Source organism: Microcebus murinus, chromosome 6 (assembly GCF_040939455.1).
Source record: "Microcebus murinus isolate Inina chromosome 6, M.murinus_Inina_mat1.0, whole genome shotgun sequence".
Classification (NCBI taxonomy): Eukaryota; Metazoa; Chordata; class Mammalia; order Primates; family Cheirogaleidae; genus Microcebus; species Microcebus murinus.
In genome coordinates, this window is record NC_134109.1 from 68,932,862 (window position 1) to 69,004,950 (window position 72,089).

General features: G+C 41.4%; 2 long non-coding RNA genes across 2 annotated transcripts; one reads left to right on the forward strand and one right to left on the reverse strand.

Moving 5' to 3' along the window:
- Nucleotides 1-11,623: 11,623 nt before the first annotated feature.
- LOC105866627 (uncharacterized) lies at nucleotides 11,624-21,380 on the reverse strand. Its single transcript, XR_001151963.2, has 3 exons — nucleotides 21,233-21,380; nucleotides 17,917-17,965; nucleotides 11,624-11,783 (listed from the first exon to the last, which is right to left on the reverse strand). It is a non-coding gene; the product is annotated as an uncharacterized LOC105866627 (long non-coding RNA).
- Nucleotides 21,381-26,209: 4,829 nt separating this feature from the next.
- Nucleotides 26,210-39,929, forward strand: LOC105866626 (uncharacterized). The gene is made up of 2 exons (XR_001151962.2): nucleotides 26,210-26,461; nucleotides 39,669-39,929. It is a non-coding gene; the product is annotated as an uncharacterized LOC105866626 (long non-coding RNA).
- Nucleotides 39,930-72,089: the final 32,160 nt, after the last annotated feature.

Genomic DNA, 72,089 nt, shown 5'->3' on the forward strand with positions numbered 1-72,089 from the left:
ATCAATAATGCTCCTTGCATAGCTATAAGACCAATGGGAAAGAGCTGTAGGGAGACATTTTTCAACTTAATTTAAGAAGAAAATTTCAAATATCCAGAGCTATCCATAGATGAAATATACTACCATAAGAAATAGTGAGTTCCCTGACACTAGAGTTATTCAGACAGAGGATAGAAGATCATTTTTGCAGAGATATTGTGGAGGGAATTCAGATATCAAACAGGAATTGAAATTGATAGTTCCAAACCTGAAATATGATGATTCTTGTCTTTGACAAAAATTGAGGTGAACTTTCAGGAAAACCAAGAGAACTCTCAAGGGTCAGGGTCAGTGAAAACACTGGAATGACTAAATGCTTAGGGATGAGATGAGCCTGACCATTGCTTCCAAGCCATGTCATATTAAAAGAATATGAACCCCTATATGTCTAACCAGCTTTATTTATGAGAAACTGTTTTGCTGAAAACAAATAATTTGTGCTTTAGCTGAATTTAGGTGCAATGATAATTCACCTAATAAGTTTGGGGAACAAATTCTTCTTAGAATCAAAGTGGCCAAAGTAGAAAGGGAAATATTTACAATACCAAGATGTTCATTTTAAAGCTTAACAGGATACAATATCAGGATATCAAAACCTGCTCATGTGTGTGCAGTTGTACAAACCAGAGATTTCTCCAGCTATTTATTATGTCTCTGAGTGCAAATGAGGATCAACAGACATTTATAAAATTTGAGAAGTCAGAAAAGATATACTACTGTGGTGTATGGGGCCACATGCAGCACTTGTGTAGAGTCAAACACTAGCTCTGAGCTTGCTTCCCACAGGTGACCTGGGGGAGTCTCTTGGGTGAATGCCTCCAGGATGAATGGATGGATCATATGGGGGTATATATTTAACTTTCTCAGACTATGGAGCAATATCACACTGTCTTGATTATTGTGGTTTTATAATAAGTTTTGAAATTAGGCACATTGGCTCTCCAACTTTGTTCTTTTTCAAAGTTGTTTTTGGAAATTCTAGGTCATCTGCATTTCCATATGAACTTTAAAATCAGTTTGTCAATTTCTAGAAAAAAAGCCAGCTGTGAGATTTTGGTTGGGATTGCATTGAATTTATTAATCAATTTGGGGAGAATTGACCTCCTAACAATAGTGAGTCTTACAACCCAAGAACAAAGTGTATCTCCCAATTTATTTAGGACATCTTTAATTTTTTTCAACAAAGTCTTGTGGTATTGAATATACAGGTCTTTCACATCTTTTGTGGGAGTATTTAAATTTCTGACTGTATTTGTGGGCTCATCTATTTCTCGCAGTTCTGTCAGTTTTTACTTACTGTGTTTGGGAGCACTGTCATTAGATGCATAAACACTTAGTATTATTATGTGCTTTTAATGTATTGACTCCTTTATTATCTGAAATGATGTTCTTTATTCCTGGTACACTCTTCACTTTGAAATCTACTTTGTCTGCAGTTAATATAGCTATAGATTTTTTTGGATTAGATAACATGGTGCATTTTTCTCCATTTTTTTCTTTTAGCATATTTGTGTTTTTATATTTAAAATCCATTTTCTGTCTGGGCAGGATGGCTTATGCCTATAACCCCAGCACTTTGGGAGGCTGAGGCAGGAGGATTGCGTGAGCCCAGGAGTTTGAAATCAGCTTGTGCAACAGTTAAGGCATACCCTGTCTCTCCAAAAGAAAAAGGCCTAGTGTGGTGGCACGTGTCTATAGTCCCAGGTACTCAGGAAGCTGAGGGCAGAAAAGATAGCTTGAGCCTAGAAGTTCAAGGCTACAGTGAGCTATCATCATGCCATTGCACTCCAGCCTAGACAATAGAGTCAGACAAGCTGTCTCTAAAAACAAACAAACAAACCAAACTCAAATCCCTTTTCTGTAGGCAGTACATAGTTGGGTATTGCTTTTTAAAAAAAATTCAATCTCATGATCTTCAGCTATTAATTGAGGTGTTTAGACCATTTACATTTAAATCTGGACTGTGGATTAGACAATAATATTCAAATGGATGTTTTAAACATTTAAATATTCAAATAAAATTTAGTTAGTTAATATTAGATTAGCATTAACATTTTCTTCGAATAGATAGTCAATTTGTCACCCATCACAGCTAAGAGATATTTAATGTGGACCAAGTTTTCCTGTTCTCTTTCTCCTTCAGATTGCTTAACATAAAATGACACATCTTTATGCTTTAACAATCCTGTTTTTTGACTTCAGGGGATGATGCACTTCTGTTTGCATTTTTTATTGCAACTTCAACCGTGCTCATTTCAAAATAACTTCTTTGCTCATTGAAGTTTCTCAAGTTTGTGGATGAGTATTTTGGGTTACCCTTAATTTGGCCACTTCTTGGCAATAAAGAAAATGCCCATGTAACTTCCCCAGTGAGGCATCCTCAAATCAGACTGTAGGCATGAGTAGTAGCCCTGGGAAGGAAGGGTTCCTCCGGAGAGCTGATTCCATCTCTGACGTATACGTGTTTGACAACTGCAACCACGCAAGTGGCACATCTCTGACTTGAGTGCATGTTCTCAGGCTAAAGATAAGGCTTCTCCACGAAAAAGTGGAGAAGGTGGTGGGAGGAGAGTGAGGTAGAGTTGGAAGTGAGGATTGGGTGGAGAGAAGGCATACGGAACAGTGTGCACAGATCCATGGAGTTGTGACATGGACGTATCACAGGTAACCAGGGTTAGAGGGCAGGGTGTGACGTATAGTGAGGGAAGTGACGTGAGATAATACTAGAAAGGAAAGTCGGGGTCTATAGGATAGTCCTCGTTATTGGTTTAAACCCTATTAGCGTGACTTCCAGAGATGTCTGGGGACACAGTAGAGACACGGGAAAGATGAAAGGGGAAAGAATATGCAATCTGCTAATAATTTCAACAATTCTTTCCTCAACTTTTCATTTATTGATAGTATGCCATCATGTGACAATCATGGTAGGGCAATAATGTGCTAGGGAAAAATGACTCATCCAGGAAGGCAATTAGCAGTGCACGTTTCTTTGTATTTAGCAGAGTGAGGATGGCCAGGAGAAAATAAGGGAAGGAGGGGCAGACAGTGAGCAGAACTGATGGCCATCCCTTGGAAAAGCACCATAGTTAATCTTGGCTTCTCTCACAGGTTCACTGGTTGCCACCTTTTCAATACCATTAAAGTTTTTTTTTTAATCTTACAAATAATGCAAAGATACATTCCTATTATGAAAGATGTGAAAAATTCAGAAGACTCAGAGCCTTCATTTGTATGCCGCCCACAATCAATAACCATCTCCTCCTCTGAATACACATCATTTTTTTTTTTTTGAGACAGAATCTCGCTCTGTTGTCCTGGCTAGAGTGCCATGGCATCAGCCTAGCTCACAGCAACCTCAAACTCCTGGGCTAAAGTGATCCTCCTGCCTCAGCCTCCCTAGTAACTGGGACTATAGGTCCCACCACGCCTGGCTAATTTTTTTCTATTTTTAGTTTCTCAGCTAATTTTTTTTCTATTTTTAGTAGAGATAGGGTCTTGCTCTTGCTCAGGCTGGTCTCAAACTCCTGAGCTCAAGCGATCCTCAGGTCTGAGCCTCCCAGAGTGCTAGGATCACAGGCATGAGCCACTGCGCCTGGCCAATACACATCTTTAGTTCAGGGTGTATTTTCCCCTACATTTTATATGCATTTAAACACTTATAATTCTATGTACATTTATAAATAAATATTTACATTTGCTATTGCGTGGGGTCATATTCTTTGTATCATTCTTCTATTTGCTTTCTGTAATGTTTCACTGAAACTTAGAGACATGCCTCTATCAGCAAACATGTAATTATCTCACTAATACCAACTCTGAGTAGCTGCCTTCTTCCCGCCCTGTCTTTCAGGTGAAATGCTGAAGTAGGAATTCTGGGCTCACAGGAATCATGAAGTTGTTTGCACAAAAGCTATTGTAATGGTTTCTGCTGTGTGGGGGGCATGGGCTTCACTCTCAGTAGCACCGCGGGGTGTCTAGGGTTTGGAAAGTAAGCATACAAGCCCAAGGGACATTTTTATCCTGACAAATAGCACTTGTGGGTTTGTATAACTGTCATGTCCAGTTTCATGAGTTCGTGACCTAAACATGACCCACATTAACGTGTCTCTACACCCAGAATAGCATGGACTCGCATTCCCCAGGACATCTCCTTTCGCTGCCGCATTCTCCTCCACAAATCCCCAGGGCGGGAGAATGGTGGCGATATCAGTGGCATAGGCTTTGAACTCTCCAAATTCTGTCTTTAAAATAGACAGAGCAACTGCATAGCAAAACCTCAAGCCCATGGAAAACGTTTACAAATCTCCGTGACAAGGTATCTCCACAACCCTGAGACAGAAGTGGTGACAGATCACCAACAGTACCAGACATGCCTGGTGTCAACATCTACGTGGGGAGAAGAAGACAGAAGCAATGGGGTGCATCTGAGGAATCTGAGAACAGGGAATCCTAAAAGAGCTGACAAGAATTCACTGGCAAGCACAGTGGGACACTTTGGAAATATCAGGTGAAACTGGGAGGAGCTTTGTCCAATACTGGGTGACGACTAGGGGACCCTAGCAGGGACTGAAGGGGCTGGAGTGGTCCAGCCCCTAGGAACTTTGAAACTGACCCGCTCAGGTTCCTTTCTAGAACACAGTCTTACACTAAGAGAAATCTCTGGGAATAGAAGCAAAATTGAGCCAGCCAGGGGTAACAGGGATGATGGAAGATAAAAGTGGGGCAGTGAGAACAGAGCCAGGAAATTTCAGAAAACTATCTTATTTTTAAACAACGCACAAAACCATGGAATAGGGAGCAGTTTGAACTTACAGAGTCCACTGTGAGCCATATTTCCTTCTAAAAGTTCAGGAAAACAAAAATTTGCATAAAATTGAGTACAGGAAGAGAGCAAAGTCAAATCCCATCTAAGGTCATTATTCAACAACATATATGAAACAAAGTAACGTCCCTACATGTAGTAATACTAAAATGCACGAAGAAAATGTAGGCCAAGGATTTTAAATCCAGTGACACTGACTTTCAAGTATAGGCACACCTCATTTTATTGAACTTTGCTTTCTTGCACTTCACAGATACTGTGTTTTTACAAATTGAAGGTTTATGGCAACCCTGCATGGTGAAAGTCTATTGGTGCCATTTTTCTAATAGCAGGTGATCACTTTATGTCTCTGTGTCACCTCTCGGTAATTCTCACAATATTTCAAAATTGTTCATTATTATCATATCTGTTATGGTGATCTGTGATTCATAATCTTGGATGTTACTGTGATAATTATTTTGGGGCACCATGAACTACGCCATATACCACAAAGAACTTAATTGATAAATGCTGTGTGGTTCTGACTGCTCCACCAACCAGCCATTCCCTGACCTCTCTCCCTCTCCTTGGCCCTCCTTATTCCCCAAGAGACAACAATATTGAAATTTAGACCAATTGATAATGGCCTGCAAAGAATTCGAGTGAAAGGTAGAGTTGCAGGTTTCTCACTTTAAATCAAAACTGGAAATGATTAAGCTTAGTGAGGAAGGCATGTTGAAAAGTGAGATAGGCTGAAAGCCAGGGTTCTTGTGCCAAACAGTTAGTCAAGTTGTAAATGCAAAGCAAAGTTCTTGAAATAAATTAAAAGAATTATTCCAGTGAGCACAGACATGCTAAGAAAGCAAAACAGCCTTATTGCCGATATGGAGAAAATTTTAGTCAGTTTTTATTTACCCATTGACCTGTTAAAGGCCATCTTGGTTACTTCCAGGTTTGGGCAGCTGTGAATAAACACCCATGTGTAGGTTTTTGAGTAGACATAAGTTCTCAACTCCCTTGGATAAATACCAAGAACTGTTATTGCTGGATTGTACAATAAGAGTATGTTTAATTTTATAAGAAACCACCAAACTGTCTTCCAAAATGACTGTGCATTTTGCATTCTCACCAGCAACAAGTGAGAGTTCCTGTTGCTCCATAGCTTCTCAGGCATTTGGTGTTGTCAGTGTTCTGGATTTTGGCCATTTTAATATGTGTGTAGTGGTATCTCATTGCTGTTTTAGTTTGCATTTTCCCAGTAACATAAGATTTGGAGCATCTTTTCATATGCTTATTTGCCACCTGTTATGTATTCTTTGGTGAGGTGTCTGTTCAGGTCTTTGGCCCATATTTTAATCAGGTTATTTGTTTTCTTATTGTTGAGTTTTAAGAGTGCTTTGTATATTTTAGATACAAATTCTTTATCAGATATATGTATTGCAAATATTTTCTCACAGTCTTTGGATTGTCTTCTCATTATCTTGACACATTCAATTTTTAAAAAATGGAGTAGAATGGAAAATATCACAGTACACTGAAACTATAGTGAGGGTAAAAATTGTTTTATGAAATTTTTGTTTCATTTGTGTGTGTGTGTGTGTATGTGTGTAGCATGTTGCAATGGAAAATGTATTAATACTTCTTTCCTGAGGTAAAGGAATAATTGGGAGGAGAATAAGAAAGGTTGAAAAACATTCCTTTAGAGAAAACATTTACAAGAAATTTGATGCAATTTTACCTTCTTTCTCTCTGATACGTAATGCTTGTTTAATAACTAGCTAACAAATTGTTAGCTATGCACGCCTAGAAATGTTAATTAACTAACATTTTACAAACAATGCCATTCTTTCATTCATTCAACCAATATTTATTTAGCATCTATTGTTGGTTAGGCTTCAGTGAAAGAATCTTTGGAAATTTCAGGAAAAAAAAATCCCCAACTAATCTCTTTGAATGGAACAATAAACAAAATTAAACAAGATGTTTGAGTAGGGATTTAAACTGGTTTTGTAATCATAATGAACAGAGGAATGTCATCATGAGAGAACATGTAGCATACATATCAAGACTCTGTCTCTGCTGGGGCAGGGCGGCTGGTTGGGAGGGACTGCAGGATCAGACGAGGCCACCGTGGCAGTGCCGTGGTCCTGTCTCAGCTAGGACCCCTGGTTGGGGATGTGAACCTCCTGGGGCCAGACAATATTCTCTTCACCTGGACAGCCTTGGCGATGGCCTACACAGCTGACTCAAAGTATGTTAATTAAGGGCTGTGACACAATGATGATTTTCACTGGGAAAGTTAATTTTTGAAAAGGAAGGGAGAAAAATCCACAATGCGGAGGTGGGGGAGTGGCATTGGTAGGGTTGTGGAAAAGAGTTACCCCAGAGGGACAGTGTGTGGCATGCTACTATTGTTTATCCGTGGTGACTCAAGAGGAACCATTGGGGACTTGGAAAAATATGCTGGTTTACAACTGAGTTGAAAGTTATAGAATAGGGACAGTCTTGGAATAAGAATAAGTTGTAGATATTGTGGTATCTGACCAAAATGGCCCTAAGCTTCCCCTCTGCCTGGCAGAACTTTAGACAGGCTTCTTCCTGACTCTAGGACCCTAACCTCCCTTTTCTTAGAGCATTTACTTTAGAGAACCAGTAATTAAAAATGCTTTCTCTGTCCCTTTGAGATGTAAGTATTTTCTGAAAGCCTCTAGCCAGTTTTGTAACTCAGGAATGTCTTTCTCAAGGACCTGGGAACTGTCTTTAAGAAATGTAAACATCAAGAGAGATAGCACCCCATCTCCCAGTTTCTGTGGGCAGGAAGGAGCCCAACTTCTGTGGGTGCCTTGCTTCGAGTTGTAAAACTACCTCCTATCATGGAGATATGAGAAGATTCACTTTTCCTTAGAGTAAAGTCAATCGGCAGCACAGATTGTCTACAACACCCCTCCCCTAGCTCCTAGGAAATCTCTGCCCTTTTCTGTGCAGAATCATGGTCAGACTGAGTTCTGGCCTCCATCTCCTATTGCATCAACCTTGAATAAATCCTCCTCTGCCTGTTTAACTTTGTCTAGGTGCATATTTTTTGCTTAGCCATGGTTTAGTCAGGAAAAAACCTACTTGGACTTGGAGTGACCAAGCTGGATCGAGGTCCCCTTTGCCCACAGTTCAGTTACAGAAACTGTGGGCGACTTCACCTCACTGAGCCTCAGGATCTTTACCTGCAAAATTTAGAGGTTGAAAAAAATGGCCTATAAGATCTCTTCCAGCATCAAGTTTTATGATGGTCAGATGCACTTGATTAACTAGGGATATATCTACATATAGATATATCCCTATATTATATATATATACATATATACATATATACATATATATAATATAGGGATATATCTATATTTATATATAGATATATAATATATAACAATATATTATAGATAAATGTAAAGTTTTCTGGTGGTGAAAGAAACAGACAGAGAGAGAGTGGGGCCAAACAATGTGGCTTTATTATGTGCTCCCGGAAGAGGTTCGTGGGTCCCAAGGGGGGGTCGAGAAGTCATGTCTGTTTAGAGGGGGTGTGGGCCTATATACTGTTTGGGGTGGGCTAGGGACTTTTGGTGGGAAGAGCTGGGGTTTTCCACTGTGACCTTCGGCGGTTATTGAGACATAGGAGGGGCTGGTGGTATTTGCAGAAACTTTCTTATCTGGGTGGACATCCAGGTGTTGTTGTTTTCAGTGGGGTCTGGCGGTTGTTTTTGGCGGGTCTGGTCTTGTGAGCCTTTTCTTTTTGATCTAGGGAGGGTAGGGGGGCCTGCCACCAGCCTTATAATAATATGTAATATAAATATATATAAAATAATGTGTATGCTATATATTCAGAGAAACATATAGTGATTTTATTTATTTGTTTGTTTTCTTTATCTGAAGTTTCAATATGTAGTTAGTTACTTAAATCCAAATGGGGAGGGTTGGGGGAAAAAGAATAAATCCAGATGGGCTGTCTTGAGAGCTGAACAACAATTAAAAAAACACTAAGGACTGATTGGACCATACACTGTAACACTGTTCTTCCCTGGTTCTTAGAGACTGAGAGGCTCTTCAGTAAGCATGGATGTGGCCACCAGATGGAAAATCCTTGTGTCAAGAGGAATAGCAGATCCCCAAGATGCTATTCTCCTCTAATTCCCCAGAGATTTGTTTCTAGGAGGGCATCTTTGAGGCCATTTAAAAATACTCTTTCTCTATAGACTCCTTTTAGTTGTCATAGAAACTGATCTGTTCTGTCTTGTCACGGTCGGACACCAAGGCAGCTGGTGGGGATTTGAAGCAACAAGAGTTGGGGCAGGAATAGGGGCACAGATAGCCAAACAAGGGATTGTGACAACCACTCAACTCACTTTGCACTTGTAGTGTACAAACCCATCACCTTGCATGTATCTCCCCAAATAGAAGCATCATTCATTCATTTATCTAGAAGGAACATCAAGAGCCTGTAATGTGCTAGACACTGAGCTGGTTACTGGGGACAAAGCTACTGCAATCAAGACAGCCATGGTCCTTGCCCACAGAGATCTGACAGTCCAGTGTGGAGCCATGCATCCATAAATAATTATACAAGTGGATATTTAAATTTCAGCTATGAGAAGTTCAATGAAGACATGGAGGGTGCTAAGCTTAGTCAAAAAGGTCAGAAGAAGCTTAGCTAAGGAAATTAAAAGTAATCTGAGGTGCCAAGGATGTGGAGAGACTGGAACCCTTGTGCACTAGTGGTGGAAATGCAAAATGGTGCAGCTGCTAGGAAAACAGTATGGTGGTTCCACAAAAAATTAAAAATAGACTTACCATATGATCCAGCAATTCCACATTTGGGTATATACCACAAAGATTTGAAAGCAGGAACTTAGAGAGATAGTTGTATACCCACGTTCATCGCAGCGTTATTCAAAATAGCTAAAATGTGGAAGCAACCCAAGTGTCCATCAATGGCTGAATGGATGAGCAAAATGAGGCATATACATATAGTACAATAGAATGTTATTCAGCCTTAAAAGGGAAGGAAATGCTGCAATATGCTACAACACGGTTGAACCTTGAGAACACTACGTTAAGTGAAATAAGCCAGTCACAAAATGACAAATGTTGTACCATTCTCTTCATATGAGGTAGCTAGAGTGGTCAAATTTATAGAGAAGGAAAGTAGAATGGTATTTGCCATAGGCTCGGAGGAGGGGAGAATGGGAGTTATTGTTTAATGGGTGTAGAGTTTCAGTTTGAGAAGATAAAAACAGTTCTGGAGATAGATGATGGTGGTGATGATTACACAGCAATGCGAATGTACTTTAATCCCACTGAACACATAAACATGGTTACAATGATCAATTTTATGTTATGTATATTTTACCACAATAAAAATATAAGCTGAGGCCTGACAGATGAGTGTGAGATAGACGAGGAAGGGGGACACAAAGAGGCTTCAAGGCAGAAGGAAGAGCATATCACGTCTTGGGTGTAGACGTGGATACTTATGAGAAGTAGGAGGAGGCCAGTGCTCTGGGATGTGGGGTGTTGGGGGACAGCAGGGCACAGGGCGAGAGGTAAAGCTGAGGAGGTGCTGTCACAACTCTCACAGCCCATCAGTCACCAAACCCGGCAGATGCAAGGAGCGGGTCCTGGATCCCTGCTGCTTAGTTGAGACCCTAACCAACTGTTGGTGGTACAACTAGAGCCATCTCTTAACTGTGCTCCTCCCGCCTCCTCGTCCTTCCCTAATGTGCACGGGCTCGACGTCCTGAGCACAGCCCCAAATGTCCCACAGGCTCTGGAGGCAGATGGCCTGGGTCTGAATTCTAGTTTTGCCACTTGCTCCTTGGGCAAATCACATGGCATCCTTAAATGACCATGGTTAATTGTGGCACTAACAGTCCCTGCCCTAGGGTCTGTGTGAAGATTCAAAGAGCCAATACATAGGCAGCATGTACGAAGCTCGGTAACACTCTCAGATGTGCAAGAAATGTAACTTTATTCTCTTGTGACCAAACAGAATTTTTATTTTATTTTTGGTTTTTTGTGGGGTTTTTCTTGTTTGTTTTTCCTTTTGCATGGCTTAACAGAATTTTTATTTTGAGCCCCCATTCTGGTAACTTTCAGAAAGTGGATCTCAGTCAACTCAAGGCATCCCCAGAGCTTTCACTTCCGACAACTTCCCGGTGCTGCAGCGTGTGTCGAGAGGCGCCATCTGGTCGCACTCCTGCGAGGAGGACGGAGGGCACCGGTCTATTTCAGAGGGGGTCCCAGGAAGCTCCAGCAAGTAAGGGTGATGCAGGGCACAGAAGGGCAGGAGGCCAATACAGGCAGCCTTCGTGAACAAGTAGCTGTTTTGGGCTACCGGAAGGTTTGCCAGGTTTGCCGGGTTAACTACAGGCCTCCTGGTTAAATTTAAATTTCAGACAAATAATAAATAAGTTCTTTAGTATGCATCTATCCCAACCATTGCAAGAAACATAATTATACTAAAATTATTCATAATTTATTTAAAATACCAAATTTACTGGGTGTCCTATATAGGGTGTCCCCTATACTGGGGCTCAGTGTCCCCTGAGAATGCCTCATGGAATGGAACATGCCCCAGAGTTGTCCCCAGTGATGGGCAATGAAGTTGGGGGTATTTATTCGCCCACTCCCATCCATCATGGGTTGAGCACCCCCCTGGCATTTCTGGCCTCCCCGGCTACCAAGTGGAATGTCCTCTGGCCAGCCAAAGCCCCTGGGCATAGTCACTTGCCTTAAGCTGCTGTCCATGGAGTTGTAGGGTGCTAAGGGAAAATGGATGGGGCACCTCATCATATGAGGCTGGCGTGCACCGAGACGTCCACATCCCCATGTTGTTGTTAGTTTCCTTTGGCCCTGACAGCCAACTTCCCTAAGCGCTTATTAGCTTGATGTTGTGCTAAAAAAATAGAAATGTGGGTCCATGATAATTGACAAGAGTACCTTGTGTGACATATGCACTCACATCTGTTTTCTTGAGGAAGCAGTTCCCATATGGCCCAGAGACTAAGAGTGGACATCTGCCCTTTCATTCAGTATCATTCACTGCAATAATCTTAGACTGTACACAGAGCATGCACCAGCTGGCTAGCCCAGTTTAAGGGAGGTGCCTCAGTCGTGCTGAGCTCTAGCCAATGGAAGGCCACAAAAGGAGAAGAAATAAAAACTAACCCTATTCTTCTTGCTCCACCAGGAGTGACTGCTATTGTACAGTAAGGGTCTCTGGTTATGGAGCTGGAAGATTATCCAGAAGCTGCTTGGGATTCTAAGGAGAAGGGGTTTTAATACAGGACGTCAGAAGCTTACATAATGATTAGAAGGGTTGGGGAAGCAATATGGAAACTGTTGCTAGTTTCATGAAATCAGGAAGGGATGGATTCCAGGAAAGCTGCTGGCAATAATCCCATCTGCCTACAATACCAAAGCAGGTGATTCTCAGGAGGGTGCCTGGAAGCCAGAGCAAATCATATGCCTGTCATATGTCCAAGCGTCAGTTCACAACAGCCAACAGGGACACGACACTGACTTCTCTTCTGCCTTCCAAATGCCCTGTGAGTGCCTTTAATTGGCAGACTCTAACCCAGGGCCATACAGGAAAGTGACACTAGGAAATGAAGTTCCAGACCTCCCTGCAGTGCAGAGGACAATGGAAAAAGGGCAGGGATGACACCTAGTAAAGACAAACTGGTACAAGCAAATTAAACCAAATACCCATGTCAAGGGGGGAAGGCACAGAGGATACCATCAAACCCTTGTGACCCCTTGTGCATTGGTAAACAGTCTTATGGATGCTATTAGCAGAATCCTTAGGGCACATTAAACCCAGGCAGATGTCATGGCTCAATAATTCAGCCAGCTTTGATTTCCTTCTCAAATGTCACACTGCCTAGAAGTCTCAAATATGAATCTGACATACACACAATTCACATGTGGCATAGGCTAACTTTCCTCTAAAGCTGGTAGTGCCCTCAAGCATAATGAGACTCTTCAAAGCCCAGATCCGAGAGAGGAAGGTCCAGAAGGGTGCAGGAGCCTCCTCTCTTCCATGCCTAAATCCTCCCCAGGGCAACTCTTGGCAGGGCCCAGAGCCTCCCTGATGATGGATACAAAATCCAGGACCATCTGCTTTTGGTTACACCAAAGGGCTATGGCCTGAACCTATGGCCCCACAGGACAGCCTCATCATTGTGTAAAAAACTCCACAACACTTAATTCACAATATAAGACACAAATACACACTCTAGCAGGGTACCATTTTGTTAAACTTCCAGATGTCTAACTGAGGAGATTGGGAAGACAGTGGTATAAGACGCACAAGAGGGAAAGGAGACTTAGAGGAAGAAGGTGAAGTCAGCTGCACAAGCTGAGTTTAAGCTGTTTGTAGGAGATCCAGGTGGAGGCAGCCAGCAGGGCCCTGGAGCCAGGAGTCTATGTATGCCTTTTTGTCGAGAATATGCAAGAAAATCACCACACTGCCAGCTTCGTATCCCTTCCCAGATTCACTCCTGTCTCTCCAGTGCTTCAAGCCCCAAGGGCAAGCTGCTACCGCCTCCCAGAGCCCTGCAGAGCTGTCCCCCTCTGCACCCCTCTCTTCCCTCATCTCCATGCCACATCATCTGCATCTGCTCATGAGTGTCCTGTGTATGTTCCAGGCCCAGGGGGCCAAGTGTGATAACTTGGTCACCAAAGAACAGTCACTTGATAAATATTTGTTGAATTGCACTGATGGGAAAGACAAAGTTGTTTAAATTCTTACACCTTGAGCTGCTTCCAAATCAGATTTGAGGAGCAGCCAGTCAGGGACCAGGATGAGCCAAAAGCACAAACAGTGCAGTTATGCCTGGGGTCCCGGCCCTGTACCTTCTGGGTTCCCCTTTGTGCTGCCATGTCCTCATCTACCAGCGAGCAAATCCCAATCCTCCAGCTAACTGCTGTGAGGCAGAGGGCCGAATCCAGGTGACATGGGGGCACTGTTCAACTCTAGAGGCATAGACTTGAAACCACCTTTTACAGAGTAATAGAGGGGTGCAAGGTGACTCCTGGATGAGGAATGACCTACTGAGTTGGTCAGGGATGTGGAAGGAGCAAGACTGGAAGATCAGAGAATGGGAGATCTGGGGAAGAGACAGGCAGGTGAACCTGAGGGAGTGGGGACAAATTGTGTCTACGTCAATGCCCACAGGACAGCAACCATTAAAGAGAAGGCATGCAGAAACCAAATGAACAGAAAGACTCCCTTTTTGATTGCTGAAGTGCTTGTGCAATGGACCAGTGATAGTCAGGGATGGGAGCTGTGCATGCAGCCAACAGCATGGACTCCCTTTTGTTAATGCTGATCTAGCTATCTGCGCTACTAGATCCTCAACCTGCCAAGAGCAGAAGCTGGCCCCGAATGCACCCAATATGAAATCATTCTTCAAGAAGAGTCACTTGAGGACAGGCTGATTACGTTGAATCCCTTCTACTCTGGAGATGACAGTGAATATGTTCTGCCTGCCTTACCTGCATGGTTCTCCTGGCACTAATCAGAAAGTACTGTCAGCACAAGATGCTATACACCATTGCTCCATATCAAGGGACCCATTTCATGGCAAAGGAGGTACGGTATGGGGGTATGAACACAGGATCCACTGGTCTTACTATAAGCTGCATCACCTAGAAGCCTTTCATCTACTAAAACAGTGGAATGGCCTACCAAAGGCTAGGACATCAGCTATGGACAAGATACTGCAGGATTGGAACTGTCCTCAGAGAGTATATGTCCTCAATATATATGGTACTTTGTCACCATAGCTATAATACATGGGTCTGGAAACTGAGGAGTGGTAGTAGTGCCACTTCTCTTATCATCGATCCCCAGTGACCCACTTGTGGAATGTACTTCCCATTCCCACAATGGGAATACTTCCGGTTCCCACAACCTCAGGTTCTGCTGGATCAGAAGTGCTAGTTCCTGAGCAGTGGGGACCAGGGAGACATTTTCACAAGGGGAGTCAGAAAGTGTCCTCTGAATGTAAAGCTATGAGTGTCACCTGGTCACTTTGGGCTCCTCATGCCGGTAAGCCAATAGACAAGAATCACTGTGTAAGAGAAGAAATTGACCCTGATAACCATAAGGGAGTAGGTGGTTGCTACACAATTAAGAAATAAAAGAAAACATGATCTATGTCAGCCAGGGTCTTCCAAAATCCAGATATCAAAATAGGATTAAGTGTGCAAGGATTTTATTAGGGCAAATACTTGTGAGAGAAAATAGAGAGGGAGCCAGGAGATGGTAAGAGAGTATCAGACTGCCATGTAGGTCTAACTCTGAATAAAAAAGATGAGAAAGGCAGCCTGACCCTGTCTCTACCAAAAAATTTAACAAAATTAGCTGGGTGTGGTGGCCCACATCTATAGCCCTAGCTACCAGGAGGCTGAGGCAGGAGGATTGCTCGAGCTCAGGAATTTGAGGTTACAGTGAACTATGATCTCACCACTGCACTCCAACCTGGGTAACAAAGTGAGTGTCTCTCTAAAAAGTGAGTGTTTCTCTAAAAAAACAAACAAAACAACCCCCCAAAAAAACGAAAAAGGAAAGTTGGGAGGAAGTGTTCTAGGCTGCTGTGCAGTCTAAGAAAGTCCAGCAAGGCTGCTGGGAGTCCTCAAGCCCAAGTCTACTCTCAGAGGAGTCCCACATCTCCTAAGGTAGGTCATTGTCTGGGAGCAGCTGGGAGTGGAGGGCACAGATTCCTAGAAAATGCCCAGATGGATTTTCAAAGTACAGCAGCTGTAGCTCCTGGTTAAATCATATTTCCTTTAATTGTAGGTCTGCAAGGTGCATTCTGTTAATATTAGCACCAAGATGATAGATGGATGGGTGACAGGTAGATGATTGATAGATAGATAGATAGATAAAATATGCAGGTATAATCTCCCTATTTATTGTTCTTTGTTCAGCCCTTGAGGAATACTTGTTTCAAGTTCAATATTTTTCTCTTCACTCTGAACATTTTAATCAACACTCTCAAGACTAAAATCTAATCTTCCAAGCCACAAAACATAGATAAATTTTGCTATGAAAAAAATTTAAAACTTGCGATTGGTCAATGACAAAACAAATTGAGAAAGAATTTTTGCAACACATATGATAAAAAGACTAATTTCTTTAGCGTGTGAAAGTGAGGTAAATGAAAAATGTTAACAACCTAGTAGAGAAATGCATAATGCAGCGTAAACTGAAGTACCTTGCTATGGAGATTAAGTGGCCATTCTACATACCACCAGGAAGTGGCAAATCTAAGCACAATCCAAATTTTAATACAAAAACTTGAAAAATTGTAACTAGTTACAAAGTTTTGTTAAAAGTTCATATTATAGTAAAAAAAAAAAAAGCAAAATATTCTCAAGCAAGCTGCACGGAGAAAGACTATGGAACACTTGATCCACTTAGAAAATGCCTTAGTTCAAACGGGTAGCAAATTAGTTGTCAATTAGAACAGTGGGATTGTCATACTATTATTAATTTAACTTTATATTTTCCATTTTTAAATTTTGCATCTGCCACTTGTTAAATTTTTGTAAAGGTACAACTGGCTCAGCCCTTTGAAATGATAGCAAACCCCTATGAAGCAGACAAAATTCAACTTAACAATGGACTTAGCCTGACAATCCCTCTCTTCAGACCTCCCCTGTTGCTCAAGTGTTGACACTGACTCCTGGCCACCATTCATTCCCCCCAGTGTGGGACCAGACAGGCAACCCAGGACATGTCCATCCTGGCACTGAGGAACATCAAAACCTAACTAACTACATGATAATTAATTAGTGATGCTTTTGGAGAAAGATCTTGATCAATGGAGGAGATGTGAAATTTGTCAGAATCAAAATGGAGTCACTTATGTTAAAAAAATAAAATAGAGCCCAGGAAGGCTGTGAAGAGAGGGTTCTTAAAACCCTACTTTCCCACAGCCTGGTATCTTTTAGCTCTTAACTCTGATTCTTTTAGGACTTCATTAATCTGCATAGTTGAATTGATTTATCTAAGAAATTAAAAGTGAATCTGCAATGCTAAGCAAACTCATTGAGTAGTTGTACAAATCTCTTATCCAAGAATATATATAATTCATGAAGTTGAACATTCGTGCAAAGAAGTAACACATGGCCAATGTACTTGGAACCATCAAGAGAGGGTTCTTATGCATAAATTCCTAACAACAAAAACTATTACAAAAGATTCTGCAACAAACACAACCTTTCACAAAGGCCATTGCAACCTTACATACATCAAAAAATACTTCTGCAAGGACATCTGCTTAGCAACTGCCTGTCCAACCTCAGACTGCCATCACTCTTGTTGTTGATGTTCCAGGCACTGCATCAGCTCCCTCCTCTCACACTATTTCACTGATCCCTCATCCCCAGGACCCCGTATCCCCATTTGTTAACAAGTAAGAATACTGAGGCTCAGAGAAGTTAAGTGAAGTTAAGGTCACACAGCTAGTAGATAGCAAGGCTAGGGTTCTACTTAAGCTTGGACTTGGAAACACTTTCTTTCACCTCTGTGGCCTATCAATCCATTAACAGGTATATTATAGCTTTTTGTGAGAAACATAACCTTTTCTCTCTACATAGATCACATAGTAATCTCAGATTTGAAGATCTCTTGAGGTTAGGAAGCCAAACTAAGGCAGACTTTAGACTTTACCTACAGTCTTAAGGTTCCTGAGCCTGCCAGGAAGTGATAATTTTTATCTTTGGGAACCCTAGAAACCAAGAATTCTGTGCACATTCTTTTTTTTTTTTCCCCTTGTGTCCTAAAATAATGCAAACAAATGTGTACATTGTTAAATATGATATTTCAGTCAAAGTTTTAGTAAATAACCAATGTTTCAAATTGTATTCTGTTATAAAGAAAGAGCAGATTTTTATTGGATTTATGCAAATAACTATATTGCCATAAGAATACTCATAGATAGTTTCTAAATTTTGGAGGAATCTAGTAGGGAGAAAAAGCAAATATATCCGTCTTTGTTCACAAAAGTATACTTTACCAAATTGCTGGAAACCATAGATAGTTCAAGAGAGAAAATTTTCTTAAATCTGAAAAACAAAACATTTAAGTAAAGAACCAGCAATGTTTTAAATGAAGGTCACAAAAACATTTTCTTCACCAGTTATTCAATCACACATAGTTAAATTTTGTTTTGTTTGATCTTGATTAGTAGTTTTAGGAACTCATCAGTTTCTTTACTGGAGTTTACTGAAAAATTCTTACTTAATCCATTGATCTTAAAGTTATTAGAAACCTGTATTTAAGAGTACTTCTAGAGTCCTTTCCATGAAAAGCAATTTTGAATGATAGCTCATTGCAGATGCTTTTAGAGAAAAATCAAAAGAATAATTGTGGATGACAAAAACTTAGAATAACCATGGTTCAAAATCTGATGAAAGTTTATTATAATCACCAATGGACAAGGAAATTTAGTTATTTTTGTGGCACACAGCACAATATCCAGAATTATGACTGATGTCATATTAGATTTCAAAGAGTTTCATGCAATTTTAGAACATTCATATCAATAATATACCCATAAATGTAACCGAAAGAAGATCTAGCATTACTTATCATTTGACATTGTTTCCCACACAATTTACCAAACAAGCCTAATCATATAATATCTCTACAAATGAGAGATACATCCTTTGAGACTTTCTAGTGGCCCAACTGGAAAATTCCAAAGTTAATTCTAGGTCAAAAAGACTTAATTTAGAATTTTGATCCTGCAGAAGCATGCCAAAGATGTCAAAAGGTTTAAAACACTTGATCAAAGCAGGATCAGAGGTCACTGTGAAATAATAGTCATTCACTTAACCAGAGTGAAAATCAAAAGACTTCAAAAATGATACAGAAAGTTACATAGATTTTAAAAAAAACCTTAACACTTTCAAAGTTCAGTTTTCCTAAGTAATCAAAAATCTAATAAAGACAACATAGAAACTTACCTTTTTTTTGAGACAGAGTCTCACTCTGTTGACCAGGCTACAGTGCCGTGGCATCAGCCTAGCTCACAGCAATCTCAAACTCCTGGGCTCAAGTGATCCTCCTGCCTCAGCCTCCCGAGTAGCTGGGACTACAGGCATGGGCCACCATGCCCGGCTAATTTTTTCTATATATTTTTAGTTAGCCAATTAATTTCTTTCTATTTTTAGTAGAGACAGGATCTTGCTCTTGCTGAGGCTGGTCTCAAACTCCTGACCTTGAGCGATCCTCCGGTCTCGGCCTTCCAGAGTGCTAAGATTATAGGTGTAAGTCACCACGCCTGGCCCAGAAATTTATCTTGACAAAACAAATTCTTTGTTTATTTTTAGGTTGGTTACCAAAAAGGTAAAAAAAAAAAAAATCTTGTAGTGTGATTGCTTTTCCTTACAGGAAGCCCATTTAGATATCCTGAAATCTGAAACTAATTAAAAATGTACCTGAATTTAATCAGTCACAGAAGGAATGTGCGTCCGAGGTTATGAGTATTATAGAAGAATTAAATAAGAAAACTGGTACCTTGAGTAGGGAAATATGTGACTCTTAATAACAGTGTGGGAAGTTTTCTGGTTACGTGGAACAATTCAGACACATCAGAAAAAGCTAAGAATACAGAATCAAGTTATACTAGTAGGAGAACATTGCTTTTATAGGTCTTCAAGATAAACATTTCAGCATTAGGTTATAAAAACAGAAAAAAAGTTATATGAGCTGACAAAAAAGTTGAAAGAGAGAGTTATTATCCCATGCCTTCTCAGGGGGAGAAAGAGCTGAAGTCAATGGTGCATGACCTGTAATCACATGCTGCGAGATACAGCAAAAGTTGAACTTCTTTATTTTTAAATTAAAATTAGAGACGGGGTCTCGCTCTTGCTCATGCTGGTCTCAAACTCCTGAGCTCAAGCAATACTCTTGCCTCGGCCTCCCAGAGTGCTAGGATTACAGGCGTGAGCCACAGTGCCCCACCCACATTCATTTTCTACGTGCCACTGCTCTTTTTGAAATTATTCTGATTCAATATATACCAACATGAGGATTCCCTATTATATTTTTACATCTTCTGTGCTGTGCTTCTCCACTGTTTTGGGTATGCAGAAATCCTTTCCTCATATACTCATCTACAGACTACAGATTTGGCAGAGACAACACTGGTGATCAGGCAGCAACACCATTACATAAATGTCTTCTTATTCTACTATGCACATAATTATTTTTGAACAAGTCACTAACTTTGCTGGCTTCTTCAGGCAAATGTGGCTTTAATTCATTAAAAGCTCCTGGAATGTCATTAGCTAGAAGGAATGCTAACGTGGGCAAATAACGAATTTTTAAACTGAAGTTTTTGTTGTTGCTGTGTCGTGTGGCCAATCCACTCATTGTGAATTTTCCACCAAATGCATTGGAGTGAATGGAAAAAACAAACTTTATTGGTAACATCTTGAAATTTGAAATTTACTTATAGAAGCTAGATTACCCCTAATTCCAAATCTGTTATTATGGTTTGGGATTCAATTGAAATACATTTTCTCCTTTATAAAGACAATGACAAAGTAATAGTTCCACCAAACATAATACAACTATCCTGATTGTGGTTTTCAGGATTTTAAACGTTAGGGATTTTAGACTTTAGGGATTTTGATCTTTCAGAATTTCAACATTCAGGATTATGGCATTCTGGATTGTGTCTTTCGGGGTTATAAATCCAAACTCAATGAGTGTCTATTATTTCATATAACATACCATAATTTTAAGATTTCAAATTAAATGAAGGGTCATTTATAAACATTTACCCCATTTACACTTACCTAATTTATTTTTAACAATTATACCTAGATTACTTATGAAAACTGAAATGTTAGATAAAGCCAGTTATCATTTCAAATTCTTTTCCTGTTGTCCATTTTTTATAGCCTGTGAATATTAGGTGTTCATCTAAGCAAGGGAAAAGAGCCACGTTATTTACAGATAAATGATTTGGCATAACCAAACCAAAATGAAACCAAATAAGTGTTCATAAACATTTTAGTCCAGGCACAGCAGATCAAACAAAATATTAAGTTAGGCACACAGAAAGAAACCAAAGTAAACTCACCAGAAAAGACATGCCTTGCAAACAGAACGTAAATTCCACAGAGACCGGAGAACTCAAACTAGAAGGACATTTGTTCTTATAACCAGAAAGGACTTGCTAGAAAAGACAGTCTTTTATTATCATCCTAGAGGGATGTAAAGTCTTTTATTTAAGGTGGGCTTATAACCAAGGTAAATCACAAAGTCAAGAGCTTCTGCCAAAAAGACAGAGGCTCCTCTCGGCCTGATGGGAGACTCACCAGGGCAGAAAAGGCGAGTCTTGGAAGTGGAGAGCTCCCACGGCTCACGGACTGGGCTGCACGCTGGGGTACTGCACACTGGTTCCAAGAACCACTGATTCCTTTTGATCGTGATCTTTCTTCACATCCCAATTCTGACACCATTTATGTCAACCTAAATAACAGAGAGAGAGAGGCTCTCTAAAAGGAAATGATATTTATTCAGGAATAGAGCACTGCATTGGGCATGCTCCCTGCCATGCAAACTATGAATGTATTCAGGAAAGTAAAAGAAAACAAAGGTTTTTAAAGGAAAAATGAGAGGGATTGCACAATTGTCTTAAGGTAATTATCCTTGGCTACAAGAATCAATAACAAGGATGATGGCTGTCTGATGTTGGACAGACAGGCTGTTGGTGGGCAGATGTCCTTGCAGAAGTATTTTTTGTGTAAGGTTGCAATGGCCTTTCTGCAAGATTGCAGGTTTTTTTGCAGTCTTTTGTGATAGTTTTTGTTATCACGACTTTATATATGAAAACCTTCTCTTCATAATCTTCTCTGGCTCTATTTGTCAGGGTTTTTTTGTTTGTTTGTTTTTTCAACACAGATGACTCCATTTTGAATCTGACAACTTTCACAATGCTATCAACTCCGAACAATCTTTCAGTAGAAGACAAATACACTCTTTTGGGCGCAATACTGAGCAGTGAAAGATGACCTCTCAGTCCCATCACTGGATGGGACTACAAGACAGAAGAGCAGAGACTCTCTTATTTCCTTTAAAAGTTAGTCTTCTTCTCCTCCTCTAAGGCACTCTTCTAGAAAAACCAATACTTTCTTTCTCCTCTTCACTTTTCCTTCCTCACACACAGACACCCCAAACTGGCAGTATGTCAAACGGCTGTATAGTGTAGATTCAAAGTATTGTTTTAAAATATGAATTAGTTGTCAACATTCTAGAAGTCATGTAAACGCACATAAAAATCTAAATTTCCAGCCCATTTTATTCATTTGGATTGCCTGTCTCTGTCTGAACTCTATAAGGTCTTAGAATTTGAAATGTCTGCCCCAGAGTTCCTCCAGGCCATGCCTGCCCCACCCAAGAGACAAAATGCCTCATGTCCCCCACTTAGCAGCAGCATCAAAGACTGTCAGGAAGGAATAAGACTCAAGGATCTTTGTCAGCACACTTCCTTTCATTTTACAAATGAGGAAGATGGACAGGGGTCCACAGAATATGATCAAGGTAATACATTGTTTGGTAGTGAAACCAGGAGAGAGTTTAGACCTTTGTTTTCTGAATCCACAGCATTTTCCTTAGTGTACCCATTGTGTTTTGGAGATGAGGAGATAAGGAAACCTTTCTAATTTCTCCCTTCGGCAGTTATATTTATTTGACATCTGCTGTGCCCAACCCAAGGCTATCTCTCCTGTTAGATTTGGGAATCTACAATTTACTGGTGTATGGCCCATGACTGGGTAATCAAGTAACTTTTTTTTTTTTCATTTAACCCAGATATTCCTAACTTTTCTAGCTACCGGGGATCACCATGCTTCCCTTAGTGTGAGTCTACCTGAATTCCCATCTTATTTACTCATGGAAAATCCCACTTTTTACCAAGATTCCATTCCCAGATAATTTTGATAATCCCCACCAAAATGCTTAAAGATCCCACAAACGCATCCAGATTCTACACTTCTTGAGGAAGTTTCAGGCAGGGGAGTGTTAAGGTGCAGGGCCCATAATAGCAGCCTTCCCCAGATTCAACTGGCCAGTGCCTCCTCAGCCTCATGGAACATTCTTTTTGGACTGGCGTATGCTTTGAGACATGGGGAGACATTATGCAGACTCTGGGGTCGTCTACCTGAAGAGTCCTCAGTCTGATTCATTTATTCCTGCATCTTAGGGATGCCCCTCATTTTCACACATGCCCAGGAAAGCCAACACTCTGCTACTTTCCCTTGTCAGAGGCCATCACGCCCACATCCTAATGTAGTACATTTTCTATTTTTTTTTTTTAAGACAGAGTCTCACTCTGTTGCCCAGGCTAGAGTGCCGTGGCATCAGCCTAGCTCACAGCAACCTCAAACTCCTGGGCTCAAGCAATCCTCCTGCCTCAGCCTCCCAAGTAGCTGGGACTACAGGCATGTGCCACCATGCCCGGCTAATTTTTTCTATATTTATTTTTAGTTGTCCAGCTAATTTTTCTTTAGTAGAGACAAGGTCTCACTCTTGCTCAGGCTGGTCTCGAACTCCTGAGCTCAAAAGATCTTCCCACTTTGGCCTCCAAGAGTGCTAGGATTACAGGCATAAGTCACCTCACCTAGCCCATAGTACATTTTTCTAATGTGGTAAGAACACTGGGCTGACTGTGTCTCCACTCCCTTGCCCATCATTTGCTCTGATTTCAGATCCTGAACATCAGCATGGAGGCCCCAGCCCTCTGCTGAGCCAGCTACTGCCCCATGTGGAGAAGAGGGAGTGATGGGGAAGGGAGTAGGGAGGGTGTCATTTGCTGTCAAACAGGGAGCAAGGGAACTAGAGTGAGAGGGGTCAGATTTGAGATACAACAGAGTTTGACTTTTAGGCTCTGAGTCAGCTAAAAAACCAAAAACAAAAACAAGAGAATTCCATTCATTAGTGTGTGTCCAGGGACTATATTTACAGTACCCAGAGAATCTGGCAAAGACTCTTCCAGAAGGAGTATAAGGGATCCACAGACAGAAGAGCCCAGAGTCCCCACCACTTTTCTCTTCCATAAGAGAAATGGAAGTGGCCTTTCTTGGGCTGCAGTAGCTCAGGCCGTAAGCATCCATGTTGACGACCCTGAGGTCCGGCACAGCCTGCCCCTAACCAGAGCAGCCATGTTTCTCAGTCCCACTCAACTCTTGTCCCTCAGACCTTTTAACTCCTGGACCAACCGTGTCCGCCCTAATCTTCCCCATGTCCCCTGCTTCATGCATGTTCCACAGAACAGCCTATAGAACATTGGTGAGTGAAGGGAAGAGGTCAGAGACAAGGGTAGGCAAGCAGGATGCTGCTAAATTATGAACAGCCTTGAATATTTTGGTATGGAATTTTGTCCCTTGGGACTGCATACTAGTACAACCTCTGTGGAAAGTAATATGGAGATACCTCAAAGAGCTACAAGTAGAATTAACATTTGATCCAGCAATCCCATTACTGGGCATCTACCCAAAAGAACAAGAGACATTCTATAAAAAAGACATCTGACACCGGGCGCGGTGGCTCACGCCTGTAATCCTAGCACTCTGGGAGGCCAAGGTGGGTGGATTGTTTGAGCTCAGGAGTTTGAGATCAGACTGAGCAAGAGCAAGACCCTGTCTCTACTAAAAATAGAAAGAAATTAGCTGGACAATTAAAAATATATACAGAAAAAATTAGCCGGGCATGGTGGCACATGCCTATAGTCCTGGCTACCAGGCAGGCTGAGGCAGAAGGATTGCTTGAGTCCAGGACTTTGAGATTGCTGTGAGCTAGGCTGATACCACGGCACTCTAGCTCGGGCAACAGAGTGAGACTCTTTCTTAAAAAAAAAAAAAATCTACACTAGAATGTTTATAGCAGCACAATCCACAATTGCAAAGATGTGGAAACAACCCAAGTGCCCATCAACACATGAGTGAATTAATAAAATGTGGATAGAGCTGGAACCCATCCTACTAAGTGAAGTATCACAAGAATGGAAAAACAAGCACCACATGTACTCACCATCAAATTGGTATTAACTGATCAACACTTAAGTGCACATATAGTAATAACATTCATTGGCTGTTAGGCAGATGGGAAGGAGGAGGAGGGGATGGGTATATTCACACCTAATGGGTGTGGTGTGCACCATCTGGGGGATGGACATGCTTGAAGCTCTGACTCAGGTGTAACCTAAATATCGGTACCTCTGTAATATACTGAAATAAAAAAAATTAAAAAATTAATTAAAAATTAAAAGAAGAATTTTGTCCTTATTCATGAGGTAAGGGTGAAAATCTTGGTTGTTAATTATAACGATTTTAAGCGTATTTTACCTTCCTTCTAAATTGAAAGAGAACGTGAAGGGAAAACACCTGAGGGACAAAGATAGCATCTTGGCTTATGGGCCAATGAAGAAACACTGAGGGAAAGGAAATAAGTAGGCAAAAGGAAAAAGAGAATCAGGACTGCAAATTTTTTAAGACAGCAAAACGGTATTCCAAAAAGAAAATTATGGTTATAATATTGGATGTAACAGAAAACCAGAGACAGAGAGGTGAGGTCTGACCAAGTGTCTTTAGATTTGGTAAATGAGGAAGCAGAGGCTCCTTGAGGGAAACTTTTCAAGAGAATTTTGGGGCAAGTTTGGGGAGACATGGAATTTCTGGGATTGAGATTTCAAAGAGTCCCTTGGGGAGTACTTTTAATGTTACCCCTAAGCATGCTTGGCACAGAAATCCTCAAGCCATAAGAAAGGCCTATAGTCTAGAATAAAGGAAAATGCTGACTATATTTCACAAGTGTTCAGACTAGTATTTCTTGGTGGATATTGAGCATCCAAGTATGGTGTGAAAACACAAAATTGGTCCTGACCCTCAGAATGCTCTAGAACAGAGGAGACAGGCTGGAAGAAGACAGAAGAGAGCTCTAATCCTGACCTGAGCTCCTCTTATTCACTTTCATGGTCTGCAGTTTCCACTTCTGTCCACATCCTGGCTTCTTATGTGGCTCATCTGTATGTACCTTCTTTCTCTTCCCAGGGGAAGCACTGTCATTCTGAGCTCCTCAGTTGGAGTGTATCACCCAGAAACTGTAAGTATTTCCTACTGTGGCTCTAGATTAAGAAAAAGAAAACAGCCTCATTTCATGAGAAAACTGGAGCTATCCAAAATATCCCAGGCTAGGTCATTGCTAGGTGGGGCCCACCTACATGTACACCTGAGTTTCCTTCTCCAGAAAGGACACTCGTGGCATCTTTGCCCTGTCTTTATGACATCATCAGTCATCTCTGCAGTTGCCCCAGAAAGGATATGTTTCTGGACATAGGTCTAGAAATCTAACAGCAACTATCCTCCTGAGTGGATCATCTACTCCGCCTTTCATCCACAGAAACTAGAGGCCGGCAACATTAGGAAAACAGCCCTGCTACACCTCCTCGAGACCCTGGCAGTGAAGCTGATGCAAAAGAACCTTTTGAAAGACCATTATAGACCTTTTGGCCCTGTGTGGCAGTGAGATGCAGAACTGTGGTCATTTGGGTGAGTCCATCTTCAGTCTTCAATGCGAGACGGGGGAGGACATTGATAATTGGTGAGCAACATATTGCATAGAGGGAGGGAAGGGAGGCTCACAATGTCAGCGTCTCCCGCTGGACTTACCTCCCTGACCTCCCTGACATCCCACTGACTGCCTGACAGGGGTGAACAAGCTTGACATGGGCAACAGAAAATCAGAAGCAAACTTTCATGCCTGGCAGCTGCCACCCAAGAGCTTTGCTGTCGTGAATGTTATAAGGCTCGGATTAGGCAAGCTGGAAGTGAATTGTACTGTGAATTTTTCTATTTCTTGAATTTCTCTCGCTGAGTTATTATCCCTTTCTGTTTTATATTTTATTAGCATTTGTATTTCACAAACAAATCTAATATAGCAATTTTTGAAAGTAAGGTGAGAGATTAAAGACGAAAATTCTAGGCTCAGGCTTATGGATAATTCTAATAAGGTTACACAATTATTACATACACTCTATGTTTTTGTACTTATTTGATTATTTCTTCCCCTCTTTGATCCACCACTGTTTGTACCTTGTGATAAGCTTACACAGAACTATTTAGCATAAAAATTAGCTTATGATTAGCAAACTCCAGTTCTTCCTTAGGCCAGTCATTTTCCACCAGCATTACATCCTAAGAAGGCTTTAACTGGATTTCCCAATACATTGACCGTCAGTATCAATATTATAATCTTATTAGCAATACCAGTGTCACACCATTTTGCAGAATGGTAGTAGATGAACCCTGAAAAGTAAAAATCAACAGATGCAGGCACATTAGCAGAGTCCTACTGAGTCATTAACAATTGGTCCTGTTTCATATGGTCATCATTTCATATGACCGACATGTCTCCAGGGATGTATATGCCACTCAGGTTTGCAGGCTTCCATTCAACCCATCAGGTTACAAAAGCAGGAGTGGTCAACATACGGCCTCACCAGTTCAGGCATCTGGCACGACTGAGCTAAGGGAGACAATATCATCTCTTGCCTCGAGCCTCTCCTGGGGTACAAAAGTAATATTGGATTTTTTACATTACATAACTCATTTATTCACTCATTTAGCCTCAGCTGCTATTCCTCCCTCTCTCCAATTATCATTTTACCCAACCTTTTCCAACTCTGAAGAGACATGAGGATCCAGACTGCCAGCAGCAAGACTGGTCTAACAAGTGTCGCCCCCTCATTCACTCTTGTTGACATGGCCTAGGGCTACGTAGGTATGGAGCTAGCAGGATACCATTATCACCAGGTAATACTGGTGCATTCCCTGTCAACCCCAGCTTTGCCATATGGGGGGAAGGTACAGTCTACCTCATTGGGATCTTAGGAATCCTGATCTAAAAGTTTCAAAGTATAATTGTAGTTTCTTGCATAAGGACCATCCCTGCCTCCAGTACCTGCAGTTGCAGCCCTGGTCCTGGGATAACTGTGTCAGGGAGGAAAAGAGAAAGTTGAGGTGATGTGGACAAGAATTGTGTGGTCACACCAGCACCTTCCTGCCATGGGAAGATTTCTAGTGGTAACATCATGCACCCCACCTCATCTTCCTCAGATGCCCCAGGAAAGTGGAGGAATATGTCTTCTGGAAACCCTGACTACCCTCCTCTATTTATGCCTCCACATATGCTGTGAACACAAATTTGCAGAGGCATCTAAGCCAGTCCTTCATGCCTTTATCTCCCCCATTTTAGACAACAAATGTTCGATTGACCATTTGAATTCTTTATCAAACCCTGACTCTGAGGATGAGAGTATGTTCTTTGGTCTGAAGAAATATGACTTGGTGGTCCAGATTGGTATAGAATCTTTTCTTCAGTATTTTTATAGTATTTTTTTTTAGTTTCTATAATTTTATTTATTTATTTATTTGTTTATTTTTTATTTCAGCATATTATGGGGGTACAAATGTTAAGGTTACATATATTGCCCATGCCCTCCCTTCCCCCTTGAGTCAGAGCTTCAAGCGTGACCATCCCCCAAGTATTTTTATAGTATTTTGAGCATTGCATCTACCACTGATTATGCAAAGCCCAGTCCAGAGTAAGTATGTATTCCTGTCAGGACCGATTAATAGCCCCCAGGGCCACCCACACTCAGGGAGTATAGTTGACTTACCAGCTGTGTGAGAGGCCTTTGGGCATCTGTCACATGGACATATACAGTCTCTGTCTCTCTTATTGGCAGGTGAAACAGATCTTGTTGGCATTTTGTACAAGAGGGATATGTCTAGTTTCAGCCACCTCTGCATTGATGAAGTGCCCCCACGTTCACTCATGTGTTGGGCCCAGTTGGCCACCTCAAACAAGCACAACAGGATGTACTCTTGCCAATTCTAATTACCTTCTGATCCTAGAAAGGAGCTCTTCTGATGTCATCAACATGTCCTACTTTAATGTGCCCCTTAAGTTCCCACAGGGAGTTTTATAAAGCCGTGCATCCATGTGCGCATCCATTCAGTAGGCTGTCTTCCATCACCCCTCTACCTGACCATATAGCCAGGCCATTGGCCACTGCTCATGAGTCAGTAAAAACCAAAACCTAAATTCTCCCGTCACTGCAAGGAAAACAGCATGCAATTCAGACCATTGAGCTCATTCGTTATCCCCTTCAATCAAACTCTTTCAACCTGCCAATTTTAGTGTGGTGGCCTTCCAAACAGGATGCTGTTCATCCACCTTGGAACTACCATCCATAAACCAATCAGCTCTTTGTTGTTAATACAGATCTGTGAACAGGGCACTGTCCAGGTGGCAGTAGGATGCAGAAGCTCCTCGGGTGGTTCCAAAGTCAGTCCTAAAAGAAAAGAGGCTACCTGTTTGTAGATACAATGAGTACCTCTTCACATTCCCCCAGTAACATGTTCCTGTGTGACCCATTTCCATTTTATTATGGAAAATTTGGGGGCACTGCCTTCTTTATTTGAGTGTTTCTCTGACATCACCCAAGACATTGTGGATATTTCATGTTTTAGGAGTATTTTATGTCCTTCAATTATAGGAGCAGTCTCTATTAATGACCAATAACAAGCTAGTAGTTGTTTCTCTATTGGTGTATATCTTATCATGCCATCTGGGAAAGTTCTGGTACAAAATCCCATTGGTCACCTATGGGTGGTATTCACAGGCTTCTGCAATATCCTCCAGTCTACAAAAGTATGTGTTACAGACACTTCCAAAATCATGTGTGTATATGGATCATAGGGACAAAAAAAGCTTTGAAAGAGAAACTACATTTTGCAATTTACACATGGCCAGATTTTGTTTGGGTCCTCATTTAAATATACTATTCTTTGGGGTAGTTTCATGAATAGTAGCTAGCAATATTTCCAAATGTGGAATATGCATCCTCCAAAATCCAAATATAATAATGAAACATTGAGCTTCTTTGTTTAGTTCAAGGCATAGGTAATGAAATCAGTTTATTTTTACTTGCCTATGTAATATCATGTGTGGCACCTGACCAGGTTATTTCTAAGAATTTTACTCATTGGGTAGGTCCTTAGACCTTTGCTGAATTTATCAGCCAACCTCTGTTGGTCATGTGTGTCATACCTACATGTAGGTTGATCCTCACTTGGTCTTCAGTTTCAGATATTATCATAATATCATTAATATGGTGTGCTATTACACACAGAACCTAAATCAGTCCAAATCCTTTTTAACCAAATTATTACAGTAGCTGGTGAATTCAAATAAACCTATAGCAATTCAGTAAATATAATTCTTCCTACATAAGGCAAACTGCACTTGGTTGTTTTCCAAGACTGAAACAGAAAAAAGGCATTGGAGATATCAATCACTGATATCCAGTCTCTTAAGCCTGTGTACTTTTTGTGCTACTAAACTCTATTAGGACTATTGATGGTATGAACAGTATTATTTTATTCAAGCTTCAATACTACACTGTTAGTCTTCATGGGTTATCACCTTTTTCTAAAAGCCATATAGGAATGCTGTACAAATAGTTCATTGGTACCAGCACTTTAGCTTCTAAAATGTCATTGATTTCTTTTATGTACTAGATATTCTATAAAGTTTTAAACTAACAACTGTGAGGGCTTGAACAGCTCTAGTTGTTCCCATTTTGCATGTCCAGTCAAGACTGGCAGACTGAAAAGTTCTGCCAGTTCTAAAATGGTGACATAGAGGCAAGTTGGCTTCTCCTCCCCACAAAAAAAACAAAGCCAAATATACAGCACTGAGATCTTCACCAGCAACAACTAGACTTCTACCTCTGCAATGCCCCTCCCCCACATCCTGCCAGGCACCAACTGCACAGAAAATCTCCCCTCAACTTATGGTTTCTACACTGAAAAATGTAACTCACCTTCTTGGGTTTTCTGGCAAGAGACCTATCCTTGTCATAACCTAAGGATAGCACCATGACTGCATGAAGGGAGAGATATCCCTGGGGATAGGCAAAAGCAGGAAAGGGAGGTAGGACTACCATTTCCAAGCCAGAAACTCAGCTCGGTGATTCAGCCAAAGGAGATGCCAAATAAGACCAGCTGTAGGAGGTGTGTTTCCCAGGTCTCCAGGTCACAAACCCTTAGCCAGCCTTCCTACACTGGCAGGATAATCCCTTTAGGACCTCTCATCCTGGGGATAGGCAGTACTCTGACAACTTACTAGAGCCAAGGTGAACCTGGCTTTAAGGCATGACATAGAGCCAAAAAGGAAGTAGTGACTTAGCAGCAAAGATTTGCTAAGTGAATATATTCAATACAAGCCAAAACAAACTTGACAGATAAAACTGGAATAAACAACGAATTTTTCAGGGCACAGACATAGATATAGCTCCACAAGAAACAACAGCAAACGGAATCATGACCTTCTCAAAAGGACAAAGCAAAAATTCAGCAACTGACCCTAACAAGATGGTGATTTTTGAGTTCTTGGATCAAGAATTGAAAATAGCTGTTTAAAGGAAACTCAGTGATCTCCAAGATAACACAGAAAAGTAGTTCATAAATATATCATAGAAATTTAATAAAGATATTAAAATAATAATAAAAAATCAAACATAAATCTTGGAACTGAAAAATATATTTGCTGAACTGAAAAACTCTTTAGAGGCTCTCAACAGCAGAGTGAACCATGCAAAGGAAAGAATCATTGAGTTTGAAGACCAGCTATCTGAAAATACACAGTCACAGGAGAAAAAAAGAAAAAAGAAGGCAAAGGAATGAAACCTGCCTACAAGACACAGAAAATTACCTCAGAAGGCCAAACGTAAGAATTATTGGTGTTTAAGAGGGAGCTAAGCAAGAGCAAGGGGTAGAAGTTTATTCAAAGAAATAATAGCAGAAAAGTTTCAAAAACTTGAGAAAGATATAAATACCCAGGTACAAGAAGGTCTTAGGACAACAAACAAATTCAATCCAAATAAGATTACTCCAAGGCATTTAATAACCAAACTCTCAACAGTCAAGGACAAAGAGAAGATCCTAAAAACAGTGAGAGATGAGAAGCTAATAACATAAAAAGAGCTCCAATTTGTCTGAGAATGGACTTCTCAACAGAAACCCTATGGGCCAGGAGGGAGTATGATGACATTTTCAAAGTGCTTAAAGGAAAAAAACTGCAACCCAAGAATAATGTATTAGCAAAATTGTCATTGAAGCAGAGATAAAGTTTCACACATGAGGAAAAGCTGAGAGAATTAATCATCAGATCCATCTTGTAAAAATGTTAAAGGAAGTTCTTCAATCTGGGAAAAAAAAAGAAAAATACTAATGTGCAAAAGAAAACTATTAAGAGATAGATGATTTAAAAACATGCAAATTGGCCAGCTGTGGTGGCTCATGCCTGTAATCCTAGCACTCTGGGAGGCTGAGGTAGGCGGATCATTTGAGCTCAGGAGTTTGAGACCAGCCTGAGCAAGAGCAAGACCTTGTCTCTATTATAAATAGAAAGAAATTAGCCAGACAAGTAACAATATATAGAAAAAATTAGCCAGACATGGTGACGCATGCCTGTAGTCCCAGCTACTCGGGAGGCTGAGGCAGAAGGATCGCTTGAGCCCAAGACTTTGAGGTTGCTGTGAGTGAGGCTGATGCCATGGCACTCTAGCCAGGGCAACAAGAGTGAGACTGTCTTAAAAAAAAAAAAAAAAAAAATATATATATATATATATATATATATATATATATATATATACAAATTGAAACAACTAAGAGTCAAAATGTAGGGGATGGAGTAAAGTATACATTTTTTTTGCCTTTGTTTTTATTATTTTATTTGTGTTTTAGGATAAGTTTTCATCTCTTTAAAATAACATGTTATATTTATAAAATGTTTCTTTGTAAGCCTCATGGTAACCACAGCACAAAAACATATAATAGATTCACTAAAAATAAAAAGAACAAATTAAAGCATACTACTAGAGATATTCACTTAACTACAAAGGAAGACAGAAAGAAAGGAAGACAGGGGTCACAAAACAACCAGAAAACAAGCAACAAAATGGCAATAGTAAATCTTTATTTATCAATAATAACACTGAATGTAGATGGTCTCAATTTTCCAATTAAACAGCAAGTGACTGAATAGAATTTTTACAAAGACCCAACTATATGCTGCCTTTAAGAAACATATTTCACCTATTAAGACACATAGACTGAAGGTGAAGGGGTGGAAAAAGATATTCCATGCAACTGGAAACCAAAAAAGAGCAGAAGTAGCTATACTCATGTTGGATAAAACAGACTACAAATAGACTATTAAAAAAAGACAAAGAAGGTCACTGTATAACGATAAAGGGTCAAGTCAGCAAGAGAATATAACAATTATAAATATCTATGCACCAAACATTGGAGTTCCCAAGTATACAAAGCAAATATTAATAGATCTAAAGGGAGAGAAAGACTGCAATACAATAATAGTAGCAATACCCTACTTCCAGTGATGGACAGATTATCCAGACAGAAAATCAACAAAGAAACATCAGAGTTAAACTATACGCTAGATCTAATAGGCCTAACTGACATTTATAAAACATTTCACCCAACTCCTGCAGAATATATTCTTTTCATTGGCACATAGAACATTTTCCAAAATAGATCATATCTGAGGCCACAAAACAAGCCTGTATAAATTCAAAAAAGTAGAAATCATATCAAGTATCTTCTCTGACCATAATGGAATAAAAGTAGAAATCAATAATGGGAGGAACCTTGGAAAATACACAAATCCATGGAAATTAAACAACATGCTTCTGAATGACCATTAGGTCAATGAAGAAATTAAGAAGGAAATTAAAAAATTATTTGAAACAAATGAAAATGGAAATACAATATACCAAAATCTATAGGATATCACACAGTACTAAGAGGGAAATTTATGGTGATAAATGCCTATCTCAAAAAAGTAGAAAGACTTCAAATTAATAATATAATGATGCACCTCAAGGAACTAGAAACGCAAGAACAAACTAAACTAAAAATTATAAAAGGGAAGAAGTAATAAAGATCAGAGAAGAAATAAATGATATTGAGACCAAAAAATATTCAGAAGATCAACGAAAACATAAAGTTGATTTTTTGAAAAATAAATAAAATTGACAAAACTGGCCAGATGCAGTGGCTCATGCCTTTGCTCTCCAAGTTTTTTTAATTCCTTAGAACAGGGGTATAGAGGATAGTGTTATTTGAGGCCCTTTAATATTGGGGGGCTGAAGGGGCTTCCCATTGATTCACCCAATTACCAATAGTGTTGCATTAAGGCCTTTGTTTCAACCCCATCAATGTCAGATTTATTAATCCCACTTATTAATAATTGTCTATGATTTCTACTCTGCTGGGATATGTCCCTTGACTTGTTCCTTTGTCTTTCCTCACTTTCTTGTGAATTGCCCTAATTTTCTTAGCATGTGTAAGCCTAGTAAGGGCAAGCTAAGATAACAAAGCCAATGAAGTTTCTCTTACCATTGTTTGATTTTGCAGAAGTAAGATTACATGGGATTCCCTTGTAAATGCAGCCCCCTTAATCTTGGGATTTACTGTGATCTGGGTAAGGGGATATTCAGTGGATGAATACCCTGGTCGTCATAAAGCCAGTCTAAACATGGCTTGCACATAAAGCATATCATCAGACCCTTTATTTGAAGAATTCCGTTTGGCATTTTTTGGAGGACAACAATTTGCCTTCTCAATGTAACAAACTTTGTAGCAGCTTTTATCTAGTCAAGCAGACTAGCTGTCCCTAAGGAATAACTTGCTATGTTTGGACCATGCATAGCTATCTACAATGGTTCAACAGAGAGCTGTGGATCTCACATCAAACCAAGCATGTTCTTCCATTCTGCAGTATTCAAAACCAAGGATGCTGACCCTGTGTTAGTCAGTTTCACAATTATTTCAGTAAAGGTTTCACAAGAAGCTGATGATAAGTCTCTGCAAAATGACACAACTCTTTCACATCATTCCTCCTGCTTTCAATAGTTTCTTGGTTTTGTCTTCCTCCAACATGGATAAATATCTCCATGACCAGGTGTTGTAACCATGCTGTCTGTTGTCCCAGCATATTTTTTCGTTGGCAGTGACCCTTAGGCTAGTGGCCATAGCTCAGGCTGGCTGACATCTGAGCTTGGCCCACCATCAGGTCCCACCCAATGCTCTCTTTCATTTTCACTTTAGCTATTACAGGTAGCAATAATCAAGGGATTGTCTATTTGGCTTATTTCTTACTATTTTGCACTTCCTTATATATTCAGTAAGCCAACTCCTTGGGAGTTGGATCTACCACTTCTAAATTCCATTGGTAACTTTTACCTCTAGTAACTGATCACAGTGCAGATACAGTCCAACAGCACAGATGACCTGACAGCCATCCAAGAATTAAAGGTTCATCAATACCTGCCCTCTCATCCTTTTTCTTCCCAAACCATACATTTCAGTGAGTCAGGGTTGATCTAGTGAATGGAAATCCAGATGCCAACTGCAAAAGTCACCTAACTATGAAGTTGGGGAAATAGCTCATAAGACTGCCCTCACTCTGACACCAATTGTTAAGTCTGGAGATCCCCAAGACCATCCTCAGGTTCAAACATTCATTAGAAGGACTCACAGAACTCACTTAAAGTGATTATACTCACAGTTACAGTTTATTCCGGGCAAAGGAGACCACAGATTAAAATCATCTAAAGGAAGAGACAGCGAGGGCAGAGTCCAGGAAAATTACCAAATGTGGATCTTCTCATTGTCCTATTCCTGTGGAGTCAGGTAGTATCACTTTCCTGGCATGGGTACATGACAGTGCACACTGAGTATTGCGAACCAGGGAAGCTCACCTAATCCTCCGTGTCTAGAGTCTTTATTGGGAGCCATCATCAGGTAGGCTTGGTTGACTGCCCAGTGGCTGATGTCAGTTTTTCAACCCCTCAGGAGGTCAATAATGTTATTGTCTGGCCCAAGGGCAAAGAAAGACACCCCCGTCAGGCAGAACATTCCAAGGACTTAGAGGTCACCTCCCAGAGGCTGAGGGAAAAGGCCAGACCTCTTTTTGGACAAAATTAAATTATTTCCTATACAACAAGTTTCAAGTCTATTGAAAACCCCCAGGAAAACCGCAGAACAAAATTTAACAGCATTTTCCTTTCCTTCCACACAAACGCACGGCTGGGGGAAGGATCCCGTCTCTGACTCTGGATATTCTGTTCATCCTGAGAACTTGACTTCAAGAAAAGAGGAAGAACCTAGTGAATTGAAGAAAATTTCATGAGATTCACTGATCTGTCCTAGAAAATTTTTGGATTTCTGTGAAAGAGTTTCCTACCATTGATAGGAAAGCAATAAACACTATACTGAAGTTTTCCGCTTTTTACAGATGTGAGAAAGTTTTCTCTTGTTTGAACAACCATCAAGAACAGAAACAGATATTGTCTCATTTGAGGTGAAAATGATATCTGTGTGGGCTTGTCACAAGTTTGACCTAGAATTCAGTATTTGTACCATAATAAAGAACAGGTTTTAGATGAGAGATATACATTTCTTTCTTCATTTTTAGTTTCAAAACTTTGTATGCACATGTAGGCCTATAAAAGAGATAAAGAAACTGATACATATGTCTAATGATTTTGTACCTGCTAGACCTTTATTTGAGCCTGATCATGTTACTCAATGAGAGTTTTTTTTTATACATTTTTAATAAGTTGCATTGGTGGTATAGTGTAAGCACAGCTACCTTCCAAGGTCTTAACAAATCAGTGTGTTAGACTATATTTTTATTCATATTGCTTTGGCTTGTGATTAATTGCTTTACTCTCCAGTTCTGTCAAAAATGTTTATATAGTAAATAACATTAAGATAAATTTATAACCCTTATTTAAATAAATCTACCAAACTGACCTTTCAAAAATTCAATTCCTTTTGGTTTAATCCAGTTATTTAAGGGAAATGTATTATGTTTGTCTTAGAGTTTGTAAAATATATGAAAAGGTAGGAAAGAGATTAATTTCAGGTAAGGTTATCTAATCTTTCGCTACCTCATTGTATTCAAGATAGATTGGCTTAAAAAACTTGTTAACTTTAAACAGGAGAAATAACTGCTCTTGCATGTATCATATACCACGTCCCATACCTCATTAGCATGTCTTAGAATATGAATGTGTGATAAGACTTTTGAGGTCTGCTTGCAGAAGACTTCTTGAAAATCAAGTAGGATTTTTTTTTTTTTAAGGAAAAACAGAAGTCTCCTAAACTACACTGGCTTGCAGTAGACTAAAAAACAGGCCACATTGAACAGATCGACAGAAAAATATCATTCCATTTTCAAAAGAACACTAAGAATTAATCCTGGGTGGTTACTTTCATAATTTACTGTCATAATAATAGTAGATGCTTTAGATGGAATAGTGTTAATGCAAGGATTCCTTGAGAACTGATGATTACTTCAAAAGTCTTCCTTCAAAGTAGGAAGATTGAGAATGGACTCTCTAGAACCTACTGACACTATGTCAGTGTGACTTGGGTTTGTGTACCCTCTTCTTCGCTCACTTTCTAATCCTTGAGGATTGAGAAGAGCAGAGTTCTGCTGACCGCCAACCCAGGACACCCAAAAGGCAGGATCCCTTATGAAATCCCTTCCCGCGAGTGGAGCACCAGTGCCCCAGTGTCGGCATCAGCTTTGCTGTGGGGCTGAGACATGGTTGCGAGTCTCCCTGCATTCTCATGAGCTCCTTTGGTCAAAAAGCACAGAATTGCTGTCTAATGAGGTAAATATAGTATGTGCTGATTCAAAAAGATGTCGGAGTCATATTTACGTGAAAAAAATAAGTCACAAAATGGTATATAGTGTGCAAATATATTTATGGAAACACACAGAGTTATATAAGTTCCTGGCTATGTGTCCGGAGACACAGAGGTGAAAACTATAGGTTGTGAAATGTATATTTTGGTCCCTTCTTTCCTGGCTTCTGGCCACAGCTACTGAAACCTTTATAATTTCCTAAGACATAAAGGTGCTTGGAGTATCTTTTTTTTTTTTTTTTTTTTTTTTGAGACAGAGTCTCACTTTGTTGCCTAGGCTAGAGTGAGTGCCGTGGCGTCAGCCTAGCTCACAGCAACCTCAAACTCCTGGGCTCAAGCAATCCTTCTGCCTCAGCCTCCCGAGTAGCTGGGACTACAGGCATATGCCACCATGCACAGCTAATTTTTTGTATATATATTAATTGGTCAATTAATTTCTTTCTATTTATTGTAGAGATGGCGTCTCGCTCTTGCTCAGGCTGGTTTCGAACTCCTGACATCGAGCAATCCGCCCGCCTCGGCCTCCCAGAGTGCTAGGATTACAGGCGTGAGCCACCGCGCCCGGCCTAGGAGCATCTTTTTTTCAAATATTTGGTCTTTGGCCCCAATTCCTGACACAGAGCTCCTAAATCCTTTAGAATTTCCTGTGTGCTAGGAACATCTTTTCTCCTAATGAGGTGACACTTCCTGGGCACCTTGACAGGGGCTGGTCAGCAGGAAGACCAAGCCACGATTAGAAGCTTGGAACGTTCAGCCCCACCCCCAGCATCAGGGAGGGGACAGGAGCTGGAGATTGAATTAATAATCGATCTTGCCTACATGATGAGGCCTCCATACAAATCCCTAAAAGACAGAGTTCAGACAGCTTCTGCGTTGGTGAACACAGCCACGTGCCGGGAGGGTGGTGCACCCCAACTCCACGGGGACAGAGCTTCTGCCTTCAGGACCCTTTCAGACCTTGCTCTATGTACCTCTTCACCTGGCTGTTCATCTGTGTCCTTTATCATATCCTTAAAAATAAACGGGTAAGGCCGGGCGCGGTGGCTCACGCCTGTAATCCTAGCTCTTGGGAGGCCGAGGCGGGCGGATTGCTCAAGGTCAGGAGTTCAAAACCAGCCTGAGTAAGAGCGAGACCCCGTCTCTACTATAAATAGAAAGAAATTAATTGGCCAACTGATATATATTTAAAAAATTAGCCGGGCATGGTGGCTCATGCCTGTAGTCCCAGCTACCCGGGAGGCTGAGGCAGAAGGATCGCTCGAGCCCAGGAGTTTGAGGTTGCTGTGAGCTAGGCTGACGCCACGGCACTCACTCTAGCCTGGACAACAAAGCGAGACTCTGTCTCAAAAAAAAAAAAAATAAAAAAAAAAATAAATAAACGGGTAAAAGTGTTTCCCACATTCTGTGACTCACCACAGCAAATTATCACACCCAAAGAGGGTATTGCGGGAACCCCCACTTTTTAGCCAAGGTAGACAGAAGTGTGCGTAACCTGAGGACCCGTTGTAAACTGGTGCCCAACGGAACAAATTTCAATGACTCAGGCCGGGCGAGGTGGCTCACGCCTGTAATCCTAGCACTCTGGGAGGCCAAGGCGGGCGGATTGCTCGAGGTCAGGAGTTCGAAACCAGCCTGAGCAAGAGCGAGACCCCGTCTCTACCAAAAACAGAAATAAATTAATTGGCCAACTAAAAATATATATAGAAAAAATTAGCCGGGCATGGTGGCGCATGCCTATAGTCCCAGCCACTCAGGAGGCTGAGGCAGAAGGATTGCTTGAGCCCAGGAGTTTGAGGTTGCTGTGAGCGAGGCTGATGTCACGGCACTCACTCTAGCCTGGGCAACAAAGTGAGACTCTGTCTCAAAAAAAAAAAAAAAAAAAATTTCAATGACTCTTTTATAATCCTCACCCTTAACTAACTACCTGACCTCTTGCATTTTTTCCCAGAAATGGTGGATTTTCAGCCAGACAAAGGAGCTGAGATTCTGAAGTCCACTGGACAGACTTCCTTACAAGATCCAACACCCCCACAACCTGCCCCCAATGCACGGAGCCCCTTGTTAGTTACACCACAACCTGCTCCAAGGCACGTGGCCCCTCCTTTAAAAGGCCACGATCTCTGTTAGTCGAAGAGACAGATTTGAGGCAGCTTCTCCCGTTCTCTCTACAAGACGTCTGTCTTATTAAAAATTCCTTTCTTTTTTGGCACTTCTGTTGTCTCAATGGTTAGTTCTTTGTGTGACAAGTATCTGGACCTCACAACTGGACCTAGATGGAAATCCCCTTGCTGTTTCGACAACACCACTCCCTGCAATTGGCATCTGAAGTAGGGGCAGTCCTAGGCGACTGAGCCCTTAACCTACGGGGCCTGCACTAACTCCGGGCAGTTTATGTCATAACTGAATCATAGGACACTCAGTTGGTGTCCCAAGAGTAGTAAAAAAGCCCCACACATTTGGTCACAGAAATGCTGGAAGTGTTGAGTGTAGTAGAAAAAAACCGTTTGTTTCTCTCTTTAAGGTAAATTGAGGGGAGAAGTGCAGAGGGAGAATAGAAGGAAAGAATTTTAAGAGAAATAAAACTGTTTAATATAGCAAATGGAGTGAGAGCTGCTGTATACAAAATGACAAAGTTAACAAAGTAATATACAAGTCATCCTTATAGCAATTTGCAGTATCCAAACATGTTCATATATATGTGCCTGTGTATGCTGTATATGTATAGATAACATAAATGTGTATGTGTGTATAAGTTCTCTGCCCAAAGATAGCACAGACTGGTTCTTTCCTGGTGCAGGAACGCTGTGTTATACCTTCAAGACCTGAGTCGTATTACTATTTGTTTTGAATTTAAGAAATTAAAAAGCCAAGCAGGCCGGGCGAGGTGGCTCACGCCTGTAATCCTAGCTCTCTGGGAGGTCCGAGGCGGGTGAATTGCTCGAGGTCAGGAGTTCAAAACCAGCCTGAGCAAGAGCAAGACCCCGTCTCTACTATAAATAGAAAGAAATTAATTGGCCAACTGATATATATATATGTAAAAAATTAGCTGGGCATGGTGGCACATGCCTGTAGTCCCAGCTACTCGGGAGGCTAAGGCAGTAGGATCACTTGGGCCCAGGAGTTTGAGGTTGCTGTGAGCCAGGCTGACGCCACGACACTCACTCTAGCCTGGACAACAAAGTGAGACTCTGTCTCAAAAAAAAAAAAAAAAAAAAAAAGCCAAGCAAATACTTACAAGACTAGGTTCTAATGCCGGTTACCTTGTCAAGAGTGCACACCACTTTTCTGCTCAAATGCACACTTGGACTTATAGCTGTGACAGCCGGATAAAAGGAGGCATACTTTGGAAAGAAACTGCCTGGAGTACAGGGATTAATATTTCCATACATTTAAGCCTGACTCCAAAACTGGCAATGGAGCCTGTATCTAACCAAGTCTTAGTACATACAATATTTGAAAAAGAAGAGGTACATTCTGTCCCAAGGACTTTGGAACAGGCAGCAGGAAAATAGTAGCCAAGAAAACCTTTACAGAACAGCGCAGGCTGAGACTGGGAGGTGCACCTGCTGGCGGGCCAGGCAAGGGGCTCCATAGTTAACTTGGTTGCCTACCCTCAGCCTGCACTGAAACGACCCCACCCCTGACTTCAACAGGTACGTTGGGTCAGTACACAATGTTACTTGAGTTTTAGCTCATACATTTTATCCATTTCATGACTGATTTGAGAAAACATCATGACTTAGAAGTTAACCACTTAGGTATGAGCGTCGACTATAGTCGATAGGCACAGATGAACGTGCACAGCGACTTTAGCTGACAGCTGTGATATGACTTTTCTAATTTTTCATTTATCAAAATAAAATTGTGAACATTTAAAAATAATGTAATGAAAACATATATATATATATGTTACCAATTCTGATTTACATTACAAGTGAAGCTGCCTGTAAAATAAAACAAGCTTTCAGTGCTTTAAAGCTTTCCTCATCACACAAGAGCAAAACGGATTTGTCGTCAGTGCACAGCACAGACTATCGTGGGGACTATGAGTGCCGGCTGTGGGCAAGGTTTGGCGGCTGGTGAGTGCCATACCGAAGTGGTTAAGAGCATGGGTCTTGAAGACAAATCTCCGTGCTGATGAAGAATGACTGTATAGGTTGGGCAGGTTATTTAACTTTTCTATGACTCAGTTTCCTTATGTGTAGAATGGGGATAGCACCACCCACCTCAGTGGGTTTTTATAAAGATGAAAACACCTAATGAGCCTTAGTTTGGCACATAGTGAGCAGTACAGAAATGGACCCATGAATAGAAGCAACTGCTCTAAAACCCTCCTTAGGAAGAAAGAGCCTGATTTTAACAGAGAAAAAACATCAGCTGTGCTGCACACCCTTTCTCTCCAGCTGAATCTTGTCTTTGTCTCCCTGGGTCTCAAGACACAATCCTAATGATCCTACAAGAGGCTCAAGGCATCTACAGAGGACAGATAATAAGATGGAATGTGAGTTTTTAACAGACCAAGAAACTCCAGATGATAAATGTCAGTCTATCATGTGCAAACTTGACTCTGGAAAAGTATAAAATATTGACCCTGCTCTTAAGGAGCTATCAGCCTGATGGGTGTGGGAGGAGGGGCAGGGGAGAGACTTAGAGTTTGGTTGGAAAGACAGACATGCAAAACATTGTAGGTGCAGTTATGAAGCTTCCCTACAGAATGATTATTTCTACAGCGGGTGATGGTTTTGCTGAATCTGATGGAAGAATAGGAACAAGACAGGTAATGGGAAGATGCAAGCATAAAATGCAAGATAATTGTTACGTTTATAGTAAAAGGAGCTTGTGAAGGCGTTGGCAGATGAAGCTGGAAAGATCGGTCAGGGACAAATCAACAAAATTCCAGTGCAAGAAGCCAGGGAATTTAGACTTTCATTGTCAAAGCCAAGGGAGAGCCTTTGTTGAATCATCGCAACGAGACAGACTTGATCAGCTTTTAACCTTGGAAAGATCACTCCAGCTTGGTTTGGAAGTAAGAGCAGAAGAGAAGCTCTGGCTACACTCCAGGCAAGACAGGGGACCACTCTAACAAAACCCAGCAACAGTGGAATCAGGAGAAGGTCGACTAGAAGATAGCAGGTATAATATTAGCAGGGCTTGGTGGTAATTCAATGTGGAAGACGTGAGAAGTGGCTGACTGAGGTTTCCGCTTGGACAACTGCATGGATAGTGGTCCTATCACACAGGAAACACAAGTAAAGGCACAGGGGTCCCGGGAGCTGAGATTCAGAGAGGTCACTGTGCACTGTGGTGATAAGCAAACCTGTACAAGAGGCCCTTTGTGATGGACAGAATGGGATTTGGTGTCTTTCAGTAGAACACTCAGTCCTGGTTTGAGGCTTTGATGACTCAGCAAAGTGATGGCTGGAAAGAGGGCTGGGAGAACTCGTGGGTGTGTCCTGGGAGGCAGGAAAAAGAAGGATGGCCTGATTTAAGGGTAGAGAGAACGGCAGCTGCCCAGAAACCCGAGGACCTGCCCATCTGGAGAGCCACTCCTGTCACTGTGATTCCTTCAAGGCCTCAGTGAAAGCAACTGGACCCTCCACCAAGGTAATAAGAGTGTATTTTGAGTATTTTGTCTAGATATACATACATTCTTCTAAACAAACCACATGCCTGAGACTGGTGTCCCATCCCTTAGGCAAGAGAATACCATAGAATAGTATATAAGCAAAGACTTCCCAAGAGGTAAGTAGGCACATATATTTTAAGAAATCAATTTCTTCATTTATATGAAAAGTTTAGGAAAGGCAAATCTATAAAATTTATAGATTCAGGAAGTAGATCAAGGTATGGAGCCCAGGGTTGGACCAGAGATTAACTGTGAAAGGCATGAGGGGTTTAAAGTTACTAAAAGTCACTGAATTAAATGTAATGATATGTAAAATATACTTCAATAAACTTTTTCTTTTTGAGACAGGGTCTTGCTTTGTAGCCCCAGCTAGATAGAGTATTGTGGTGTCATCATAACTCACTGCAGCCTCAAACTCCTATGCTAAAGTGATCCTGCTTCAGCCTCCCGAGTAGCTGGAACTGCAAGCTTGCACCACCATGTCAAGCTATTTTTTCTTTTTTTTTGTAGAGATGAGGTTTCACTCTTGCTCAGGCTGGCCTTGAACTACTGTCCTCAAGAAATCCTCCCACCTTGGCCTCCCAGAGTGCTAGGATTCCAGGAGTGAACCACCATGCCTGGCCTAAAGTTGTTTTTTTAAAAAGGAAATCAATATTCAGATCTTTAATTTCCATGCGTGATCTTTCCTGAAAATGATCTGCCCAAGAAAGTCCCTGTGTTCAAGGTTAGGTAAAATTTGCTTTGCCTTTTTCCCCTTTTACTTAGACAAAAAGGAATAAAGTCATATTCTTCTATTTTTTATTTTTACTATGGTGTGTTGACTCAGAATGAAGAATCCTCCCTGTTGCCAACAAACAGATCATCCTAAATATCAGTTACTAGGTTGTCTCCTTTAATGAATGATTAAGGCATAGGGGTTCCCATCTTTCTCTGTCTTATACTTAATTTTGTTAAGAGAGTAGCCTGGTATTAGAAATAAAGTGTTTCCATCTGTGTTGGGAATTCTGAATTCAGATATATTATGAAATGGTGCAGTGGGGCCAGGCGTGGTGGCTTATGCTTGTAATCCTAGCACTCTGGGAGACCGAGGCAGGGAGGATTGCTTAAGATCAGGAGTTTGAGACCAGCCTGAGCAAGAGTGAGACCTCCCACCCCGCCCGTCTCTACTAAAAGTAGAAAAATTAGCCTGGTGTCATGGTACGCACCTGTAGTCCTAGCTACTTGGGAAGCTGAGGCAGGAGGATCGCTTGAGCCCAGGAGTTTGAGGTTGCAGCGAGCTATAGTGACACCGTGGAACTCTAGCCCAGGCAATAGAGGGAGACTCGGTCTCAAAAAAAAAAAAAAAAAAAAAAAAATGGGGCAGTGGATGTGTTGACAATTTTCCTTTAAGGACCTCCCATTTCCACACCTCAGCTCTTACCAAGGAATACGTACGGGGGAGCGTTCTCCAAGAGCAAGGCAACAATAGCATTGATACAAAACAGTAATGCTGCAGCTAGTTTTTCCAGGTATTTAAACATATGCAATTCTCTCAGCTCTTCTCCACACTCACCCACAGGTTGTGTTATTAGCTGGAGGGAACAATCACCTTTGGACAGATGAAGCTGAGCAGTTTAGTGACACTACCAAATTTTTCAAGATAAAGTGGATAGAAACCATGAATAAAAACTTCACATGACTTCTTCAGAGTCAGTATGGATGGATCAGAAAGGAGGTGAAAGCTTATTTTACCCAGATATGTCATGGATTTGTCATTCAGCTGGGGCAGGCCCTGGATGCTGCCCATGTTCACATTCTGTTTGCATTCACTCTCCCAGCCTCTTGACAGCTGTTTGATTCTCTCTCCTCTCCTCAAACCTCCAGCTCCTCACCCTCAGCTGGTGACCTCATCTCCTATTTCCCTGAGAAGTTAGGCAGTTGGATGAGAACTTTCACAAGCTCCCGCCACGTGTCTCCCCACCCACCCACATCTCTTTCCCTCGACTCCATCTTCTTTCCGTTTCTCTGGGTGAATTGTAGGTGCTCCTGGGTAAAAGCAGCCCTTCCTGTGTTCCGGTCCCCTCTCCCAGGACACACCTCCCTGGTCTCCCCCTTCCCCTCCGTTGACCAGCTGCTCACCCTCTAGCCTGCACCACCGCCATCATCCTCACCAGCCCACTCACCTCCCGCTTTTTTTGAACAACAAAAGTCTTTGAAAGTGCTGTGTCTATCTACTGCCACTTATCTTTTTCTTTGCATTCTCTCTTAAACCCACTCCAGTCAGATTTTGTGCCTCTACCATCCACTGAAAACTCTCTTGCCATGTCACCCATAAATTCCATATTGCAAAATCCAGTGGTCAATACTCAGTTCTCATTTTGTCTCAGCTATCACGGCATTTGATACAGCTGGTAACTCTCCTCCTTGGAAACTATCTTCACTTGGCTTTGAGAATGCCTAATGGCCTGGTTTCCCACTACTTCTCACCTCTGCAAAAAAAAAAAAAAAAAAAAAAATTAGAAAGAAAGAAAGAAAAAGAAAAGGACAGATAGGTCATTTCTTTCATGTGGCACAGGGCTGAGTACCGCTGTTTTGTCCTATACTCACTCACTGGGTAGACTCATCCACTCTATAAGATGATGACTCCTAGAGATAATTTCTAACCTGGACCTTTTCCTGACTCCAGACTTGGGTATCCAATTGCCTACTCTACATCTCCATTTGTATGGTCTAATAAGTCCCTTAAATGTAACACAGCAAGGCTTGTTTGCTTGATGAGGTGACCCAGAACTTTGTCCTAAATGGACCTGAGGCCATACTTCCCTTTGCCAAGCCATGATCACTTTAATTCCTACTCACGGAAAATAAAAGGCATGGAATCACCAAAAGATGCCTCAGTGGATCCCCTGAATTCCAGATGTATTCTTCTCTCTTCCCATCGAGTATCAGGTACCCTACCTCTTCATGAGGCGCGCTCCAGGAATGGTATCTGCAATAGACTGAAGGTTTGTGTCCCACCCCCCCAAATTCATATGTTGAAACCTTAATCTCAATGTGATGATATTTGAAGGTGGGACCTTTGGAAGGTAATTAGATCATGAGGATAGAAGCCTCACGAATGGGATTAATACCTTTATTTAAAAAGGCCAGAGAGCTCTCTAGCTCTCTGCCATGTGAGAATGCAATGAGAAGTCAGCAGTCTGCAACCTCACCCTGATTTCAGACTTTCGGCCTCCAGAACTGTGAGAAATAAATTTCTGTTGTTTATAAGCCACCCAGTCTATGGTGCTTTGCTGTAGCAGCCCAAACTGACTAAGATAGGACCATACTGACAGTCCACCGTTGGTCACAGCCTAGCACTGGACATTTAGCAGCAACAGGAGATAGAGTCACCTCAGTGAAAGGGAGCCGATCCTGCTGGGTCCATGCATCCCGTCTAGCCCACTCAACAAAACCACCCATTCATAGGCCCATTGCACAAATACTGAGGAGGCTTAAGACAGAGGCTTGCTGACCCGTACTGGCCAAGTCATCCTGTCCACCTGGTACTTAGTGTCTCCTCTGTGGCAGGTCCTCTCTGACGGTTAGTGACATACAACGTAATGACTGATGTACTTTGTGCTCTCTCCCATAATCCATCCACATGTCTCTTCCCCACACCTCATTGTACCTGGTCTCCCAATCTTGTACTCCTTCCAGGCCCCTGACCAACCAGACAAATTATTTGTCACTGCCAGAAATCCACGGATATCTGTGGTGTAATAAAAAAATATAGATCTGGTTTTTGTTCCTAGTTCTTGGCACAGAGCTCTTAAAACCCTTAGAATCTCCTGCGTGATATGAGTGTCTTTCATGTGCTAGTGAGATAACTGGTGCCTGAGGGGTACCTAGATAATTTCAGAATGGGAACTGGTGATAGGGGACACTGCCCTAAGACCATGGGCAGAAGCTGAGAGAGAGGCATCTGTGCACAGAATAATAAATAGCTCAAAGACAATGAAAGGTGCAGAGATCCCACAAAATCAAGTCACCTAAAAAAGGATGCTAGACAAAGCCTAGTTTTCCATTGAAGACACCAAGTCCATTTCAAAGTCAGGTCTGTTTTGAAGTCTTTTGCAACGTTTCCCTCCCCCCCTTTTCCTGAGTCAACTTAGGCATTACTTTCCCCAAGATATTTTACCTAACCATTCCCAATCTGAGGTTAAATTAGGTGCCCTTCTCTCCCCTGAGCACCCATAAAACTGTGTTAATCATATATTTGTCCAACCACTATATGCATTATAATGATTTATTTTTCTGCAGGCCCAGCTCAGACTGTGAGTGCCTTGAGTACCAAAATCATGAGAGTCATCTTTGAATAATATTCTGAGTGCCCAGCTCAGAGCAGGTTTCCAGTCAATGTCCATTGAATGAATGAAGAAACCAGTACATTCTTAGGTTCTGTATCTTTTTCCAAACCAAAAACATACATATAATTGCAGAGAAAAGGAGGGGTTGGCAGAAAGAGAGAGAGAGAGAGAGAGAGAGAGAGAGAGAGAGAGAGAGAGAGAGAGAGAGAGAGAGAGAAGAGAAGAGAGAGAGAGAGAGAGAGAGAGAGAGAGAGAGAGAGAGAGAGAGAGAGAGAGAGAGAGAGAGAGAGAAAGATGCTTAGCTTTTGCTTCTCCCAAGCAGATTTTTCCTTGTCAAAAAGACTGAGGATGGTTTGGGGCATGGAGACAGAATGATTCGGTGCTTGGGCAAGATGAAGCTCCAGAGATTTAAGAATAAACTGCCTGGAGTGACATTGACAAAAAGTTATGTAAGAGGAGAAGAAAAGCTAACATTCCATTTTGAATCCTTGGCTATAAGGGAGGAGAAGAACCATAATGAATGAGTGAGGATTGTAGGAGCTAAAGTTTGGAGAAAAAGGGATTATGAATTTTTGTAAAGTTTGCTTCAACAGCATTTATCTGCTTTGATATTTGCCTTAGATTCACTAAGGTTGAAGTGCTTAATGAGAGAATTGGCTTTATGTAAATAAGATAGGTGCCTAGCTATAGATTTGTGGTGATTTGAACAGAGGGGCAGGATCCTAAATCTCAGGAACACAGATTTACAGTCTACACAAAGCCTGATGCCACCCAAAGCCAGGGCACTTAAAAATCAAGAATGTCTGCTTTACAATAGTGTTTTGAGACCAGAGCTGAACTGACACAACTGACATCCTAGAGGAAGGGTCTGGCATGCAGTGACCAAGGAATTTGACCCATCAGTCCAGTGAGGCCCCTAAGAAACCACAATATCACTGCAGCCAAATCTCTATTCATCCATGCAAAAAATACCTATTAAGCAATTACTAGGTGATGGGTACCCTGCTAGAAGTGAGAAATGCAACACAGTTACATAGGGTTAGGGAGGCTGATGTTAGAAGAGGAATAAGCACAGGGGCCACTTGGTCACATGGAGGAGACAACAAATCAGCTTTGGGGGATCTGAAAGGACTCCTGTGCGAGCTGAAAACAAAGATAAGTCGGGAAGAAGAGGCTAAGATATGAAAAGCAGCCAGAGCAGAGCACTGGAAGCAGGGAGTGAGTTGCATCTCAAGGCTGAGGCAAGACACCCACAGAGGATAAAATGACAAAATGCATCACCTTAAGCAGCTGTGAAATGACTTATATTTTGGGCACTTTACAGTTTAGAAAGCCCTTGCATGTCTTTTTCCCCCCAAAATATTAAGGGAGTACAAATGTTTTTGTTACATGGATACACTGCATTATGCTGAAGTCAGGCTTTCATCGTGCTAGTCACCAGGATGATGATCATTGTACCTGATAGGTAAATTTATGCCCCTCACCTCCTCCCATTCTTAGTTTCTCCCCTTCTCAGTTTCCAACATCTTTTACATCCCTTCGTGCCCATGTGTATCCACCATTTAGCTTCCACTTATTAGTGAGAACTTGTGGTGTTGGTTTTTCATTCCTGAGATACTTCACTTAGGATAGTGGTTTCCAGTACCATCCAAGTTGCTGCAAAAGACATTATTTATTTCATTCCTTTTTATGACTGAGCAGTACATATATGCACACATCCTCCCCCACACACTTTCTTTATCCACTCATGAATTTATGGGCACTTAGGTTGATTCCATATCTTTGTAATTGTAAGTTGTGCTGCAATAAACACTTGAGTGCAGGTGTCTTTTTGACAAAATGAATTCTTTTCCTTTGGGTAGATACCCAATAGTGGGATTGCTGGATCAAATTGTAGGTCTACTTTTAGCTCGTAGAGGAATCTTCATACTGTTTTCCACAGAGGTTGTACTAGTTTGCAGTCCTACCAACAGTGTGTAAACATTCCTTTTTCTCTGCATTCATGCCAGCATCTGTTTTTTGTTGTTTTTTTTTTTTTTTACTTTTTAATAATGGCTATTTTGACAGGAGTAAGGTAGTATCTCATTGTGGTTTTAGTCTGCATTTCCCTGATGGTTAGTGATGTTGAACATATTTGCTTTTTTTTTTTGCCATTTGTCTATCTTCTTTTGAAAAAATTCTGTTCATGTCTTTTGCCACTTTTTGATGAGGTTGTTTGGTTTTGTTTTTTTTTTACTGATTTGTTTGAGTTCTTTGTAGATTCTGGATAGTAGTATAATTTAAAGTCAGGTAAAGTCATGCCTCCAAATTTGTTCTTTTTTCTTAAGATTGCTTTGATTATTTGGGCTTTTTTTGGGTTCCAAATGAAGTTTAGGATTATTTTTCCTAGATCTGTGAATTAAGACATTGGCATTTTGATGTAAATCACTTTGGGCAAGATGGACGTTTTAACAATGTTGATTCTACCAATCCACCATTTGTGTCATCTACAATTTCTTTCATTAATATTTTGTAGTACTCCTTGTAGAAATCTTTCATCTCCTTGGTTAAATCTATTCCTAAGCATTTTATTTTTTTGTAGCTGCTGTAAATGGTATTAAGTCCTTGATTTGACTCTCAGCTTGACTGTTCTTAGTATATAGAAATGCCACTGATTTGTGTGCATTGATTTTATAATCTGAGACTTTGCTGAATTTATTTATCAATTCTAGGAGTCTTTTGGTGGAGTCTTTAGGATTTTCTAGATACAAAATTATATCTTCAGCAAACAGGGATAGTTTAACCTCATCTTTCCTCATTTGGATGGCCTTTATTTCTTTCTCTTGCCTGATTGCTATGGCTAGGACTTCTAGTACCATGTTGAATAGAAGTGGTGACAGTGGGAACACTTTTTTTGTTCCATTCTTAGGGAGAATGCTTCAACTTTTCTCCGTTCAGTATCATGTTGGCTGTGGGTTTGTCATATATGGTTTTTATTAATTAATTTTGAAGTATGTTCCTTCTATGCCTAGTTTGTTAAGGGTTTTTGTCATGAAGGGGTGTTGTATTTTATCAAATGCTTTTTCTGCATTTATTGAGATAATTATATGGTTTTTGTTTTTGCTTCTGTTTATATAGTGAATCACATTTATTGATTTGTGTATGTATGTTGAACCATCCTTGCATCACTGGGATGAAGCCTACTTGGTCATGATGAATTATTTTTTGATGTGCTCTTGAATTTTGTTTGCTAGTATTTTGCTGACAATTTTTGCATCTATGTTCATAAGGGATATTGTTCTGTAGTTTTCTTTTTTCAATGTGTTTACATCTTAATTTGTTTAGTTGTCTCACAACAAACCTGTGAAGTAGATGTTCATTATCTTAGGGGTTCTCAACAAATAAATATTTATAGAACTTATGTTATGTGTGCATATGTCAGCAGTTGATTCCAGACAATAGAAACCACTCCAGTTAGTTTAAAGAGAAGAGATGTGATGTAGAAAATTCTGTGTTCAAAAAACCATTGGAAGAACTAGAGGAGAAGGTTCTAGGCTGAGCTTCCAGGAGAGATTCCTAGACCAGCCCAGCTCTAATTCAACAAGGGAAATGATCATCCTCCTACTTGAAGGAACTGTTTATTGGAATTGTTATTGCCTTTCTAGAGGCCTCCCTCCCTGGAAAGAGCTCGCCAAGAGAAAGAACAAACAGAAACCACCATGTTGAGGCTCCTGACCAGGTGTCGGAGGGACCTCTCATCCCTTGTGGTTCCACTCTCCATGAGAAGCACCAGCAGTAAAACCAATGATAGCCTCAAACTAGCCAACAAAGTTGCTGTGATCACAGGATCCACTAACGGGTGAGAGCAACTCTTTGGGAATTCAGGAACTGAATTCATCCCCACAAAGCAAAGTCTACTAGGCTCAAGTGCTGGTAGTTTTTTGAGAATGTGATGAAGAAGAAAAATGAGGAACAAGACGGGAAACTAGGAAAGGAGACAAAACCAGTGCAGGATATGTTATCATGTTGGCCCACTACAAGGCACTGGGTGATGGTTTCCACAGGTCCTCTCAAAAACATGAAATGCATCTCAGAGGCATCCATCAGGGGAAGACAGAGGAAATTCTTCCATTGTACCTTTCCTCAATTGCTCCGGAGTTATTCTACATCAGTTAATGCCCCACACTTCCAAGTTGCTTGCCTATGAGCACTCAGTGGTTTCACAGGCTGGGGTAGGGAACACTCAAGTTGCAGCTGCAAAGTAAGCCAAAGCCTTGAGGACCTGAGAATAGTTTGTCACAGTAGCAGTTCTAGTAGGAGGGGAAGCCAAGAAGATCTGATGTGGACATAGAAGGTCCAATATACCTGCAGACTAAGGGATTCCCTCTTCACCTCTTCTGGTTCTCTGACCATTCACAAGTAGGGCATGAGGTTAGCTGCTCTGGGTAGTGGAGAGAACTCATTTGGTGCCTCAGAATGAGAAATGCAGCAAGAAAGGGCTCAGTCCAGGGCTGAATTGTCACATCCTCTCCACTTCTGTTCCAAGGATCGGCTTCGCCATCGCTCAGCGCCTGGCCCAGGACGGGGCCCACGTGGTGGTCAGCAGCCGGACGCAGCAGAACGTGGACCGGGCCGTGGTAGCGCTGCAGGGGGAGGGGCTGAGCGTGACGGGCACTGTGTGCCACGTGGGGAAGGCAGAGGACCGGGAGCGGCTGGTGGCCACGGTGAGGGGCATAAAAGGAGGTGCAGACAGGGACTCAAGGATTCTGCTGCTGTGACCCACACTAGGGGAGAGGGCTAAAGGCCCATCAAAAACCCAGTCAACTATGTGTCACTCAACTTTTGGCCAGGAGCCCCAGTATGCCCTGAACAGACCTGAGCAGAGAAAGGGCATGCCCAGGGAGTGCACCTAGCCCAGGATTCAGGCAGATGTTGGAGTGGGCAACACCCTGGTGGGAAAGGAGAAGTCTGCTTCTCCACCAGCTTTATGTTGAGTATCAGCCAGAACCTCCTGGAAGATCCCTGAGGAGGGATCTAAGGATACAGAGATGCTGTAGAGAAGCAAATCCTTGTTGTATAGTCAGAGCTACAGTGTTTGGGGAAAGGTCGAGGGGACAGTGAAATCCCAGGAAATGGTGCAGGTGAGAGCTGTGTTTGGGGACTGGTAGCCAATAGTGCCTAGGACTAGATAGTAGGAGGACATGGAAGAGTACCTGGGGTGACACTCCACCCCTTTTGTCCAGAAGTTCAGTGCCTGGTTCCTAAAAGAGAAGAAATGGTGCTTCATTGTCACTTGGTATTATTCTCCTTTCCTCTGGAATTAATGCAGACACAGCCCCAGGGACATCAAACAGGGGTCACCTCCCACTGCAGCAGGAACCTCCTTTCACTACCTGACCCTGGTCTTCTATGGCTTTTCCTACTTTCAGGCCCTGGAGCACTGTGGGGGTGTGGACTTCCTGGTATGCGTGGCAGGGGTCAATCCTATGGTGGGAAGTACCTTGAAGAGCAGTGAGCAGGTCTGGGACAAGGTGAGGTCTGAGGAAGCCAATGAAGGGCGGGTTGAACTTTATCCTCACCCTCACTGTAACCCTTTCTCCATCTCAGCTCACGCACCCAGAGCTGGTCTTTAGCTCCCACACATCCACCCTCCCATCACAGACTCGTTGGCACAGAGTGAGGCCACATGCCGGGACTTCCTGATCCTCAGTTTCCCCATCTGTAAGATGGAGATGAGAGTGTGTGTGTTGCAGTTCTGGTCTGCTCTCTCCGTTGTTCAAGAGTTCCCAGTCTTCAGGGAGTCTCCAACAGAAAGCCAAACAGTCACAAAAAATAGGGGGCATCAAGGAGGGAATGACTTCCTTCCTTACTCAGGCATGCTTAATCCCCAACACTGGCACCTCTGGCCTTCTCTAAACTCGGCTGTTTGTGCCTCCTCTGCTCCAGATGGAACTGGAGGCCTAGGAGGCGTGGCGAGACATTATGCAAACTCTGGCGTCTTCTGCCTGCAGAGTCCTCAGCTTTTGTTCCTGAATTGTAGGGATGTCCCCCGTTTCCATGCATGCCCAGGAAAGCCAACACTCTGCCCACTTCCCCTTGTCAGAGGCCATCACACCCACCTCCTAATGTGGTACATTTTCTAATATGGCGAGAACACTGGGCTGTGTCTCTCCTCCTCTGTTCCTCATCTGCTCTGGTTTCAGATCCTGGGCGTGAACGTGAAGGCCCCAGCCCTGCTGCTGAGCCAGCTGCTGCCCCACATGGAGAAGAGAGGGTGAGGGCAGGGAAACGGGTAGGGAGGGAGTTGATATCCCACAGGAAGCAATGTAACTAGAGTGAGAAGGGCTAGATTTGAGTTCGACCTTTCTGCTGGGAAACAGGCTTGGCTGAACCTATAATACAAAAGAGTTTGACTTTCAGACTCTGGGTCAGCCAAAAAAAACAAAAGATTTCTATCCATTAGTGTCATTCTCTTACATCAGCGTGCTCAGGGAGTCTGGCCAGGACTCTATTAGAAGAAGGAGGAAGGATCCACAGACAGAAGGTCTCAGAGACCCTCCACTGTCTTGCAATGAGAGAAATGGAAGTGGCCTCTCTTGGGCTGTGGGAGCTCAGGTCACAAGGGTCCAGGTTGATGACCCCCGAGGCCCCCTGCAGCTTGTCAGGAACCAGAGCAGCCATGTTTCACAGTCCTACTCACCTCTTGTCCTTCCTACTTCCTAACTATTTCTCTGGCCCTGTCCTCCCCCACCACACCCAAACCCCAGCCATTCAGTCAATTCCCAGATTAGAAAGCCTGCTTCCCTGCCTCTCTCCACAATCCCTGGTAGATGCCTGCCTGCCCAGCTCCATCCTCACCTGTGGGATGGGCCTGTGGTTGTCTCTTGCTGCCAGTTTCCTGCATCTCAATGACTTGGGATGTTCCCGGGTGCCTAGTGTTTGGCCTGGGGGAGGAACACTCATTGAATTTCAGGCCCAATCATTGGAAGGTCCATTGTCTTTCCACCCCAGGAACGCAGCTTCTCCTGAAGGCACTCCAGCCATCCCCATCCCAGCTGTCCAACTGGGCCAGTCTCATTCCTGTTCCAAAATAGATCCCTCTGGCCATATCCCAGCCCCTCAGACCTCCCCTCTGCTTCCCTGTGCCTCCTCTGAAGTTATCTCCACCGGCATTGCTGTCACTCTCATTAAAATGGTCAACAGAGGTTTTCTCAATCTCAGGTAAAGTTCTTTGCAGATGTAGCTTTAAGGCACCTCTTCCAGCTGGACTGCTTCCCTTCAGTGCTTTCCATATTGATATTTTGGAGCAGCCACTGAACTCAGCAAGCACATACTGAGCACCTAGTATAGACTGGGTTGTTTCTCTGGACCCAATTGACCGTCTGTGAAACACATCCAGGATTTCTAACTAATAATGGCTTCTAAGGCCCCTTCCAGCCCTAACACAGGCATGGTGTGGTATTAAATCAAACCATATTTACAAAAATATAATTTTTGTAGGTAGAAAATGGCCAAATATAGGAATCTGTGTGGATCAACCCAATACAATAATTTTCAAACTGTTTTTTAAAAGCAGAACCCTTTTTATCAAAAAATATCCTCCATAAGTGAGGTGCCTATATTGGAATGTGGGTTGGGGATCTGGTGCTCAGCCATGTGGTCTCTGCCTAGTCCCCTGCTGCTGGCTCTGGCTTCCTCTGCAGAGCCTGGACCACTTCTTGCAAGGACAAATACTCACTTCTCAACAAGCTGCGTAAAATGCCTTTTGTGATTTCATTGCCACTCGCTCTCCAGGCTTCTTCACTGCTAGCATAAACAAGCTGTTAAGATGTTATTGTTTAGATGGCAAAACTGTCGATAGTTTAGGTGCGTACTTTGGCTAATTGTACTGCTTCTTGTTAATAAACTACACTTTAGATTCAAAATTAGACATTTCATATTTAATGACCTAACATTATTAGTTATGAGATACGTGCAAGTAAAATCAAACAAGCACAATTCCTGCCTTGTGGACAAGGCAGAGATTCACAAAGGGAGCTGCACTTAAAATTGTTTGCATTTATTCTTATCTACTTGCCAAAATCCTAACTATCCTTCGCAGTCCAATTTAAATGGAGCTTCCCATATGCTGAAAGAAAGTGTCAGCCTAGAAGTCTATACTTAGTCAATATATCTTTCAAAAATTAGGGCAAATTTATAACATTTTCACACGAATAAAAACAAAGTTTGCTACCAGAAGACCTTCACTAAAGGAAATTCTAAGTGATATATTCCAGACAGAAGGAAAAAAATGATCTCATATGGAAAGTGATGAAAGTGAGAATGAAAACGCAGAATAGGGTAACATGAACAAATTTAAATAGTTATTGTAAAAATCAATAACGATGTTTTGTGGAGTTAAAAAATTAATATCTATAAAAAAATTCAAATCAGGAAGATAGAAATGGAGTTAAAATGTTGTAAGATTTTCAGTTATTAGAGAGAAGGTAAGAATATTAATTTTGAAGTTTGGTAAGTTAAACAGTCCTATTTTATTTTCTAGAGTGACAGCTACAAGAATGACAACAGAGTATGCAGTACATTTTCAAACCAACAGAGAGGGAAGTGGAAACGAAAAATCAAAAAAAAAAAAAACCAAAGCAAATAATTTTTTAAAAAGCCTAAAACTGGATATTAGACATTATCCCCAGTATATCGGTAATTGCAGTTAAAATATAAAGATTCTCAAGCTAGAATTTTTAATCAAATTAAAAATTTTAAATCTGATTACTTTAGATAAGAATGAGATGTTTTATCAAGATTTTCATTTCTGCTAACTGAATTCAAGGAAATTTATTTATAGAAAGAGTTCTAAGAAAGTTATGGTTCTAGGAAAGGCTAGGAATCAAGGATTAGAAAAAGGACAGACAAACCTCAGTACATCACACAAAATGTACTCAGCTCAACTGCTGCATTTAAAATGCACATTTTAGTCCCCTGTTATAGACATTGAAGTAAAAGCATATCTTTCTGGATTATAAACAATAGTGGTTACCTGAGTACTATATTGTCAATATTAAATAAAAGCAAAACTAGAATGTGCAGGGGAAAAAGTAAATGCACAGAAAGAAGAAAGAAAAGACTATAATATAGGGCAGAAATCAATTAAAAAGAAAAAAATGACACACAGATCAAGAAAACCAAGCATTTATTTAAAATAAACAAAACATTAATGCTTTTGGCAAATTTCTGGTGGGACTGATCAGGAAAAAAAGAGGAAAGGCACAAAATAACCAATATCAGAAATAAAAACAAAAGATGCCACTAGAGATCCTAAAGACAATAAAAAGGCACTAAGAGAATCATAATGCCATAGAGAAATCTGTATGCCAAAGTTATGTTTACACTGAAATTGTAATGAAATTGACACATTTAAAAAAATTATACAACTTACCAAAACTGACTCAAGAATAGGTAGAAAACCTGATTGGCCCAATAACTATTAAATAAATGTAATCTATATTCAGAACTTTTCCTACAAAAACAAAATCCAAACACAGATGGCTTCTCTGGCAATATAATTTGAGAAACATAAGTGAAGACCTCAAAGAAAATGGAGATCAATACCTCCACCAGGCCCAAGCTATTCTTGCTCAGCAGCACAGTCCTCCACCCCTCTTCCATGCACACTTAAGATAACTGTCTTCAGCTCACTCACCTCCCTATCTTTATCTTCCCAGGCAAGGTTCGGTGGTCCTGGTCTCCTCAGTCGTAGCCTATACTCCAGTTGTTGTAAGTATGACTGCCTGTGGCTCCAGGTGAGGTAAGAGGAAACTCTCTCCCACTTCATCTGGAACATGGGGTGCATGGAAATATCCATGGCTTGACAATTGCTCCCTCAGGAGTACTCCCATGCAGAAAGGATCAAAGTGTGTCACAGGTCTTGCCTTTTACATAAATGCACTTAATGGGAGCCTCTTGCCATCTTTTTTGGGCATTGTCTCTCAGACTTGATCTGGAGGTGTTATTGGGACGGATTTCCTGGATTCTCCAAGTGACTCTCCTTTGGCTCCAATTCTATTCTATTATCTTTTCCCTTCCCTCTCCACAGAGTCTTGGGGCCTACAATGTCAGTAAAACAGCCCTGCTGGGACTCACCAAGACCCTTGCAGTGGAGCTGGCACCAAAGAACATTCGAGTGAACTGCCTGGTACCAGGAGTCATCGATACAAACTTCAGCCAAGTGGTGAGGATCAAGGGCAGCTCCTGTTTCCACCCTGCTGAGCACTGGGCTGCCTTCTCCTTCCAGGCCGTGCCTCACAGAGACCTGGGCTCTCAGACCTGCACCTGTGGACTCCTGCTCTGATACTCTGGCCCGCAGCCGTTGAGATCAGAATCCGTGCTGTGTCAGGGACGAGCCAGAGCGTCCACCAGCAGCCCTTCCACAAAGATACAGGCCTGCATGATGCAGAGCCCATGTGACTCCACCTGTATGAGCAGCACTAACCTTTCACCTTTTGTTTAGATTATCAAGGACCCAGATGTTGAGAACCATCTGAAGGGACTCCATAGTGTACAGAGGTAGGTTGTGGTGAGGCAGTGGCCCTGATGGATCTGGAATAATAAGACCTTAGAACGTTTGTGAAGGATAAAAGACCAGACACTTATCCCTTGCAGGCTGTTACCTATTCCCCTCTCCGGGATCTGACGACCCACTCAGGCCCACATCTCTTCACCTGCAACCCTTCGCTCATCTCCACAGGGGTCTTGACTTTCCAGGGTCCCCAGGGCTCATGGGGAAGGTGCCGTCAGTCTCAGCCCCACCTCTTCTTTCCCTGCAGAATGGGGCAGCCCAGGGAGTGTGCCGGGCTCGTGTCCTTCCTGTGCTCTCCAGACGCCAGCTACATCACTGGGGAGAACATCGTGGTTGCCGGCTACTCCCCCCACCTCTGAGGGACAGGAGGGCAGAGAACGGGCTTGCCTCTCCACGCGGGAGCCTTGTGTGGCGCTGCAGTACATTGTTGGTGAAGAGTTTGTGCTCCAGATACACACTTTGGTTCAAACTCTTCACTGTCACACTCATGTGGACATATGGAGGTAAAACTCAATAGAAATCAAGTGGGTGAGAGGGGTAAATTCACACCTAACAGGTACAATGTACACCATCTGGGTGAAGGGCACACTTTTAATGACTCAAATTATACAAAAGTAAATTATATAACCAAAACATGTGTACCCCCATAATATTCTGAAATTAAAAAAAGAAACTTCACTACCATCAATAATAAAGAACATCAGGAAAGAGGGCTGTGGTATGAAAGTATTGTTACAACCACCTGCAATAACGTCAACTCTGCCATAAAACGAAATGTGTGGTTGGCAGTCTTAGAAAAAAGAAAGGAGCTAAAGTTAGGCAGACAGAGCGCGGGAAGGAAGGAAAGGAAAATGGCTTTTTGAGCATGCTACTAAATGCTTTCACGTGAAGTCTCTCCTAAACATCTCTGTGACGCTGACGTTTATCATCTTTAATTCTACAGCTGAGGAAGCCAAGACTTAGGGTGATTTAAGGAACCTGCTCTGAGAACACAGAGCTAGTCCATGAGCAGAAATCGAACCTCAGTCTGTTTGCACAACAGGAGCGATCAGCAGGAACCCATGTCTGAGGGGAAGGACCAGCCCCCAGGGTCCTCCTTCTTCCCTCAGAGCCTGTCCTGAAAGACTGCTTCCGGTCCACCCGCATCCACACAGCTCAGCCTCCCCCAGACAGGTGCACGGAAGTAGCTCTGTCTCTCACACGGTGACTTTAAACCCTGGCAACTGAAAGTCAGGGGCAGTGGCAGACCCTGTGAGTGCCTGCCCTCCCTGTATCCCCTTGGCCCACAGGGGTCACAGGCCTCTTTGGTGGACGATTCCCGCACACACAGAAAGCTCCATACCTCAGGCCCTGTGTCTCCTCCGCCGAGGGAGGTGTCCCTGGACAGAGGGGCAGACCCTGGCGTGACACACAAGAACTGGAGAGTGTTGCTCTCACAAGCCCTTCCTGAGAAATACCCTAACGGACAAGCTTTGGACAGTCAAAACAACTAGAGAATAAAACTCAGACAGGGTTTAAAGTGGATGATCTAAAACCACCTTCCACACCAGAGTCTCTGACTCTTTATTTACGTTTCTTGTCTTTGAATGAATATCAGGGTGAACTTGCAGGAAAGGTCAGGGCAATCTCAGGGATCAGAAAGCCCAAAGGTTGAAGTGATTAGAACTGGATGAAATGACCCCAAAATGCTTTCAAGCAGTGTTATGCTAGCAGGAAAGTATGAGCCCATATACTTACCACCTGCCAAATTGTGCACACTCCGTGTTCCTGAAACAAGTAAACTGCTCTTTTCTTAGTTGACCGTAGATGCAGTGATAGCTCCTAAATGACTTTCCAGGAATAACCTTTTTTAGAACAAAATTGTCCAAAATAGAAAGGAAATCTTCAAAATACCGGGCACATTACTCTGTCAAGCATGAAAAAAACCACAAGAAGTTATAGTTTATGCAGAAGCACATCTCAGAGATACTGGCTGTGCAGTTCCAGACCACTGCAAGAAAGCAAATATCACCATAAATTAAGTAACATGAATTTTTTGGTTTCCCAGGGCATATAAAAGTTATATTTTGCTGGAATTTCATATTCATTTCTTGGATGAAAAAAAAAGTTATATTTACATTATACTGTAGTCTATTAAGTGTGCGATAGCATTATGTCTAAAAAATACAACATACATACCTTAATTAAAAAATACTTTAGTGCTAAAAACATGCTAATGATCATCTGAGCTTTCAGCAAGTCATAATCTTTGCTGGTGGAGGATCTTGCCTTGATGCTGATGGCTGCAAACTGAGCAGGGTGTTGGTTGCTGAAGGTTGGGGTGGCCGTGGCAATTTCTTCAAATAAGACAACAATGAAGTTTGCTGCATTGATTGATTCTTCCCTTCACGAAAGAATTTCTCTGTAGCATCGGATGTTCTTTGATAGCATTTTACCCTCAGTAGACCTTCATCCCAAATTGGAGTAAAACCTCTCCAATCCTACTGCTACTTAATCAACTAAGTTTATGTAATATTCTAAATCCTTTGTTGTCATTTCAACAATGTTCACAGCATCTTCAGCAGGAATACGTTCCATCTCAAGAAACCTTTTGTTTGCTCATCTATAAGAAACAATTGCTTATCTGTTAAATTTTTATTATAAAATTTTAGGAATTCAGTCATATCTTTAGCTCCAACTCTAGTTCTCTTACTTTCCCCACCATATCTGCAGTTACTTCCCTCCACTGAAGTCTTGAACCCCTCAAAGTCATCCATGAGGATTGGAATCAACTTCTTCCAAAGTCCTGTTAATGTTGATAGTTTGACTTCCTCCCATGAATCACACAGGTTCTTAATGGCATCTAGAATGGTGAATTCTTTCCTGAGATTTTCAATTATATTTTTCCAAGATCCATCAGAAGAATTGCTGTTTATGGCAGCTATAGCCTGGGAAACATACTTCTTAACTTAAAAGTCAAAATTACTTCTTGACCCATGGGCTGCAGAATGGATGTTGTGTCAGCAGGCAGGAAAACAACATTTATCTCCTCGTTCATCTCCATTAGAACTCTTGAGTGACCAGGTGCACTGTCAATAAGCAGTAATATTTTGAAAGGAATCTTTTTTTCTGAGCAGTAGATATCAATAATAAGCTTAAAATATTCAGTAAACCAAACTATAAACAGAAGTACTGGCCGGGCACGGTGGCTCACACCTGTAATCCTAGCTCTCTGGGAGGCCGAGGCAGGTGGATTGCTCAAAGTCAGGAGTTCGAAACCAGCCTGAGCAAGAGCGAGACCCCATCTCTACTATAAATAGAAAGAAATTAATTGGCCAACTAATATATATAGAAAAAAAAGTAGCTGGGCATGGTGGTGCATGCCTGTAGCCCCAGCTACTCGGGAGGCTGAGGCAGGAGGATTGCTTGAGCCCAGGAGTTTGAGGTTGCTGTGAGCTAGGTTGATGTCACGGCACTCACTCTAGCCTGGGCAACAAAGTGAGACTCTGTCTCAAAAAAAAAAAAAAAAAAACCCAGAAGTACTGTTATCTAGGCTTTGTTGTGCCATTTATAGAGCACAAGCAGAGTAGATTTAGCATCATTCCTAAGCACCCTAGGATTTTCAGAATGGTAGATGAGCACTGGCTTCCACTTAAAGTCACAGCTGGATTAGACCCTCACAAGAGAGTCTGCCTCTCCTTTGAAGCTTTGAAGCCAGGCATTGACTTCTCCTCTTTAGCTATGAAAGTCCTAGATGGCGTCTTCCAATAGAAAACTGTTTTCATCATCAGTGATCTTAGCTAGATCTTCTGGATAACTTTCGGCAGCTTCTACATCATAACTTGCTGCTTCACCTTGCACTTTTATGTTATGGAGATGGCTTTTTCCTTAAACCTCATGAACCAACCTCTGTCAGCTTCCAACTTTTCTTCTGCAGCTTCCTCACCTCTCTCAGCCTTTATTGAATTGAAGAGAGTTAGGGCTTTGCCCGGGATTAGGCTTTGGCTTAAGGGAGCATTGCGGCTGCTTTGATCTTCTATCCAGACCACTAAAACTTTCTCCACATCAGCAATAAGGCTGTTTTACTTTCTTGTCATTTGTGTGTTCACTGGAGTAGCACTTTTAATTTCCTTCTAAAGAAAAAGAACTTTTCCTTTGCATTTACAAATTGGCTAACTATTTGGCACAAGAGGCCTGGCTTTCAGACTGTCGTGGCTTTTGACATGCCTTCCTAACTAAGCTTAATCATTTCTAGCTTTTGATTTAAAGTGAGAGATATGCAACTCTTCCTTTCAACTCTTCAAATGTTTCACTTGAACACTTAGAGACCATTGCAGGGTTATTAATTGACCTAATTTCGATATTACTGTGTCTCAGAGAATAGGGAGGTCTGAGGGGAAAGAGAGAGACGGGGAATGGCCGATCAGTGGAGCAGTCAAATACACACACAACATTTATTGATTAAATTTGCTGTCTTCTATGAGTGTGGTGTGTGGTGCCTCTAAACAATTGCGACAGTAACATAAAAGATCGCTGATCACAGTTCACTATAACACATAAAATAATAATGAAAAAAATTTGAAATATTATGAGACTCACCAAAATGTGACACAGAGACACAAAGTGAGCACATGCTGTTGGACAAATGGTGCCAATAAATTTGCTAGACACAGGGTAGACACAAACCTCCAATTTGTAAAAAACACAGTATCTGCAAAGTACAATAAAGGGAAGAGCAACAAAGCGAGGTTTGCCAGTAATTTAACCATAAATATATGTTGTTATACATTTAGGAAATCCATAGAATACACAACACCAAGAACGACTTTAATGTAATCTATGGACTTTGAGCTATTAAATTTGGAAAGGGGAGGAAAAATGGGAGTAGAAGATGAATGGTACAGATAGGAAACAGATAAAACACTAACTTCATCTGACAAATTCTGTTGAAAACAGTTAGGTACACTGTCAAATCAGGGGATCTAAAAATGTCTGATTCCCAGATGGTAGTATCATCAGCACACTGTGAACAATATGTTCTTTGAAAAGTAATTTGATTTCATTTATTTTTAATGACAAAGTAACAAATACATTCTTGTCATAAAAATTAAAATCATACAGGAAAAAGTTCCTTTTGACACTGTTTCTTCTGTCTAATTCCAGTGACATTTCAGTAACTATTTTAACTTTGAGTATACTTCCAGATCTTTCCTAATACATTTACATTGAGCCAGAAATCAAGTGCATATGAACATATAAAAATAAATTAAAAGCTAAACTGGTATTAAATGGGTGTTTTGTTCTATAACTTGATTTTTACATAACAATATGTCATAGAGATTTTTCTACATTAGTACATGTTGATGTAGCTGATTTTTTTTTTTTTTTTTGAGACAGAGTCTCACTCTGTTGCCCGGGCTAGAGTGCCATGGCATCAGCCTAGCTCACAGCAACCTCAAACTCCTGGGCTCAAGCTATCCTCCTGCCTTAGCTTCCCGAGTAGCTGGGACTATAGGCATGCGCCACCACGCCTGGCTAATTTTTTTTCTATTTATTTTTAGTTGGTCAATCAATTTCTTTCTATTTTTTTAGTAGAGACGGGGTCTCTGTCTTGCTCAGGCTAGTTTTGAACTCCTGACCTTGAGTGATCCTCCCACCTCGGCCTCCCAGAGTGCTGGGATTACAGGCATGAGCCACTGCGCCTGGCCATGATTCTTTTTAATATAATTACAGTACTGACATATTTGGAGTTAGGTATACCATTTTATATGTTTTATTTGTTTTTATGTGTTCCCTCTGTGTTTTGCCCCTGTTTCTCTTTCTCGCCTTTTTTTGAGTTGTTTGAATATTTTTTAAATGTTACATTTTAATTTACCAATTGTGATTTTGATTTATCTTTTTGTATAGTTTTTTTGGTGATTTCTCCAGGGATTAAAAAGTACATAACTTATCACTGTCTGCTTAGAATCATTATTTTACCACTTTAATTGGAATATAGAAAACTTACCACTTTATAGGACACTTTTCCCTCCCTACTTTATGCTATATTGTCATATATTGTTTGTAGATACATTGAAATCCTGCCAATGTTATGACTTATGCTTTCAACTATCCAACATATTTTTAAAGAACTCAAGAGAAAAATGGTCTTTCATATTTACCCAGCATCAGTCACTTCTGTTGCCCTTACTTCATTCCTGATGTTAGTCTCCTTGTATCAGTTCTCTTCAGCCTGAAGGACATCCTGTAGCAGTTCTTTCAGAGCAGATCTGCTGCTCACTCTACATTCTCTTACTTTTCCTGCATCTGAGAATGTCTTTATTTCACCTTCATTCCTGAAGGATATTTTTACGAATATAGAATTCTGGGTTGATGGTTTTTTTCCTTCTGCACTTTAAAAAAATGCTGTGTCACTTCCTTCTGGCTCCACATTTTCTGACTTGAGTTGTCCCCTCTAGGTAATATGTTATTTTCTTCTGGCTGATTTTAAGATTTTTTTCTTTGCCTTTAGTTTACAGTGGTTGGCTTATGATGTGCCTGGGTGTAGCTTCTTCATTTTTTAATTTTTCTATTGAGGGTTTTCTTACTTTCTTGAATCTCTAGGTTTATATCTTTGGTCAAATTTGTGAAATTTTTAGCTATTATTTTTTTTAACTTTTTTTTAAGCACCACACTCTTTCTAATCTCCTTCTGGGACTATCTTCAAATTCAGAGTTTGGAACTGCTACATGAGAGTATGTTCACTGCACTGGAAGGCAAACCTTTGCCGATGGGAGAACATGACATAATTAACAATTTGAAATATATTAGTTTACTAGGGCTGCCGTAATACCACGGAGTGGGTGGCTTAAACAATAGAATTTATTTCCTCACTGTTCTGGAAGCTAGAAGTCCAAGACCAGTCAGCAGGTTTGGTTTCACTCTGAGGGTCTCTCTCCTTTGCTTATGGATAGCTATCTTCTCCCTGTATCTCCCCATGGTCTTCCCTCTGTTTATGTCTGTATTCTGATCTCTTCTTATAAAGACACCATCCATTTTGGACTAGGGCCTACCCCCAGTGGCCTCATTTCATCTTAATTGTCTCTTTAAAAACTTTACCTCCAAATTCAGTAACATTCGGAGGTACTGGGGATAAGGACTTCAACATATCAACTTTGTGGGGACACAATTCAAAGATTAATGTGGGTGTCCTTTTCTTCTCTCTTTGGCTACCCCTATTCTGGCCATGAGACAAGATGTTGCCAATTCTCAATGGATGGTTCTTGCTGAAGATTAAAGGTTAGAAACATTTAAAATTTTAATGGATGTCAAATTATTTTCAAAAAACACTGTATTAATTTGTAGCTCATAATTGCTATGTTTTGCCTACATTTAAAATAGCAACATTTTAAATTTTTGTCATTCTGATTAGTGGGAAAAGATACATAAATTAGCTTTAATTTTATTTTCCATAGTTACTAGCAGTTTGAGAATCTTTTATATTTTTATTTACTGTTTCAGTTTCCTTCTCTGTGAATTTCCCACTCCTCTCTTTAGTTCACATTTATATATATATATTTCTATATATTTAAGGGAAAGATTCACAGGTTGCCACATTTTCAGAAACATTTTTGTGCCACATAAGTAAAAGAGCTTGCAGAAAGATTCAAGAAAACGTAAGGAAAAAGTGAGAAAAAGAACATTTCTTATTTTAGTACTACACTCTAGCTGGAATGACATGAGAATTTTTGCTCATAGGAACTCTACAGAAAACTAGTTAGAAAGAAGCTAATTGTCTCAGAAATTGTCATTGAAAGTCATGAGCCCAAATGGCAGGAGGACTTTGTTTCTCAGGGTCCAGGGATAAGAGAATGAAGGAAAAAGGCAGACTAAACCTTTTTTAGTATAGTCATCTGCTTAAATTGATAATGAACATCTGCTTATATCGATAATGTACCCCTTTTTAAATTTATGCACATCTCTTCGAAGTTATTCGCTGCCCTCAGTGTTAAGCCTGTCCTATAATAGTTATGAGAGTGTCAATACCAACACCTGGTCCAGCCCTTGGATCACAGCCCTTTTTGTGCTGCTGTAACAGAATACCCTTAACTGGGTAATTTTTTAAGAACCAAAATTTATTTCTCACAGTTCTGGAGCCTTGAAAGGCCAAAATCAAGGCACTGGCAGGTTCAGTCTCTGGTTCCAAGGTAACACCTTGTTTCTACCTCATCTGTGGAGGAAGAACACTGTATCCTCACAAGGCAGAAGGCAGAAGGGGACAAACCCACTTCTGAAAGCCCTTTTTATAGTGGCATCAATCCATTCTGTGGATTGGAGCTCTGATGCCCTAGACACCTCCCATCAGGCCCCACCTCCCAACACTATTGCATTAGGGATTAAGTTCCCAACATACAAATTTTGGGGCACACATTCAGACCATAGCAGTCCTATTCACTGAGTCTGTCTTGTATCCTCCAGAAACTGTGGCCTCTTTCAGAGTCATGACTCTGCACCCCCAGGGCTCAGGCCCTGGGAGCTAACCTCAGCCTTGGTCTAGTTCAAGAATCGAGAGCTGACTCTCTTCTGCAGGAAAGTAATCTACAGGATCTTCCTTTGTGGGTTACACCCAAAGGAGAAAAGTCAAACAATCACAACACAGAGATAAACCTACTAACAAAGTTAAAAGGGCAATGGGTGGGAAACCAAGAAATACAACATGTGTATTAGTCAGTTCTACAAACTAACAGAATCAATTTAAAATATGCACATGTATTAATATATATGCACAGAGACAGGCACATCTACATACAGATGCTCCTCAACTTACAATGGGATTATAACCCAATAAACCCTCTATAAGTTGAAAATATCTTAAGTCGAAAAAGCATTTAATACACCTAACCTACCAAACATCATACCTTAGCCTAGCCTACCTTAAACATGCTCAGAACATGTACATTAGCCTACAGTTGGACAAAAATCACCTAATACAAAGCCAATTTTATGATAAAGTGCCAAATATGCCATGCAATGTATTGAATACTATATTGCAAGTGAAAAACAGAATAGTTGTATGGGTACCTGAAGTACAGTTTCTACTGAATATGTATTGCTTTTGTACCATTGTAAAGTCAACAAATTGTAAGTAGAATCATTGTGAATTGCGGCCTGTCTGTATGTATAGCTGCTTGTGCATGTGCATGTGCGTGTATATATAGAGAGAGACAGAGACACAGAAAGACAGAGAGATTCATTTAAAGGATTGGCTCCCGTGGTTGTCGTGGCTGACAAGTCCAACATCTACTGGATAGGCCAGCAGGCTGGAGACCCAGGGAAGAATTGATGCTATAGCTGAGTCCAAAGACAGTCAGCTGACAGAATTCCCTCTTCCTCAGGGCACCTCAGTCTGTGTGTGCCTTCAGGACCCACTCTGATCTGCCCATGAAGGCACACACACCTCTGTAGACTAGTTCACAAACATCCCCTCTGTGCACCTGGGCAATGCGATTGAGACCTGGATGTACAGGATCTGGCACACAGGCCTGTCTCCAGGGCCCTGGAGGTCAATCCCTAACCCTACCAGGGAGAAGAGTGCTGGCTTCAAGTCACTCACGGGGTGCCCAAGCTGGATCAATGTCTCTCCGCCTCAGGATTTGCCCCACTCTGCTGGAGTCACCAGGCAAGCAGCACCGGGGAGGGCTGGTGGGTAGGCAGCTCACAGTCTGAGTATCCCTTGGTCCGCTGCAGGGCCCCAAAAGGTAAGGTCCCATTCCCTGTGGATGCCTCGGGGTGGTGGCTAAATTGTCTTTCTTGGCAGCCATGGGTAGGGGAGAAGGAGAGAATGAATCAAAATGGCGCCTCGATTGCCTCAGGTCTGCAGGGCAGGAGGTGCCCTGAGGGAGCTGGGAGCCTGGTGCCCTGTCCTCAAGAGGCTCACTGCTCACTGGTGGCAACGTCTCTGAGCTGGTGTTAGCAGGTCTCTCCAGCAATTCAGGAGCCCAACAGTAGTCCGAGATGCAAGGGAGGGGAAATTTAATCGCTCTACCTACCCTTGTCGCTGGTCTCCAAGCCTCTCGGGGTTTAGACTCTGCTGATGCCTTTCTCCTTCCAGTTCTGCTCCACAACTTCTTCTCGTTAAGTTTCCTATACTTTCAGGCACTCTTTCTTCCAACCTCTGATTTCTTAGCCCAGTAAAACTGTTGCTTTCTGCTCAAGATCTATCCATCACACACCACTGAACTGGGAAGTGTTTTCAAAGGAAACACCAAGGAAATGTGGATCTGCCCAGCAAGATGCACTTCTTTCAAGGTTTGAGTTCCCCTTCATTTCTGCCCAATTTTTGTCTCTTTCCAATGTCTTCAAACAGCTTTATTAAATTGTATCTAGATTTTATAATTATAATAATCAGGAAGGTTAATTTGACATAAGCTATTCTACCATTGCTGAGAACCCAAATATGATTTTGTTTCTTCATTTGGATATTTAAGCTAGTAGACATTTATTTAGTTATATTTGATAAGATAAAACTCTAAGTTTGTTTTCTAAGAATTAACCATGTGTATCACATGATTTACTGAATAATTCATCCTTTTAGCACTTATCTAAAATGTCATCTTTTAGATGTCATTTACACACATACACACATACACATTTCTTGGCATTGTGTTCTGTTTAATGCTCTCCTTGACTGGCGTTTTGCACTGTCACACAATATAAGTCTCATTCCTTTCTGGAGATAGAACTTTGACCCATTTTCAAATACACCCAATGTATTCTTCTTCTTCTGGATTTAGATTCTAAATTTATATTTCCCATAAAATTATCCATTACACAAATATTTTTAAGTGTATTAGCACAATATTCTTTTTTAACTAAAAACTAAAACTAAAAACCATCTATCTTTTGTATCCCTGTGTGGTGGGATGATGTTTTGGAGCGTCCATTGGTTGCTTTGTCACCTGCCCCCAGACTAGCAGTGCTCCTGGAATTCCTTTACTTATATTCCAAGAGTCTCATTCCGCCCTTCCCTGCACTTAACTTGTATAACCAGAAGTGAGCGTCCCACTCCAGAAGCAGTAGACAAAAGTAGCAAATACTACTTTATTTCAAAAATAGTTGCTCTATGTATAAGGCAGAAGGAATCAGACACACTTACAAAGTGAGTTTTTCTGCTCTTGGAGGCTATTTTAAAATTTCCACAAGTTGGTGAATAAGAAGAGAAAGCAAGAACTGTTGGCCCCAAATGATTTATGATGCCAAGCTGCCCTTGTGTCCTCCTTACTGTCTGCCAAGGAGACGCATACCCATACCCATTGCAACTCTTCTGGTGGGGGGAGGGGGAAAGAGGAAGAAGAGGAGAGAACATAAAGAGAGATTACAGGAACAAAGACAAACCCCCACCTCCTGTATTTCCCTTGGGCTGGTAGGCAAACCCTCAGAATCCCGCTGAGGATTAGTCTGATTTTCTCCCTCAGCTCCCCATACAACGAGGAAGCCAGAAGTCTACAAGAAGCGTTTGTATTTAGCTGGCAGCAGTGGTGGCTGAGTTATACATCTGGAAAGGCATCAAAACGGAGAAAAAGAAGAGGCAGTCTCAGCAGGAGAGTTGCGTTTAAGGCCAAGAGCAGGTTAAAAACTGGAGTTCAAGGCCAGGCGCATTGACTCACACCTGTATTCCTAGCACACTGGGAGGCCAAGGCGGGAGGATTGCTTGAGTTCAGGAGTTCGAGACCAGCCTGAGCAAGAGCGAGACCCCATCTCTGCTAAAAATAGAAAGAAATTAGCGGGACAACTAAAAATACATAGAAAAAATTAGCCAGGCATGGTGGTACATGCCTGTAGCCCCAGATACTTGGGAGGCTGAGGCAGGAGGATTGCTTGAGCCCAGGAGTTTGAGGTTGCTGTGAGCTAGGCTGACACCATGGTACTCTAGCCCGGGCAACAGAGTGAGACTCTGTTTTGAAAAAAAAAATGAGTTCAGAGCCCAAGTGTTTGTGAGCCCAAGTTACAGGGAATTCGCAGAGAATGGGGTTGGGGTTTTGGACATTGGATTTTCCACAGAATGTAAGCTAGAACCCTCAATATAATTTTATTTTTCTCTGAAATGACAGAATTATTTCATCTTAACATCTGGATTATGCAAATATTGTAAGTTATTTTTATGAGCCTTTGAGTACATAGAAAATTTAGGATAGTTGTTACTTCCTCACTGTAGATAACAATTACAAACAACTACACTTGCCCAGAGCCTTCCAGATTCAGAATCCAGCCCATCTTCCCTCCTGCACCCAAGATCTTACAGTACTATATCCTCAAGCCTCAGAGTTTTGAGGGACAAAACAGCTACAGTGATGCTCTCTAAGCACTTGGAGAAAAAGACATAGTCTGTCTACCTTTGCCTTATGCTGGGTGATTGGTGAACAGAACTGATAAGTGATGAGCTCTGGCCTTTCAGACTCTGCTGCCCTGGAGAAGAGTCCAGCACACAGTCTACCCCTAAAGTCCTGCCACTCCAGGTGTCTCGTGGCACTGGGGCCCACAGAGGGGCATGGTCCTCAGAAATACCACCTTCATCCTCCAATCTCCATCCTCAGGTAGCACTGCCCTGACTTCATGGCCACTGGGCTGGAAAAGCTCTCCTGGTGTCCCTTCTTGAGGTTGTGTCTTCTTCCAACTCCGTAGAGACAACTGATGCCACAAATCCCACCTACTGCTGACTCTTTGGTCCCAAGGGTGCAGGACCCTAGGAATGTGGCTGCATGCAGAGCCTGTTGTGAGGTCAGCACTTCTGATTACTGACACTGCTCAGGTCAATCAAACTTCATGGATCAGCTGGAGTGGAGCTGATGCCAATTTTGGCCCATCTGGAAGTTTCTAGACTGAGGGGAGCTAGGTAGCCAGAGAGTTCAGTTTTGGAGCTAAGAGATTTTTCTTTGATATATAGACTGGAGGAAGAGCAACCAAGTATGAATTACCCACAGTGTTTCTCAGGTCTCTAAAGGCAAACATCACTGTACGGCTGAGCAGAGGGGCTGATAAAGGAGCTCCAGATTCTCCTCTTCGACTCATTTCTTGTTCCCAGACCTGAGAACTGTCCTTTCATGTACTCTGGACTGAGAGGTTGCTTCCAGTGTTTCCACATCCTGAAGTGGTCAAGGTGGTGCCTAAGATTCAGAATGTGGAAGAAAAATATAAGACCATCTTTAGCAGTACAAAACAAACCAACAAACCAAGAAAAACACATAAAATCAGAAATATGAATTTCCCCTTTAAGAAAGAAAGCTAATTTTTCTCAGCAAAATGCTCGCTGGCCAGATTTGTTAAGCTAGAAACAACTCTCAACATTTACACATTTTTTTCTTGCACTCTATTTACTCTAACCTCCTGTATTTACAGAGAAAATACAAACTCCTAGTACCCACAACCCTGCTTAGATTTTTTTTTCTGCTTCTAACATTTACAGTAAAGATACTTATGCTTGAGTTAGTTTTAATGTTTAGAAAGAATGTTTATATAATAAGTTCTAAAACAATGGCTGTTGTGAAAATTAATGAATATTCAAAATTATATGAAATGATGTAGATGATTCAGTAGTAAAGCTTACAAAGCTTTTTTTCTATAGATGCATTGTCTAAATAGCTATAAAAAGCTCAGTGCAAAGTATTGCTATTTAAGATGTATGCTTTCACTCTTCTTACGGTAGCAGGGCTGTGTTTTTCTTTTATTTACTTTAAAAAAGGTTTTTTTTTTAAAGATATGGAGTCTCACTATGTTGCCCAGGCTGGTCTCAAACTCCTGTCTTCAAGCAATCCTCCTTTCTCAGCCTGCCAAAGTGCTGGGATTGCAGGTTCACACCATGCCCAGCCTCTTTTTATTTTGGAATAAACTGATATCTTACAGTTTTTC